The sequence below is a fragment of the Ornithorhynchus anatinus genome, chromosome X5 (genome assembly GCF_004115215.2).
Source record: "Ornithorhynchus anatinus isolate Pmale09 chromosome X5, mOrnAna1.pri.v4, whole genome shotgun sequence".
NCBI classification, from domain to species: Eukaryota; Metazoa; Chordata; class Mammalia; order Monotremata; family Ornithorhynchidae; genus Ornithorhynchus; species Ornithorhynchus anatinus.
This window is the reverse complement of record NC_041753.1, coordinates 22,679,413-22,746,478: the sequence shown is the minus strand read 5'-3', so window position 1 is coordinate 22,746,478 and position 67,066 is coordinate 22,679,413. Positions and strand designations below refer to the sequence as shown.

Here is a 67,066-nt window from a genome sequence, read left to right as displayed (position 1 = left end):
AGTAGGTTAGGATGATGCAGATCCTTTATTGCTCCTTTAATATGGGAGCCTAGGTCAGTGACTTATGTCCTACTTTATTCAGGCTTTAAAGAGCCATACATAAACAGATGCATTCGTGCCATAAGCACAAAATAAAACTAGGAGCTGGCCTATCCAGGGACTAGCTTGAAAGGGAGTGCAAGGAAGGAGTTGGGAAAGAGGGTTGTCTGGAAATCATTGCGCCTTCTTCAATCACTTGTTAGTAAACCATATCAGGTACCTTTTCCATCAGCTATAGCTCTGTTTTTGTGGTGGGGGTGCTGTAGCACGTGTTTTAAAAGATTTCCAGGCTGCTGCTTGGCTCTTAGTTTATAAGGTTTTTGAACTCAAAGTTGGACCTAGGAATGTACTCTCCTCCCTCTTCCTGCCTAAAAGACACCCCTCTCAGGCATTTTGCACTAATAATTTTTCCTCTGGCCATACAGTGCCCTTATACTGAACACTCAGCAAGAGGAAGGGACTGAAGAGGTTTTAGGGAGAATTCTCTAGTGCAATTACTTGCTTCTGGTCCCTGGTGCTACTTCGGTGCTTACTCTGGGCCAAGCGCTATGCTGAATGCTAAGATAGAGTAACCAGGCCAGACAGTCCCTGTCCTATGTGGGGCTCACGGGTTAAAGGGGAAGGGAGAAGATGTGTTGAATCCCCAGTCGAGAGGTGAGAAGGAGGCACAGAGGAAGTTGTGACTTGCCCAAGATCACAGTGACAGACTCAGCTCCTCTGACTCCCAGGCCTATGTTCCTTCCACTAGGCTATGCTGCCCCTTTTTCCAGTGGGCATGCTTGGGTGTAGATGCAGATCCTAGACCAACTCTGGGCTGGGAGGTGATTGCTGTACCCCATCCAGTGTTTGGGCCAGAGGAGCTCATATTGTTACATTGTACTCTCTCTGCCGCCCTCCTCCTCACCGTCCCTCGGTCTCGCCTGTCCCGCCGTTGACCCCTGGGCCATGTCCTCCCGCGGTCCTGGAACGCCCTCCCTCCTCACCTCCGCCAAACTGATTCTCTTCCCCTCTTCAAAACCCTACTTAAAACTCGCCTCTTCCAAGAGGCCTTCCCAGACAGAGCTCCCCTTCTCCCTCTACTCCCTCTACCACCCCCCTTTTACCTCTCTGCAGCTTAAACCTCTTTTCCCCCCATTTCCCTCTGCTCCTCCCCCTCTCCCTTGCCATCCCCTCAGCACTGTACTCGTCTGCTCAACTATATATATTTTCATTACCCTATTTATTTTGTTAATTTTGTTAATGAAATGTACATCGCCTCGATTCTATTTAATTGCCATTGTTTTTACGAGATATTCTTCCCCTTGACTCTATTTATTGCCATTGTTCTTGTCTGTCCATCTCCCCCGATTAGACTGTAAGCCCGTCAAATGGCAGGGACTGTCTATCTGTTGCCGACTTGTTCATTCCAAGTGCTTAGTACAGTGCTCTGCACATAGTAAGCGCTCAAATACTATTGAATGAATAGTACAGCGCTGTGCAGACGGTAGCCACTCAAATTCCATTGACTGACTGACTTGGTGTCCCGCTATGCTATCCGACAGCCAGAACACCATGCCGAGGTTTGAAAAAACAAACCAGCCTGCAAACCAGTTCCACCTACCCGTGCCACGTTGATGGTGCCCTAGACTGAACTTGTGGGCAGAGAATCTGTCTACCAACTCTTAGGTTGTTCTCTCCCAAATGTTCAGTACAGCGCACACGGTAAGCACTCAATCAACACCACTGATTGAAATCTGGTAAATATGAAGCCGGTAGAAAAACCCTATGGTTTATGTGAAATTTATACAGTACAGGGCACAGACTACATGTAGACTTCATCATGGATGATATCATCAGGGAAGTGGCCCCAGTACTTTAGGAGAGTGCTGGAGGTAAAAAGCATTGCTGTCCTTTGTGGGCCCAGGGAGAAGTTAGCTCCATTTTGTTTCTCTTTTTTTCTTTCCTTCCTTTCTCCCTTCTTCTCTCCACCCCCGCCCCCCAAACCTCTCAAGCTTTCTTAATCTCCCCATGGCTTCACATCAGTTTAAAGGCCAAATAATGATGGGGAGTGATTGTCCCAAGGTAGCAGTGGGGCCTCCAATGTTGAACAAGTTGCATATCCACTTTAGTGTTTTAACCTGTGACAAAATCCAGACCTAGACCCTCTAATTCTCAACATGAAGTAAAAAGACAGTGTACTAGTGTGTTTACTAATTAATTGGGCCTTACTGAGAGTAATGAGATTTTCTGTGATTTAATAATACTCCTATTTTCCAACTTTTCATCATTGATGGAAAGGATATGTTAACTCGATCTGCTCAGTGAGATTTTTTGCTCACACTTTCTGTTCTGTCTTCAGTCTACACTGGAGCCAATAATCCTCACTTCTGGTTTCCTTTTTTTTTTTTTGAAGAATGAGTCATCTATGCAGTCTTCTGATTTTTTAGTCATATTTGCCAGAACTGCTCTGTAACTAAATAGAGAAAAGTGATTTGCCTATTATAGAGCAGAGAAGTATTTTTTTATGGTGTGTGTTAAGCACTTGATGTGTGCTGGGCACTGTACTAGAGAGCTAGAGAGAAGATTATCAAGTTGTCCCTGTCCCACATAATTCTCAGTCTTAGTCACCATTATATACATGAGGTAACAGGCACAGAAACGTTAAGCCACTTCCCCAGGGTCACACAGCCAAGGGGCAGAGCTGACATTAGAACCCAGATCCTGTGACTCGCAGGCCCATGCACTAGACCAGGTCTCCGGTGACCCCGATCCGGCCATTTTCAAAACACAGGGCTTGAGTACCATTGCCCACGTGTGTCTCCCCTACCCTGTTTCCACTTTCATGATTGTGATGGGGAGGGAGAAGCCTTAAAAATCTGTGTGGTTCTGCTGTTGATATAGAGTCCCTGGGGCTATAGCAAGATCATCTATTCCTTCTGCCCTTCAGGACGAATCATGGCTCACATCATTCTAGGGCAGTCAAATGGTTCCTATTTTTAAGGATCGCTAGGGATAGAGATCCTGGAAACTCAGGATCTTGGGCAGTGCTCATTTTAAGAGGTTCCTCCCAATGTTTAAACGCAATCCCTCTTGTTGGAATTGAAGCCCTTTGTTCTCACCTAGTTCAGGAGATAGGTGGAAAACCATTCATAGTCTTGGAGACCATTGTTGATTCACCATCAGCTCTCAGTGAAAAGAGCACAGGCTTAGGAGTCAGAGGTCATGGGTTCTAATCACGGGCTCCGCCACTTGTCAGCTGTGTGACTTCAGGCAAGTCACTTAACTTCTCGGTGCCTCAGTTACCTCATCTGTAAAATGGGGATTAAGTCTGTGAGCCTCACGTGGGACAACCTAATTACCTTCTATCTACCCCAGCGCTTAGAACGGTGCTCGGCACATAGTAAGCGCTTAACAGATACGCTTAACAGATACCAACATTATCTTCTGATTAAGTAAGCAGTTAACCTCTTCCAAGCTTTTACTTGGTTTTTGTGGCCCCCCTCCTGAACTTTCTCCAAGTCCTTCACTTCTCTCTTCAAATGTGGCGCCTCGAACTAGACACGGTGTTTCAGGGATTCTGGTACTATTAGCCTGTGTAGCTTGGTGCCTCCATGTTGTCAGAGGTGCCATGCTTAGAGGGGAGATGAGGTAAAGGGCCTTCCTTGCCCTGGCTCCACCCCCGTCACTCTGAGCAATCAATCAATGGTATCATCTGAGCGCTTACCATGTGCAGAGCACTAATGAGAGCTTGGGAGACTATAATACAGCAGAGCCGGTAGATATGTTCCCTGCCCGCAACGAACTTATGGTCTAGAGGGCAAAATTAGGACTTCTGGGGCTAATGCCGGTCATTTTTTAAAGAGTGGCACAGATGACCAGAGTATGTGAATGTCTCACTGAGTGTGGGACTCCTGATCATTTTATCCTGCTTTTCCCAGTTCTGTCTTCTGGGGGAACTGGAAATCATCAGTGAGCCAATGAGCCAAAAGGGAGCCAGCGAGAAGGAGGAGGAGAAGTGTGGGGGGGGAGCAGGAACAAAAGGCAAACCGTACATGAAATTCCCGACAGTCACCAGTGTATTTCCACTTGACTCACAATTGGTCCACTTTTGGAAATTAGACCGACATGATGGCTTAGACCAGCTGGCTGTCATGGAACCTCTACTTGATCTCCCCTGGATAATTGAACTGACTGAATAATGAATTGAGGGAGTCAGGCTCTTGAAATTTGCTGAGAGCTAATTTTGCCCACAGTAAATTCAATAGCAAACAAATCTGTCTGAAGGTGAACCGGCTCATTTCCGTCCATTTCAAAATTACGAAAAACGAGTATTGCATTAGATTAAAAACCCCAAATGCTAAATCCTCCCAGGACAGTCTCCTGAGTTCCTTCCTCGAGGACCCAGCCCATTTGTGAAGTGTCCCGGTTAGAAAGAGAAGCAGCGTGGCTTAGTGGATAGAGCACGGACCTGGAAGTCAGAAGGACCTGGGTTCTAATCCCGGCTCTGTCACTTGTCTGTTGTATGACTGTAGGCAAGTCACTTAACTTCTCTGGGCATCAGTTACCTCATCTGTAAAATGGGGATTAAAACCGTGAGCCCTATGTGGGGCAGGGATTGTGTCCACCGGATTAGCTTGCATTGTTTCTATCCCAGCGCTTAATATAGTGCCTGGCACATAGTAAGTGCTTAACGAATGCCCTAAAAAAAAAATACCATTTTTTAAAAAAATGTAGTATGCCCTTCCAAGGTCACTTTCAGAAATTGAGGATAGTTCTCTACAGCAGTTTCCTTCTCTCTTCCCCTGGCCAAAGGTATAATCCTGAAGTATGAGAAGGCTTAAAGGCAATTTGACACAAAGTGGTTGTTTTAAATTAACTGAGCTTACACAGAACAAAAGAAAAAAAAGCCTCACCTAAAAACCCTCTTCAATTTTTACCACATGAAGCATTTTATGAACAAGTGCTGGATGTTCAAAGACCGTCGCCACTTAATCTCTCCAATGAGAATTTTTCACTTTCTCCCCGGTCTTCTGCATTTTCTTGATTGGGGTTGATTTGAAAATATTATTACAAATAGTGAGCGCTCAAAATGTGGGATGCATTAAGTGCTGGAATAATTATGCAAGAGATCAAATTCAGGCACAGTCCCTGTCTCACAACCCACGTCGGGATGAACAGACATTTCTCACAATAAGAAGAGAATCCAAACCACAATGAAAACAAGTTCGAATGAAACAATGAAGAGAATCAACAGTAAAACAGACAATGAAGCTGGGCCTAGAACAAGAAGCTCATTAGTATTCAGCATGCAAAGTCAACTCTTGAAAACTGCAGTGTGTCAAAGGGAAAGACTTGAATAGGCAGCCATGCACATTTATGCCAGCAGTGTTATATCTATTGCCTAAGGGATCCTAGAAAGAAATGGCTAGCCCCAAAGTCTCAATAAATATGACCGACTGACTGTTCGATTGATTGACTCCAGTTCTGGAGAGAATTTAAGTACCTGACTCAAGCACCTTGTCCGAATTCTTATTTCCCCGGCACTAGAACACTACGGTCTAAGCTTTTTTTTCTAAAAATACACAGAGTTTGCGGCTGGTCATTTATATTTCAGCTCCTGCAGGTGAGGCAAACGTAAGAGTTTTCCACTGCGGGAGCAAATGAACAGATCTCCTTGCCAAATTATCCGCCTCTATACTCTCTGAGATTCTGGCTCAATGGATTAATTCCTGTATGCGCTGCCCACACATGGCTTATTTCAGGGGGGAAAAAAAAAACCTGAATCACCATAATAGATATTTCTTTCAACGGAATAGTTGAAGTCTGACCTTCACGGTTGCTCCTCTGGTGTAAAAAGAAAATTCAAATTTGGCTCTGCTTAATGCTCCGGAAAACACGTTGACGGCAAAATAACCGAAAGGCCTTGAGCTTATTTTAAAGGAAAAAGAGAAGAACTCTTTTCACATGATGTCCCAGAGCCTCACGACTGGGAACGATTCCAGTCCCCTCTGGAGGAGGCATTCTGAGGCCTCCGACGAGAGGTTCCCCCCACCCGAAACCCCGTCCCGCTGCCAAATTCAACCAGAACTGCCAGGGAACTGCAGCCAATTTGCAAAGGCTTTTCAGAGTTGAACTGCAGTGTGGGAGGAGAACATGAGCCATTTTATCTAAGTCACAGTTAAGCCTAGGGGGAGAAAAACCCGAGGACAGTGAGTCCAGGGGTCTAATAGTAAAACCAAAGCTGTCACATTCAGTTCTGTGGGGTTGCATTCCGTACTAGGCACTTCCCTTTTACACGAGGTCTGTTTCCCTGCCCGGTCTCTCCGCACTCATCAACCAAGGTTCCGTGGGGTCCTGATGGATATCTGGTTTAGCTTAAGAGGGCCAAGCAGCACTGAAATGGAGAGGAGGGAAGCAGTGTGCCCTAGTGGATAGAGCCGGGGCCTGGGAGTCTGAGAACCTGGGTTCTAATCGCGACCACCTCTCGTCTGCTGTGTGATCTTGGGCAAGTCATCTAACTTCCCTGGGCCTCAGCTTCCTCAATTGGAAAATGAGGATGAAAAACATGTTCTCCCTCCTTTTCAGACTGTGAGCCCCACGTGGGACAGGGACTATGTCCGTCCTGGTTAACTTGGATCTACCCCGGTGCCTGAGTAAGCGCTTCAAAAGTACCATAAAACCAAAAGGAGAAATGCAAGCCCAACTATACCCTTTTTGTGATCTTTTCCATCTTTCACGATCACCCGATGAAATCCCAGCAGGCTAGGCAGTTATTTGGATTTTCACAGGTCTCCCCCTGCTGAACTTTACGCTACCTTTGGGACAAAGCCAGAAGAGAGAGAAGACCAATGAATTCCCAAACCCCCAGGATTTTCTTGTTTTCATTTAACCATCTTGTGCAGGGGTGGGTGGTTGGTGGAGGCGGAGGAACAGTATTTTAGGTTGGTTACACAAATCCTCAAGTTAAGAAATGAACTCTGAGGCATTTGGGGGAGGAAAGTGGAAGAGACTGTCGGAGCCAGAACAGGACCGATGTTAGCATCAACCGCCGCCCCAGTAATAAATCCCAGTTTGGGTATAAACCCTTTCCTCCTTCTTCGTATTTGGAAGCATCAGATCAAGCGACAGAGCACCGTACTGTACTGCACTGTACTCAGCAAGCAAGCTGCAGTCAGGACTGCTAATCTATCGGATGGGAGTTGTTTTCACCCTGCCAATTTTACCGGCTCCTCTAGGATGGTTCAGGACTTGGACTCTAGCAACCAAGCCAAGCAGATAACTTCAACGGTAGGTCCTCCCCACTGCTTGACTGCTGACCTAGTAGTAATAATAATTATAATAATCATAATTGGGATATTTGTTAAGCACTCACTATGTGTGTATAGCACTCGCTGTTCTAAGCACTGGGGAAAACAAGATAATCAGGTCAGATACTGTGCCTGTCCCACACAGACCTGACAATTTAAGTAGGAGAGAGAACAGGTACTGAATCCCCACTTTACAGCTGAGGGGTCTGAGGCACAGAGCAGTTCAGTGCCTTCAGTTCGTAGTATTTATTGAGTACCTACTGAGCACTGTACTAACCACTTGGGAGAGTCCAATATAACAGACTTGGCAGGCACGTTCCCTGCCCAGCAGGCACGAAGCAGAGCTGGGATTAGAACCCAGGTCTGCTGACTCCCAGCCAAGCTGCTCCACTAGGCCAAGCTGACCTCCTCTCCTGCTCCCATCTCCTTTTAAAGCAGCATGGCCTAGTGGAAAGAGCAGGGACCTGGGGCTCGGAGGACCGGGGTTCTAATCCCGGTTCCGCCACTTACCCGCTGGGTGACCTTGGCCAAATCACTTCACTTCTCTGGACCTCCGTTTCCTCAGCTCTAAAGTGGGAATGGAATACCTGTTCTCTCTCCCCCTTAGCCCTCGAGCCCCACGGCAACCAGAGACTCTGTCAGGTCTCAATGCCTCGTACAGTGTTTGGCTCATAGCAAGCGCTTAACACGTGCCATTATTATCATTCTGCCTTTTATTTCTCGGGCCCTAAAATCTGGTCCTGAATGTTCTCTCCAGAAGAGGCTGTTCTCTATCCCTTGTCACCTGCCTCTCCCCCGAGGTTCCCACTCCCATCCATCCTCTGAAAGGGAGGGGAGGACAGCCTTAGTATTCCAAGAAGGAATCAAGTCAATAAGTTGTTATTTAACTATGTTCGGATGACAAAATGAACGGGTTAGTGCCGGAGAGAAAGATAAAATTTGAACAAGCGTGCGCTTAGTTATCCATACCACTGGAGCAGTGCCTTAGTGAGCCTAATGAAATTCCACCATGTTCCGGCTCCTGAGCCATCTCCCCTGCTCACCAAGCTTCTTCTTGGTTCAGCTGGGTTTCCTCCCCTGCTTATCATCCTCCCCAGAAGCAGAAGGGAGCCCGGTGCCTCGTGGGGAGAAACAACAGATTAAGCTCAGATTGGCCATAATCTGTAATGGACCTCCAAACCCTGTCCTCCCTTCAATTTGCCCATTACTGTAGACAGCACCACCATCCTTCCTGTCTCACAAGCCCGTAAACTTTGGTGTTATCCTCAACTCATCGCTCTCATTCAACCCACATATTCAATCTGTCACTGAATCCTGTCAATTCACCTCCTTTCCTCTTCGCCCACTCCCTTCTGCCTCACCCTGACTTGTTCCCTTTGTTCATCCCCCCTCCAGGCCCCACAGCACTTATGTACGTAGCTGTCATTTATTTACTTTACATAAATGTCAGTCTCCCCGCCTCTAGACTCTAAGCTTGTTGTGGGCAGGGAACGGGTCTTGTTCATTGTACTGTACTCTTCCCAGCGCTTGGTACAATGCTCTGCATGCAGTAAGCTCTCAAGTACGACTGAATGAATGAACCTGCACAACTTTGCTAAAATCCACCCTTTCCTCTCCTTCCAAACTGCTATGACGTTAATCCAAGCATTTATCCTATCCCTGCTTACTACTTCAGCCTCCTTGCTGACCTCCTAGCCTCCCCTCTCTCCCCACTTCACTCCAAACTTCACTCTGCTGCCCAAATCATTTTGTTCTACAAAAACCGTTCAGTCCGTGTTTCCCCACTCTTCAAGAACCTCCAGTGGTTGTCCATCCACCTCCGCATCACATAGGAACTCCTCATCGCCGGCTTTAAAGCACTCAATCACCTTGCCCCCTACCTCACCTCACTGACTTCCTACAACCCAGCCCGCACACTGAGCTCCTCTATCACCACGGTACCTTGATCTCATCCATCTCCCAGCCGACCCCTCGCCGACGTCCTGCCTCTGGCCAGGAACGCCCTCCCTCTTCATACGACAATTACTCTCCCTACCTTCAAAGTCTTGTTGAAGGCACATCACCTGAGGATTAGAACCCAGGTCCTTTGGCTCCCAGGCCCGGGCTCTTTACACTAGGTCAAGCTGCTTCCCTTATTGGTTAGATTCCCCCTCCGGCCACTTAAAGCTCACCTCCTCCAAGAGGTCTTCCCAGACTGAGCTCCCCCTTTTCCCTCTGCTCCCTCTACCCCCCCACCTTCACCTCTCTTCTCCCCCCTTTCCCTCTCCTCCTCCCCCTTTCCCATCCCACCCCCTCAGCACTGTACTCGTCCGCTCAACTGTATATATCTTCATCACCCTATTTATTTTATTTTGTTTAATGAGATGTACATTACCCTGATTCTATTTATTTGCCATTGTTTTTATGAGATGTTCTTCCCCTTGACTCTATTTATTGCCATTGTTCTTGTCTGCCTGTCTCCCCCAATTAGACTGTAAGCCCGTCAAAGGGCAGGGACTGTGTCTCTATCTGTTGCCAACTTGTACATTCCAAGTGCTTAGTACAGTGCTCGGCACATAGTAAGTGCTCAATAAATACTATTGAATAAATGAACTTCTTGCTTCTGTAGTTATCTGGAATGAAGCAAAACCACTTTGAGCCTTGATCGACTGCATCCCGTAACAGCTTTTTGAAAGCTCGGGCTGATCTGGAGAGTGAAGGCTGTAAGCTGTTCACTTTGAATTGAGAGCCTAAAGACACCTCCTTCAACTCCAAGTGCCCAGAAGAGTGCTATGCACTATGGGGATGGTTAATGGTAACACCTGGCTGATTCCCCATGACCTTGGCCCTCAGCAGAATTTCAAAAGAGGACTGAATTGCAATTAGGCAGGTCAATCAACACGGAGAGAGGCTCGAGGCACAGGACTGGCTATTAGAATGCTCCGTTTCCATTCCACTGCCTCCCTCTCCCTTTCCATTCCTTCCTTCTGCCCAGTTTCCCTCTGAAAAGTGGAGTCAGCTGGATGAGCCAGGCTGTCGATGATGAACAGGATCTGCTATTTGAGAAATACATTAAGTAAATGGACAGTGTTCTTTTTAGGCATTTTGAATTTGAGTTTTCCTTTCACTAGAACATCACTGCGAGAATGTGTCTACTTATTGCTATATTGTACTCTCCCAAGCACTTAGTACAGTGTTCTGCATACAGTAAGCGCTCAATAAACCGGCTGAAATGAATGCAAGGACAACGGTGCATTTTCTTCCCTCTATTTATACGAGCACAGATATGAGGGACAGTCTATTCCTCCAACTGGCATTTGTTGAACAATTCCCGTGTGCACCACGTAAGCGTTTGGGAGAGTACGATAGAGTTAGGATACAGATTCCCAGTCCTCACAGATCTGATGATCTAGCGGGGTAAACACTAAAACGAATTACACACGGGAGGAAAAATAGAGTGCAGGCATATCCCAGCTTAATGATAATTGTGGTATTTCTTAAGCGCTTACTATGTGCCAGGCATTGTACTAACCACCGGGGTAGACACAAGCTATCAGGTTGGATACAGTCCCTGTCCCACATGGGGCTCACAATCTCAATCCCCATTTGACAGATGAGGTAGCTGAAGCACAGAGAAGTGAAGTGACTTGCCCAAGGCCACACAGCAGACAAGTGGCAGAGCCAGGATTAGAACCCAGGTTCTTCTGACTCCCAGGCCCCTGCTCTGGGAATGCAGCTATTATTATTTGACACCTCTACCACGCAAGAGGCCAAAAGAAATTACGGTTTCCATCACCAACTAAGATTTTGGGATTAAGAATGCTTGCTTCACTTTTAAAGAAAGCAGATGACTTAAAAAAATGATTGCAGAAGACCGGATGGAGTTCAATCAATTAATGGCAGTTACTCAACACTTACTTTGTGCAAAGCACTGTACTAACTGCTTTCAAATCCTCCAGGTCCTTACAGGGATGTCATTACATTCGGCAAGTCATTGATGACCTCAGAGTGAGTGGTCTCGGTGTAATGGAAACAGGATTGTGGAAGAGGGTCAAGAAGAGAGGGAAGGAAGCGGAAACAGAGTGAGGAGTTTGGACAGGAATTGGAGGAGGGAGATGGGCAGTCACTAGATGGTGCAGTAGGGCTCCAAAAGAGACTTTTTTTGGGATGGGGAGACATGGGGTGTGTTTGAAGTTAGAGGAAAAGGAGCCAGCAGGAAGCGGGCAGTTGAAAATAGCTGTCAAGGAGGAATGATGACGGGGTCAGAGGCACAGGTAGAGAGGGTGGATTTCCAAAGCAGGTGGGAGATTATCTGAGATGGCCACGAAGGACAACAGGATGGGAGAGAGAGCTGGGGAGTTGAGGGGGAGATTAAGGACTGGTTATGCTTGATGGTTTCAATTTTGTAGCTGGCAAGGTCATCGTGGGTGAGGAGGGGAAGGGAAGGTGGAGGCCACTGAGGATTTTAGGGGAGATTTATTAGTAGGTGAGGGTGCTAGGCATAGGCGTCGATAGGGGAGAAGAAGTGATGCCGAGCTGAAGAGAGGGCAGTTAGAGAAAGTTAGAATGAATTTAGCCCAGTGCCTGGATTTCTGCCAATAACTCATGAGTACAGGAAGTGATCCAGGGCTGTGATTGGTGGTGAGAGATTGATGCAAGGCCCATTCCAGGTTTTTTCCCCCCACTCCAACCCCACCTCCATCCACACTGCAAAGGCACCTTCACTCCAGTCGCTTCTTTTCCAGCTTGCTTTTTGTAACCACCTGGCTCCAGTCGCTCTACCCGTAAAGATCCATATGTCCCCGCATTTGCTCTGGTATTTTCGGAGGGAAAAGTACAGAAGAATTACACGAGTGGGATGGGCAAGGGAGAACGAAAGAGCCTATACTGCATTGGGTAGCCATGAGATTTATCATCTCCTTTGTGGTTTGTGACAGGATTTATCCACACAAGTAATGATGCCATTTGATCCCGGGGGACAGGAGGGGGAGGAAAAGCAATAACTAGGGAAGCGAACAGCAAGACAGCTCAAATTAAAACAGCCTCCAAATCAGTATACGTTTTATTCCACTAACAGCATATCCAAGAAAATAAAGACATGGAAAATGGACCGAGAAATCAGAAATTCCTCCTTATTTACTTATCTCTAAGCAGCCACTGTAAATAGCAACGCCTCTTTAATAGCTTTTCCTTCTCCAGGTACTATACGGAAGACATACGACCAACAGATATGTTTAGTTGCGGACCAATTCAAGTTTTTGTTTTTAAAAAAGCTATAAAAAAAGGGCAATTTCTGAATATGATGCATTGGACAAAAATATCCATAATAAGCCAACTAGATTTTGGGAAGGAAACCAGTACTTTAAAAAAAAAAAAATCTCTAAAAAGCACAATCACATAAAAGTCATTTCAGTGGCAAGTTCTAAAGCTAGTTTAAAAAAAAAAACAAAAACAAAACACAAAACCAAAAGTGAAATCATGGTTTCCAGAGTTTCAAGAGACCATCTTCACTGTAGGTAGCGATCAAGTTCTGATGTGGATGATGCGCGATACCAATTACATCCTTTTCGTGAACCTAGAGCAAATAACACAGGCACAAAACATTAAGGTACAGAAGTCTCCACAAGACAAGAAATCCTTATGTTTATCTAATCTCCTTTTCCAAAGAAGGACTAAGTGCTTTTCAGTGATTTTCCTCACAGCATCTCCCCGACCCCCACAAACCAGAGTGCATAATCACAGCCCTGTTTTACAGGTGAAGAAAACAGAGCCACAAAGTGAACTGCTGATAGTCCTATGTGAGCTGATGGCAGAGCCAGAAAATACTCTCTGGGATCTAACCATGCTGTGATTTTCTTTAAGCATAATCACAGCCCTGTTTTACAGGTGAAGAAAACAGAGCCACAAAGTGAACTGCTGATAGTCCTATGTGAGCTGATGGCAGAGCCAGAAAATACTCTCTGGGATCTAACCATGCTGTGATTTTCTTTAAGCCAAAGAACCATTTGCAGATTAAAATAGTACTATTCATTCTGAAAATGTGCATAAATGAACTGAACGGTAAGCCATTACCTCATGCATCACATCGGGACACTCCTTAGAAAAGCACACAGGCTGACCTTTATAACTCCATTAAATGGTAATGGAAACCATATGACTAAACCCTGTTCACTGTACCAAAAGAGAGGATTTGCTTTTCCAAGGATGTGCGCGCTCTCCTTAAGCTTCAGTTTTTTTAGGACTGATACTGCACCAATTCCCAAATTTACCAGAGGGACACGAGTGAATTCTATTGGTAGAACACTGATATTCAGGGGCTAGGAAAGATCTGACCTGTGAGGGGCACTTTAACGGTCAAAAAACAAGTTACTGTGAGGTCCAGCCCTCCCCTTGTATCATCTCTTCCGTGACACGTCGCCCACACTGAAACCGTTCAAACGGACAATAATTTGAACTAGTGGCTCTTGAGCTCTCCCCCGGCAACCCTGTGATGTGCAGGTCACTTGCTGAGAGGAGACTTGCTGGATCTAATGCCGGAGTCCCAGTGAACGCAGCTGTTCACGCACGGGGCTGAGATACACTCAGGGCTTCCAACTAGGGCGCCCCAGTAATGCCCCTGGGAGACTGCTGCCCCACCACCGGTCTGGGTTCTAATCCCGGTTCTGCCTCTTGCCTGCCGTGTGATCCTGGGCAAGTCATTTCACTTCTCCGGGACTCAGTTCCCTCATCTGGTAGATGGGGATTTAAGACTGTGAGCCCCGTGTGGGACGGGGACCGTGTCCAACCTAATTAGCTTGTATCTACCCCGGCGCTTAGTACAGCGCCTGGCACAGAGTAAGTCCTTAACCAACACCCTAAACAACAATAAAAACAATCCTGGCCTGTTTAACTCCCTTGAAAGGCATGGGGTTCCTTTGGTGGGGGTAGAGCCGGCCAGTCCGGCACCCTACAGCTCGGCGGCTGAGAGCGGGAGGGCACGCCTTAATGCCCGGCTTCCTCCCTCAAGAACGGGGGCTCTTCGAGCTAGGTTTGTTCGTGACCCAAGAGAGGCCCCGAGCAGTCAGGGTCATGAACCATTAACCAAGATTGACCTGGTCGAGGTTTCCACGGCAACAGTAATTATGTAATGGGACCTTTAACCAGATCAGGGAATAAACATTCGATACCTGGTCTTGCAATTATTCTTTACGAAGCCCCAGCATTCTCAACCCCATCAAAAGACAGCTGCACACTTCCCACAGGAGATGGCCTGAGGTCACACCGTCCCCACTCCTTAACAGCTCACCTCAAGGAACACCGCGATCTCCCTTCTGGGAGTCGAAGAGGACCTGCTCCTTCCTCCCAAGTCCGAAGCCTTTTGATCACTTTTTTCCTAGCTCCCATCTTGCCTCTTTGCCCAATGTCACCCCTGATATCGGTTCTTGATTCCAGCTGGGGTCAAGTGAATGCTTGACATGCTACCTAAAAATAGCTCTCCTCTAGGGAAGAGTACTGAGAAGCAGGCAGTTTGCCAGCTCTAGAGGGTTCTGGAAACTTTTTTTGTTTTTAAGGTATTCGTTAAACGAGCATGTGAACGTTGGGAGGACAGAAAGAGCTGCAGGATTCCTGCCTCCCATTCCTTCCTTGAGCCTCCTCAAAGAAGCAAGTTCCAGTCAGCGATTCCAACAACTCTTCCCTAGCCTACAGGTGTTCTCTGAACCAAATTCAGGAGCTTACTTGGAAAACCTCTTGTCTGAGGTGTGATCTGAGGTGCAAGTCACTTCACTTCTCTGGGCCTCAGTTCCCTCATCTGTAAAATGGGGATTAAGACTGGGAGCCCTATTTGGGACGGGGACTGTGCCCGACGTGATTAGCTTGTATCTACCCCAGTGCTTAGAACGGTGCTTGACACATAGTAAGCGCTGAACAAATGCCATCATTACTATTATTAGTAGAAGAGGTCTAACGCATTCTAGGACAGTGGTCTCCAAACTTTTCAGTTCAAAGGCTCTTGGGCGGGACAGAAAATTTTGTGGATCAACTCCAGGGAGAGAAGGACAGGAGAGAGGGAAGGGGAAGGGGGAAAAGAGGAAGAAATTGCACTCATCGGCTCCCCGTTGCTACTCTCAAGCACACCGGTTTTAAAATGAGAGGGTGCAGCATACTAAAAATAGCATTGGAAATGCCCCGTAAGGGTAGAGACCAAAAGTGAAAGAAAACGCCTCTTTTCAGAGGTCAGTGCAGCATATGTTCGACCACGCTGGGAAAACCCGGAATTCTTTTGATTTTCTTTCAAAACCACACTGGGGCCAGCCAGCCACGTGGTTCCGTACAGACAGCCCTCTGACTAATCGGCTCCCCTGCTCATAATGAAAGACGAGCAATCTGCCTTCAAAAAGGCACAGATGGACAAGAGCGTCGGTGACACTTTTTGGGGTTACTCGAACCGAACTCGGTTACTTACTGTCAAAGTTCTTTCCAGCTTGCCGGTCACTGTGCTGAAACAGTAGAGCACAAAATCTTCACCGACGCAGTAGATCCATTCGCCTCGTGGAGACAGTGCGCAGCAGACAAAGTCACCGCCTTCTCTTTTACCAGAGCTGAAGCTCCTGACGATCTGGATTAATAAAAGCAGAGATGCTAACTCAACACGGGAAACCAAGACAAGTCTGTACTTGGTCGGGGAGGGTTGAGGAGAAGGGGGAAGGGGGGGGTCAGTTTTGGGCAACAAACGAAGATGGGTCTTCAAGAGGATGAAGTGAAGCCTGGTGCCGGTGACTCGGATTCCAATGCTCAGAGAATGAGTCGCAACCCCGGAACCGTAGTAGCAAGAAGCTTTCCTCTTTTCTTTGGCACTAGGCTCCCAGAGCTACTAGCAACTTTGGAGAAGAGGGGAGAAAAGTTGGATGGAGTGGGTTAACTTTGAGGTTTCTCATGGCCCTGTGTGCACAGCACTCTACTAAGCGCCTGGGAAAGTACAGTACAACAATAAAGAGCGACAGGCAGGTTGCACGAACAAGTACTAGCGGAAAGAGCTCAGGCCTGGGAGTCAGGGGACCTGCGTTCTCATCCTGGCTCTGCCACTTGCCTGCTGGGGGACCTTGGCCAAGTCACTTCACTACACTGGGCCTCAGTGTCCTCGTCTGTTAAATGGGGATTAAATACAGGTAATCTCCCACCCCTCCTTAGACTGTAAGCTCCTTGTGGGACAGGGACTACGTCGGATCTGCATGTCCTGTATGTACCAACGCTTAGTCCAGTGCGGAGCACACAGTTAAGCTCTTAACAAAAAACTCAATTATTAATATTACTGAGGCTTGGTTTCCATTCTTCTTCTTCTTCTTCAACTGCTTTTGACAATTCCACTTTCCAGACGATGATCTGGTTAGAGTGTTTCTAATAAATACAATCAGATGCGACACAGTCCCTGTCAGGGTGGGGGTGTGTGTGATGCTAATCAGAATGACTTTGGGACAGAGCAGGCTTAGAATTTATAGCTCCCAAATTACTAATCTCATTAATCTAGTTTATTACTTTTTGATATTATCAAAATTAAAGTGAATACAATAATCACCCACTGAAATCAAGCTCAATTTTAGTAAAGGAACAGTTCTTTTTATTTTAGAGAGCAGAACCTTGAGTTGCAACAGAATGGTGGCCACAGTCTTGTTGGGTTGATTTATTTCAGGCTGAAGACTGCATTGGGGGGATATGCCTCTGCACAATATTACAGACTGTGTGTTATCAAAGCAAAATAATATTAATATTTGTTAACCGCTTATCATGTGTCAACCACAGTTCTAGGTGCTTGGGTAGATACAGGGTAATCAGGTTGGACACAGTCCCTGTCCCACATGGGGCTCAATTCTTAGTCCCCATTTTACAGATGAGGTAGTCGAGGCAGAGAGTAGTGAAGTGACTTGTCCAAGGTCACACAGCACAGAAGTGGAAGAGCCAGGATTAGAATCCAGGTCCTGCTCTATCCACTTGGCCATGCTGCTTCCCTAATGTCCCTAAAGCTTCATAATGTCATTAAACTTCAGGTGAACAGGCACAATAAAGGCCCATCAATACACCAGAGCCACATGGTGGACAACTTTCCTCTTATAAAGTCAGAGTCAGCCAAGTTGATGCTGCTTAGGGAGCACCCCAGTTCCAATATCGGGATGACAAGTAATTTCACTGGCTGTGGAGACCTGCTAGACTCAGGGAATGCAATCCAATGTTTTCAGCGTACTTTCCCAGGCACTTGGTATCGTGCTCTCTACACAATAAGCGCTCACTACAACTCATTGATTCTCTCTAATCATCTTCATCCGTTTATTAGCAACCCTAGGTAATGATAACATTGGTGATATCTGTTAAGCACTTACTATGAGCCAAGTCCTGGGGTAGATACAAGATAATCAGATTGGACAGTCCCCATCCCACCCAGGGCTCACAGTCTAAGGAAAAGAACAGGTAGTGAATCCCCATTTTACTGATGAGGAAACTGCGGCACCGAGAAGTTAAGTGACTTGCCCAAGCTCGCTCGGCAGGAGCTCCTTCCCTTTCTCCAACCCCGGGCATATTACACTGTGAATGCTCTGTCATTGATGAGCTTGAGAATTCAAGGGAGAAAAACAGGCCAGGCCCTAGGGTACCTAACAAGAAGAGAATGTCATGACCTGGCAGAGGAACACTCTTGTTAAGAGCACGGCAACCGGAACGAACCGCTCCTTATATCAAGGGGAAATGCAAGTTTTTTTCCCCTAACAATACAGACCAAACAGAGCTGAAAACAGGATTTTTAAAATTTCTTTAGGGCAAGGAAGGGCTCATAGATTATTTTTCAGCGCATAGGTCAGCCTTTGGTGAAATTGTACCATCATCTGTCCGCTCTAGATATTCTTTAGGCCGGAGGCTCTCAAACCACTGGCTGTGGGAAACGGGAGGACCGTTTCCTCCTTCCGAGTGGACCAGCCTGCCTGTGAGGCAGAGTAACTACAGGGGGTTCAGAGGTCGGCCCTTCCCTCCTACTTCCTCAATGGCAACCACAGGGTGCCACGAGCAGCCGGTTAAAAAAATACTCAGAGCTGGGGACACCCCCAGTTTGGAGCCTGCCGCAAAGAGGCTTCTGGTCGCTCACCTGTCCTTGCATGTTCATGATGACCACGGTATTGGATCTGTTACACACAACAAAATGCTCGGGATTTTTAGGGAGCAGGACCACACTGTTGACGGTGATGTCTGTCCCTGCTGTGCTGCCAAGAGATTTGAAGGTATTTGAACATTCGGTAGTCTTCATATTCCAGACCTACAGAACAAGAGGAGGGCAGAAAAATATTGAACCCACACATATATACGTTTCCCGGACTGTAAACTCGTTGTGGGCAGGGAGCATTGCCTACGAACTCTTATAGTGGACCCTCCCAAGTGCTTAGTACAGGGCTCTGCACACAGTAAGCGCTCACTAAATACGATGGATGACTTCCAGTGGACAATAACGCAATATTAGAAAGGTAATGATCAAAGTACCATTCATCAGGAAAGAAAAGATTTATCATTTAGTTTTAGACTACAGGAAAGCAAAAAAAGATATTAATTTGGTGATAAAAGCACCCTGCAGAATCACCTTAACGTTAAAAAAATTTTTAAAGACAGCCCTCTTTCAGTGCTCGGCTGCTGTGATAAATAGGGCGATTTTCTTTTCACATGCCCACTTGCTAGAATTAGGAATGATCGCTTTAAGGGCTCATGGGCTCTGTAGCTTCCACACCGGTATTACTTTCTCAGCCATTCTTAAGCCACTCTTGCTTCTCCCCCTCTGTTCTGACCGTTGAACTTGGGGACGAGGAGCAGCTGAGAAAATCGTTTCTGCCCTCTACTTCTTGACTCACAGGCTGAAACGCAATCGGAGTTGTGACATTCCCAAACTGGCCACATCATCAACAGCAACTGGATGGAGACGCCCTGACTGCCTGGGGCACAGCGTGCCTTTTGTCTCACTGCTAAAGCCCCAAAGCATGACGGTGATGACGATCGGTCCAAGGTGAAACTAGGCCAAATGTATGTTTTACCTTCACAGTGCCATCAGAGGATGCACTGATTATGTAATGCCCGTCCTGGGTAAACGTGGCTTCGTTAACAAAGGAGGAGTGGCCACGAAATTCCTTTAGGGTTTTTCCAGATTTTAAACCATGAATCCTACCAGATTAAAAGAACATGTCATCAACAATGGTATTTTTTAAGTGACTGTTTTATACAAAGTGCTATGGGGAAATGAGAGGACAAAACCTTAAGACATGGAACCTGCCCGAAACATGATCGGTTAGGTGAAAAAGTACAGCATAAAGAGCAAATAGATACATACTTTATAAAGTTATAAACTACCTCAGGCCCTAACCCACATAGCCCCGTTTCTCAGGATACCCCCGTTTCTCAGGACAGCAAAAAACTTAGAAACAAGACAAATGGGGGAAAATAAAATCAAATAAAAATTAGAAAATACCAGAGGGTTTCAAAATTAGGAGACTAGATGGTCTGGTGCCATTACATTCAGCTGACTTCACTCAGAATTTAGAAAAAAGGCGAGGTTAGCCTTTGGAAATTTTTGTTTGCAACATACTTAGAAATCGCCAATTAAAACAGGATTAGTTTATGTCCATGTAGGCAACCAAAACACTTTCCAGAGCACTGTGGAAACTGTTTGCATTTAATACCCCAATTTGGTAAAGAACAACTCAGAAGTCTGGAAGTGAAGACACCCGAGCCTGCCTATTCTTGTTAAACCCAAACTCCACACTTTCTTGATCCTTATAGAGAACCGGCAAGTTTCTGTCATCTCAATCGTTGCCTATTCAGCAACACATTAATTGCCTTTTCTGAGCTTACCTGATTGTCTGGTCAAAAGAAGCACTGAGGATCTGACTGCTGTCCTTGGAGAAGCTTAGACAGGTCACACCTTTACTGTGTGCCCTTTCAAACCTTCGCAGACATTGTCCGCTCTGAATCTTCCAGACCTGGATCAGGTGAAAAATGGCAAAAAAAAAAAATTAAAAAAAATCCATTCAACAAAGAAGCTAACCTCTATACAGTCAAAGATACCCACCCATTTATTGCCAGCAACTATGCCCGGTTTAATTCAAAATTGGAGCAATTTTCTTCTTCAAATTAGAATAAAATTTTTTTTAAAAAAAATAATGTAACCAGAAACAAAAGTGCTTTGGCAATATTTAAAGTAGCAGAAATAGCTATTAAGACATGCACAAGCAATTGGCTAAGATCACATTTTTCAATACTACAAATGAAAGCAGCCTTGTTTTCACTACAATGAAAGAGGAATTTATTCTTTCTTCTTTGAATCAACTAAAAGGTGAACCCGTGTAGACATGGATTTTGTGCCTGCTTAATTGTGCCTCTTTATTGACAGTTACTGTCCAGGAGTCCTGGGGCGTTTATATCCTGTTCCCCTCCCTCACTCCCAGCTCTCCTGGATTCTGGGTACAGGCATACCTCACCTTACAGCCACCTCACGATACAAAAAAAAACCTGGGGATACTATCAAGCAATTAATGGTATTTATTGAGCACTTACTGTGTGCATAGCACCGTATTAACTGCTTGGGAAGAGTACAATACGACAGAGTTGGAAGACAAGATTCCTAATCAGAGTCAACAGCGGGAGAGATATTAAAATAAATTACAGAGCGGGGAAATGAGAGTATAGGGATATGTACAAACAGTTGATATTATTTGCTACCATAGCCCCGGCTACAACCACCCCATGTTTTTGAGTGCTTACTGAGTGATAAGTACTGTACTTGACACTTGGGAGAATAGAGAAGATACATGCTTCCTGCTCTTAAGGGGTTGAAAAACCTAATGATGGTATATATTACACCACCTTAGTTTTTTGGAGAGTGCTTTCACGTTAGTTATCTTGTATTTTCCTCATAACACGACTGTGAGGTCAATCAGTGGTATTTATTGAGTGATTACTGTGCGCAAAGCACTTTAAGAAGTGCTTGGGAGAGTACAATGCAATAGAGTTGGAAGAAACGATCCCTGCCCACAAGAAGTTCACAGTCTACAGGGGGAGGAGGACATTAGATAGGGAAGATGGGAGAGTTCAGGGATATGTACGTAAAGCACTATGGGGAAAATATCAAATGTTTAAGGGGTACAGATCCAAGTGCAGAGGTGACACAAAAGGGAGAGTGAACAGGAGGAAGGAGGCTTTAGGGAAGGCCTCTTGGAGGAGGAGATGTGATTATAGGAGGGTTCCGAAACTGCGGAGAACTGTCGAAGAGGGAGGGGGTGTGACAGATGACGGCGACGAGTAATTGGAGTGGATGGTAGAGGTGGATGACATGGGCTTTGAAACAGAGGGATGGGGTGGAGGGAAGGTGTGAAAACAGTACTGGGGGACAAAAAGGAAGCTGACTCCGATTCCTCCCGAGTCTTGGGGAGTGGGGGGAGACGAGGCCTCACAAGAGATAGCAGGGAGTGCATATATAAATAAAACCAGACCGGGGATACACCCTATATCGTTTGATGCCTTACCCCACGCAAAAGCCCAACTACTACAGCTAAGTCCCTCCCTGCCTCCTTCCAAATGGGGCTGAGATCAAACAAGCCACAATGAATGGATCTTGGAAAAAGCTCTCCCAGTTTGTGTCAGATTTTCAAGGTGTACAAGAGACCCTCTGAGGGAAAATTGTTGAACTGGGGAAGCAAGTGAACTTAGAAGTGGATGAAGCAGATGCTGATGTGTCAATTGCCTCTAATTCAGAGAAATCATCGTCCAAAGAGGACCTCATCGTAATTCAACAATCCAATGTATTATGGCAAGATCCTCCAACTGACGAGGAAGTAGTTGTGATCCCTCCTTCAGCAACTAAAATTTGGGTATTAAGAAGTCTTGCATCTATTTTCAAGACAGGGGATGAATTCAGAGATGTGATTCAAGACGATCCTGATGGAGAAAAGAGTTCTAAGGGGTGCACAGCTGTTCAGGAGTTAGCCTGCTCTAGAGGTACTTTATGAAGAAAAGGAGATGACTGTTCTTCGATCTAAGTTGGACAACTTCTTCACGAAAAACCACTTCTATGGCTGTCTGCTCTATCCTCCTGCAAAGGACGGTCAGTCCCCCGCTGGGCTGTTACGTCTCTTGTTTGCAGCCTCTGGCGCAAATCTCGCTTTCACCCCTTCGTCTCGTGATCCTACAGACCTTCTAATCGAAAAGGGCCGTTCTTTTCCCGATGTCAACGCGCCACACCGGCCTGTCTGCAGCAAAGGGCTCCTGTTTTCAGCTGAGGCACGGCACTGTGTGAGGCTACTTTTCCTGCGCTTTTAAAATGCCTCCTCTGACCTCCTTGCTTTCGGTTTCCCAATTTCAGCCTACCACAGAGCAACTGTTTGGGCATCCTACTGTTTCCCATCTTCTGTATTTATCCCTCCACACTGCTGGACTGAGGTGAGCCTAACTGCAATGCTAGGAGACTTTTCGTTCCAGGACTTCATCGTCCGTGATCCCGTCTCGCCGCTCGATATTTAGTATGGTCCGTAACTTATGCCGACGGGGCCGGTCGAGGAGCCGGACGTGGTGCCTGTGTGTTGGTGTACAGCTGGAGAGAAGGTTGGATGACATCAGAGACCTGAAGTCCTTTAATTTAGGCTGGAGCCTGTGATATCACGCTGCCTGATGGTCTCGTACAGTATGTGCTACTGGCCTTCTTGATTTGATTTTCTATTTCCTTGTCCATTTCTGCATCACTGGTCAGTGCGTTGCCTAGGCAACAAGTATTCTGTGAAAGTGGAGCCCTGCGCTGCCAAAGTAGATTTTGGATTTCGTGCTTGGCTTCCCTAGGGCGGACTGAAATACATTACCTCGGTTTTCTCTTATATTTATCGTCAGTCGGACACGCCTGGCTGATTTGGCGGCGTGGTTAACGATCATTTGCAGATCTTAACCGTGTTACAATTCCTTCTTTAGTCAATGTTGTGATGTTGTGCATTGACTTACTGTATCAAAGGTAAGAATTTAGTGATGTTTGACATTACTGTACACAGCATGTAGGGGAAATCTCACATTTCTCCAGAGGTTTGGGTACACCAGGGAAATCGATGGGAAAACATACCCCATGATTGAAGGACTCCCCGACCAGCGGTGATCCCCAACACTTCAATTCATCAGGCAGTTGTCCCAGATGGGGTTCAGTAAGGCTTATTTGCCACCTAGTTGGCCTCGTGCTTTAGGAAGATGCAGGCTTCACGGACAGAGTGACCCCCTCGAACAGACAGCCCTGGAGAAAGAGAGACTAGGCACACACAAACTCCCCCATTTATATCCAGTTGGCCCTCTGTCGTACAGACAACTGGAATTTCCACCTGGTTATCTTCACTGGATCGGGCCTGGGTTCTGATGAACGCCCTGTTCTCTCCCCGTAGTCCTTAAGTGAGACAGCCCTCAGGCCTTTTCCAGGGGGGCAGGACTCCTCGGGGAGGGGCTCTCAGCCTCTTCACAGCATCTTTCAGAAATGATCGAGTCATCGGGAAGCTCCCCGATGATCCTCAGCTCTTTCTAGATTACTGCTCTTTGTGACTGCCGAGGCCCCTCCCCTGGATGCCAAGATGGTCTCTAGAGGGCTTTCACAGGTTAACCCCTCCTATTTAGACCGTGAGCCAACCTGATTAGCTTGTATCTACTCCAGCGTTTAGAACAGCGTCTGGCACACAGCAAGCACTTAACAAGTACCATTAAAAAGCAAACACAAAACGGGCCTTTCTGGGTGTCTAGCTTTGGGGTGACTTGACTGGGCAGGGGATCATAACTCATCAAAAGTTCAATTTCTCCTCAGACAAAAAGGCAAACTGTTTCCTCCAGACACACAAACACACACCCATACACATATACACACCCAGCCTTCATCAGGGCAACCCACACCTCCCCCACTGTACAAGATTATGCCTTGAAAGCAACCATCTTTGCGCGGGCCAAACCACCCAGCACCTATCACAGGGGATGGTGCTTCAGGTGGTTGTGGTCCACGGCTAGGAACTGGTTCTAAGGGCCACCAGGCTGACAGCAAGTCTGTTCCCCCCAAGAACGGGTACTTGGCATCCATCATTACTGTGAGTTCGCAACCCTCAGGCTCCTTGAGGATGATGACCAGGGCAGCCAATTCTGCACATCGGGCTGCCTGTCTCTCCAAGTACCAAAAGAACTTCAACCCGGCTTAGTTTCCTCTTCTTCCTTCACTAGCTAGCTCAAACTCCACAGAAAAACACCTTCAGATGTCCAAATTGTGTTTTTTCCTCATTGATCCTGAAGCTGGCCCTGCAGAGGCATGACGGTGTCTTAGCACAACCGCATAGCCTCCTCCTGATTCTGAAAGGAGCAGGATGTCATCTACCTTTTGGACAAAGCAGACCTGGGGAAGGGTTTATAGCACCCACCGCTAGCCCTGCAGGAGAAAAGTTCAGGCTTACTGTACCCCAGGTGAAAGCTCTCCCCACCTTCAAAGCCCTCCTAAAAATCACATCTCCTCCAGGAGGCCTTCCCTGACTAAGTCTTCATTTCCCCTCCATGGTCATGGGTTCTAATCCTGGCTCTGCCACTTGTCTGCTGTGTGACCTTGGGCAAGTCACTTTACCCCTCTGGGCCTCAGTTACTTCATCTGTAAAATGGGGATTGAGACTGTGAACCCCACGTGGGACAGGGACTGTGTCCAACCCGATTTGCCCGTATTCACCCCAGCACTTAGTATAGTACTCGGCACATAGTAAGCACTTAAATGCCATAATTATTATTATTACTGCTTCAGGGGTTGACAAACAATTGTCGGCCTCCAGGTCCCTCTGACCAAACACAGCTTTAGGGTGTCTCATTCACCACCCCCGTAAGGTGGTTATGATCTCTGCAGGGAGAGAAAGGAGCCTCTATCTGCATTGCTTGTGGGAGGACAGGGTGTCTGCCCATAGTCTAAATTATTCCTAATCCACACTCCTGCTCATGGGTCAAGTGGTTGAGGATCGCCAGTGCTCAAACAGGGGGATGGGGCTGTCAAATTAACATCGGTTTCTCCCAGACACACCCAAATTTCACCTGGTTTGGGGTGCCCAGCAACTTTAGGGTGAGTGTCCTGCAGCTCAGAGCAATCCAAATCAGAGAGCCATGTGGAGAAGGAGAATCTGCTGGACTTCAGTTGCTCTGGCAATTAGAATGAGGATTTTCGTAGGGGCTAGCAATCACCCTAACCACCCTGGTGCTCTGTGCTCTCTCTCTCTCAACCATCATTGGGCAGAGTTCTGTGAACGAGGGGCTGGGATGGCGGGGGGGAGGGCAGGGAAAGCAGGGGAGCTGCGTGGTCCCCTATAGCTGAGCCTCAAACTCAGTCTCCCAATCTATCAGCTCATAACGCTCTCCCTGTGGGACAACCAGTATGCCTCCTTAGTGGCTGTGGACTTGCTTGTTGGCCCTCTTCACAAATCTCTCACAGAGGCTGCCCCGTTTTCCTTCTGCTTTGCCCCTCCTGCTGCCTGGGCAATACACAACGCCTCCACCTCCTTCAGTTGGGAATGCAGATGGGTCACTCGGTCCCAAGGAGCTCCCAGGCACAGCCTACAGAGGATGCAAGCTTCCATCTTTCCTCTTTTGCCTTGCTGTCCGGGTGCTCGCCAAGCTCTCCCGCCACCTCAGCCCACAGAGAGCTCTGCAGACGACTGAAACCCTCATTATACGTTAGCCACTCGGAAAGGAAAAAGAGAGCAGGTCTGGTCTGAGAGAACCAAACCACACTTAATCTCTCAGAACCTAGTGATACTTACCTATCCCAGGCCCGGAAACGGAGACCTCCCGGACCGGTGGTGATTATCCAACTCTATTTGGCAGGTGGCCCCACAGATAGGGTTCTGTAAGGTTTGTCAAGTAGTAGGCCCTGGTTTTAGGAAGATACAGGCTTCACCGATAAAGTCACCCCTCAAACAGATGACTTTTGTGTAAGAGACCCCAAGGAGCTTCAGCCAGAGGGTTACTCTCTCCAGATGGCAGCCAGCTTCAGAAAGGGACCAACCACTCCATTCTGGCGGTCCCAAGAAAAAGACCAAGCACACCCAATCTCCCCCCTTTATATACAGTTTGCCCTTTGTCCTACAAGCATCTTTTATCATCCCCCACTGCAAATGATCTTGGCCCTTTCTCCTGCATGCTGGGTCCTGAGGAGCCTCTTGGCATTTGCGGGCAGTTTGGGACCTTTCTCCAGGGGCAGGAGTTCAGAGGGGAAGGGCCCTTAGCCTTTTCACAGTACGCTTCAGAGATGACAGTCAGCTTCCTGGCGGTTTCCAGCTCTTCTGCCATGTTGCTCTTCCGGGCTCGCTTGGGCCCCTCTCCCAGGCTCTGGTGGGCCTGTAGAGGGCTTCCCCGGATGGTAACACAAGCTTTTCTGGGTGTGTGTGTGTCCAGACTGGGGGGGGGGGGTGTCTTAACTGGCCCCAACAGTCTCTCGCCTCACACTGTTACACAAAGGGCAAACTATTGTCTCCAAACTACACCGTTCTCCTCCCCACCTGCCCCCCTACACACACACACACACACACAAATTCTCCATCAGGACAGCCCACAAGGAAAGTCACATTTTCAAGGAACAGAACTCTGTTGTATCGTGAGGTATGCCTGTACCGCCATGATTCTCCCTGGGGGAGAGAGCTGGAATGGATAAAGCCCAAAATGCTACCTGTCAGCAAGCAGACAGGCTTATATCATGGCTCCCCAAGGGGACTCAAGAGGACAAGTAATGGTTTGTGACTGCATAATCATTACCTCTGTGTGCACAGTAGGCCCTAGGCAAATCCTGGTTTAGCACCCAGGGTTAGATTCGGCCCATAGAGATTCGGGTCATAAACACATTTCAAAAACATCATCTCCAAGAACACCCTGGCTCAAAGCAGCTGTGGTCACTGTGCAATGGTGGCTTATTCCTTTATAATTGCAAAATATTAAGACATCAACATAATTCAGATTGGACCAACCCCAATATGTGGAGTTGGCAACAATCAACTCCTCTCTGTGTTCAGTACAGCACCTCATATGCTAGGGGACAATTAGTCAGAACATCAATTCAAAAGAGGAGTACCTCCCCAACCCCTGCTTACGGATCAGTATGGTACCTAATATTCTATTTGTGGTCAATAAGCCAGAATGTTATAATGGACCGGGATCTGTCTTACAAAGGGTGTTCAATAAATAATTGCTGACCACTCATTTCATGGATTGTTTTTAAAGGAGTCCCTTAAAACAAGCCTTTCAACGCAGCAACAATACCCTCATTCCACAGGAACACGGCCAGTTTCTTCAAGAGCTCACATGACTATTTTGTACCTTAATCTTTCCATCTTGGGCTCCAGTTGCTAGCATTTCAGTATCTCTGCTGAAGCACATGCACAGCACAGCATCATCCATCATCATAAAATTATCTTGTGCCTGATACTTCAGATCCTAAAACCGAGCAACAATTATCGATAGCTAGTGAAACAACAAAACGAAGACAACACCACCTATTTGACTCCACAGCACGCAATTCTTTAATTTTGACTTTACTTTGGGAGGGTAGGAATCACAATTTCCGCTTCATTTTATCAAGTGCCATAATGAGCAATATGTGCAGCAGCCTTGGGAGTCAGAGGACCTGTGTTCTAGTCCTGGCTCTACCACCAGTTGGCTGTGTGACTTTGGGCAAGTCACTTCACTGTGCCTCAGTCTCTTAATCTGTAAAATGGGGACACCTGGCTGTCCCTTCCCCTTAGGCTGTGAGGCCCATGTGGACAGGGACTGTGTCCAACCTAATTGTCTTGTATCTACCCTAGCTCTTTGTACAGTGCTTGACACATAGTGAGAGCTTAACAAGTATAATAATAGTGATACTTCATTTTGCTGCCCGATTCATTTTTCTACAAAAACATTCGGGCCATGTTTCCCCCCTCCTCAAGAACCTCCGGTGGTTGCCCATCCACCTCTACTTCAAACAAAAGCTCCTCACCATTGGCTTCATAACCCTCAATCACTTTGACCCCTCCTACCTCACCTCCCTCCTCTCCATCTACAACCCAGCCCTTACACTTCGCTTCTCTAGAGCTAACCTTCTCACTGTACCTCCATCTCGTCTATCTCGCCACCGACCTCTCGCCCACATCCTGCCTCTGGCCTGGAACGCCCTCCCTCCTCAAATCCGACGGACAATGACTCTCCCCCGCTTTGAAGTCTTAATGAAGGCACATCTCCTCCAAGAGGCCTTCCCTAACTAAACCCTCCTTTCTCTTCTCCCTCTCCCCTCTGTGTCGCCCTGACTTGCTCCCTTTATTCATCCCCCCTCCCAGCCCCACAGCACTGATGTACATATCTGTCATTTATATTAACGCCTGTCTCCCCTTCTAGACTGTAAGCTCACTGAGGGCAGGGAATGTGTCTGTTATTCTGTATTCTCCCAAGCGCTTAGTACGGTGCTCTTCACACACTATGTGCTCAATAAATATGATTGAATGACATAGAACTATGCACCCGGAGTGCTTACTAATATTTCTTGAAGACAAGGAAATCCAGGAAGAAGTGATTTATGCTTAAAGACAATACGCTCAACATCAAAACTGATTGGTGACACATCCGAGCTTAGGAACAGGACCATATCGCTAACACCCCAAATTTAGCCTGCAGTCAGGTAGCCTACTCCCCCACCAGCTCAGTCCCAATTTAGAGGTCAAGCTGGTCATGATCCATACTTTGGAGTGAGAAATGAGTCTATTTACGGGGCCATTCTTCCCCCTCCCCGGAAAAAAAAAAAAAGACATTACCTTCCTGATTTTTCCAGTTGTAAAATTCCACACTTCAATGAACCCATCCACAGAGCCAGTGACCAGATACTGACCGTCTGGAGAGAACCGAGCACATTCCACGTGCGACTTTTGTCCAAACTGTTTTGAACCAAGGCAATGACGACAGAGGAGATGTTATTTACTCCTGAGCCAGATAGGTACATAGAGGAAACTGGGATGCTTTTCAGCTGGACCCACCCTCGGAGTACCGTCCTCTGAGTCACCGAACGCGCCAGTGGAGGAGATGCATCGGTGAGGCCCCTTCCCTCTCTCTTCCCCCCACCAGCCCCCTTCCCGCTCCGCCCTCCCATTTTTTGATTCTCAAAAATCCAAAGCCAGTGTCCCTGGGGTAGAAGCATATTTGAAAATAAATGCAACTCTAAACCGGCATTTAAAGATGAAGTGAGGTAGCCAACTGACTAAATGGGGAAAGAAAAAAAGCATGAGGCGCCTACCTTAATGTGCCTGCTTAACTGGGTAGGGAATTTTTCTTCTTCCACATCTTTCACAGCCGCTTTCCCTCGGAACAAATCAATTGTCATACCCGGAGGAAGCAGTCCCTGGTGCTGCTGCCACTTCAAAGCCTAAAATGAAATTTAAAGTATTCCATATTAGAAACGTACAAAAATGTAAATAGCTCCACTGCTCAGGACTAGTGAAATAAAGTTTTATAGGTAATTCTGGGGCTCCAGCCACTGTAACAAAAACCATCTCTCGCTCTTTTTAATATAACCCGTGCTCTCAGAAATCAATGACACTTAAGCACCCAAGTGTGAGGCGGTGAACTGCTTGGGAGAGTACAACAATCAACCGATAGTATTTATTGAGCACTTACTGTGTGCAAAGCACTGTACTAAGCACTTGGGAGAGTACACTCCAACAGGGTTGATAGATTCATTCCCTGTTCACACCGAGCTTACAGTCTAGAAAGAATAACAGTAAAAAGACACAGGTTCTATGTCCCCAAGGAGCTCCCAACTTAGTGAGGGAGTCAGACAAAAAGCAATGGACAGGAAAAGCAAGAGGCAGAAACCAGGATAAAGCAGCAGGAGGCTGTACAAGCATATCACAATGAAACAACCAAATAACTGACTATACAGGTAAATTTGCGAATAAAAGTATATATATGCACATAAGTACTGAAGAAGGGACTAAAAGGCACAAGTGCTAAGTGAGGGTGTGCATTAATAATAATAATAATAATAATGATGGTATTTGTTAAACGCTTTCTATGTGCCAAGCACTAAACACTGGGATAGTTATAAGGTAATCGGCTTGTCCCACGTGGGGCTCACAGTCTTAACCCCCATTTTACAGATGAGGTAACTGAGGCACAGAGAATTAAGTGACCTCCCCAAAGTCACACAGCTGATAAGTGGCACAGTCAGATTAGAAACCATGGCCCCTGACTCCCAAGCCCATGCTCTTTCCACTAAGCCACGCTGCTAATAGAAGACAGGGTTTTAGAAGGGTTTTCAAAGTACAGCTAGAACGGTGCCTGGCTCATAGTAAGCGCTTAACAAATGCCATTATTATTATTATTATTAGAGCTGCAGTCTGCCACAGTGGGGGTGGGGGACGGGAAGCAGCAGAGCTCCAGGTCGCAAACAACAAAACAAGAGCAAGGGGTCACAAGGCAAGGTAATCAAGAACGAGACACATTTCAAGGAGTGAGAGCGTGAGTTGAGGAGTAGCAGGTTAAGAGAAGCAGTGAAGATAATAATAATAATTACGGTATTTGTTAAGCGCTTACTATGTGCCAAGCACTGTTCTAAGCGCTAGGGTAGATTCAAGGTAATCAGGTTGTCCCTCGTGGGGCTCACACGTTTAATCCACGTTTTGCAAGTGAGGTAACTGAGGCACAGAGAAGTTAAGCGACTTGCCCAAGGTCACACAGCAGACAAGTGGCGGAGCCGAGATTAGAACCCATGTCCTCTGACTCCCAAAGCTGGGCTCTTTCCACTAAGCCACACTGCTTCCAGAGCCTAGAGTTTAGAAGAACAGTACCTAGCATACAGTTAGCGCTTAACAAATACCATATTTTTTTTTCTGCTTAACACAGATGAAGATAAGTAGATATTTAAGCTTCTGAGGGCTGGCAAAATATTGCTGAGTGATTCTGCAAGATGATCCATGCGGCCTCGTGGAGCAATGGCACGAGGCAGGGAGACCAGTGAGGAGAGGTCAAACAGCTGGGGAGCCAGGAGGTCAAAGAACAAGGAGGGAGGCAGAAACGTGGAAGACCAGAAAATGACTCAAAAGAGTACGAGAAGACCAAGGAGGAAAAGGAAAAGCTTTAAGTGACTGGAGAAAACAGAAATGCCTCAGCATTTCACTAGTAACTTGTACACTTACTATTTGAGAAAGCAGAATTCGCCCCTTAAAATTAACAACACATAGCGTATTTTCAAACTGAAGAAAAGCTAGCTTAATTTCAGTCCTAAACTGCAATTACCTGGCCCAACAATGCCATAAGACGAGACGGAGGCACCACGCTGACTTCTCCGGCTAACGCCTGTGCAATCGCTGCTCTTCGTTTCTCTTTGCTGCTTCCATCTGGATATGCCTGGTATAGGGTTAAAGGTGCAGATCATTTCGTGGAAGTGAAAGACATTGGCATGATTACTGGACATATCTATCTGAAGTAGACTAGGTAGACAAGAGCCAGCCCCCACAACCCCCCGGGGAAAAAAAAGGCCAGGATTAGATACCCCTTAGGGCAGGAATGTATAGTGTGCCGTCACCCCCTCTATAAATGAGCTCAGGCCACAGGCCAGCACTGGAGTCAGGCTGGATTAGGCAGGTTAAAGATGTTTGGTCCCTACAGGGCATGCCTGGGGATTAGAATCTCTCATGCAGTGGGTAGGAAATGAAAGATTCCCACTGAAAACGATAGGGGTCTACACTCAGTTCCTAATTTCAAAATAGACGCTCCATTTCTGTGCTTGCTTTTCGTAAATATGCGGACAGGAAGCCGAGAGCCCTTCCCACTGCTTCCAAGCAGAACCCCGCCTGACTCGCTCAAAAAAAGATGATTCCCTCTTGAGAAGGAGTGTCTATAATCTTCCCTGTTAACATATTCTGGAGTCACAATTTCAAGTGCTTTATCCTGCAACTTAACCTTCTTTCCTAGTCTCAGCTTTGATTTCTACCATCTTCTGAGGGGTTCAAAGAAGAGCCAACTCTCCACCATTCAGGGGCCGAGTATCCCAAGCCCTCTGTTTCTCAGTCTCATTACCAACTACTCACTTGTTCTGGTTAGCACCTCAACAGATAGAGGCAGAGATTAAAATCAAAAGCGGTTAATTTTGCACTTTCTTAGCAGTTCTAATGAGGGAAGAGGTTGAAATTATTAGCTAAATTTGAGATTTTTGGATTTCAAACACCTATGTCCTTCACTCTTTTGCATTAATTAAGATTTAGCATGCTAATACAGAGATTGCAGAGAAAACCAGGTTTAAGAGAGAGTTCTATCCTCTAGCAGCCAAGTTTTACTCTGCCTAATACTTCATTCAATCGTATTTACTGAGGCTATACTAAGTACTGTACTAATAATAGTAACAATAATAATGGAATGTGTTTAGCATTATGTGCCGAGGGCTGCACTAAATGCTGTGCTAAATGAGATTGAATCAGACATAGCCGCCCATCCCATCTGGGGCTCACCATGTAAGGGTGAGGGAGCAGGTATTTAATCCCTATTATATACAAGAGGAAACTGAGGCACAGAGCAGTTAAATGACTTGGCCAAGATCACAGAGCAGGCGAATGGTGGACTCAGAATTAGAACCCAGTTTCCCCAGGCCTGTGCTCTTTCCACTAAGCCATGCAGCTTCTCCTTCTCCAAGTCCACAAGTAGAAACTTGAGTGCAAAAAAGTAGCCAAGGATATGTTTCCCCGCTAATAATTATGAATGAAAAGGTGCGATTGACCTTTTTTTTTTTTTTTACCAGAAATCTCCTAGTGGGACAAAGAAAATCACCAGCTAGATCACTTAAAACTGTGCTAGTTTTTGTCAAATTGGGAAAGTCTGCAACAGAAGCAGTCAGAGGGAGATGAGGTCTAATCCTGGCTCTGCCACTTGTCTGCTTTGGACAAGTCACTTCACTTCTCTGTGCCTCAGTTACCCTCATCTGTAAATTGAGGATTAAGACTGTGAGCCCCATGCGGTGTAGGGACCGTGTCCAACCTGATTAGCTTGTATCTACCCCAGCGCTCAGTATAGTGCCTGGCACACAGTAAGTGCTTCACAAACACCATTAAAAACCACAACCACCACAAAAATCAGATTCCAAATGCAATTGTCAAAACTAAAATAAAACGAAGGTTAGCCCCCCCCAAATCTCGCAACCGAAAATATCACGGTAGGCCCTAGGGATTGTCACTCCTGCAAATAATACCTCTCGTGGATCAAAGTAGGATCGGGCCAAGAGGTTCTCTAGGTGAATGTATCTCTCCGGCTGGGTTTGTTTCAACATGATCATTGGGTCAGTCTGTCTCAGGAGGGATCTAGCAGCACCCAACTCTCGGAGTTCTATCAACTCCAGAACGACCTATTATGCAAGCAAAAGAAAAAGTTAGCTTTAAAAGGAACATCTAATTAAAAAAAAATTACATTTCTGGTCACGATTTTTTTTCCAAAGAGCTCTATGTATATATACACCGTAAAAGATGTCTATTAGGAAGTTAAATCTTTCTTCTACATGGAGAAAGCCCTCAGACATAGTTTTGAATTCTGTTTAAGACTCCAGAGCAGTTTTAAGAGAATTCCAAGCAACAGGTCATTAGTAATTCTGCATTTCCACTCTGTTGGTAAACTAGTTCCCTTCCCTTTCACATCCCATTCAGTGCAACCATAATGCAAATTGTTCTTGACACAAGAAGAGTGGAGATTTTCACTGAAGATTTGGTCACATGATGGTGATAACTGCCCGTTCCCCCATTTCAATAGTAAACTGCAAGTCGGAGAGGTGAAACGGTCCAACTGGTCACACCAGGGAAAACAAGAGTGAATGGAGAGATGCAGAGATGAAGGAAGCTCAGCATTCTGGCAGAAGTTCTGAGGTTACAGTTTCCAAACTTGGTTACGACTGGGATTAGAACTGAATGGTGAATGGAAAGCTTTGGCGGGGGAAGAGATGTGGCCAAACAAGGAGCCAAGGATGCTAAAGGATTGGGGGGCAGGGGGAATGGGCTGGAGAACTCATTGCCTTTCTCCCAGAATTACAAGGCCAAAAGTTGGAAAAACATTCTTCTAGCTGTATGGGAACCCCTGGATTATGTATTTTGAAGCAAGCCTCTCTAAATTTCATCTTTCTCTACAAAGGGGAAAAATAAATTCCATTCTCTCTGCTGGAAGCCGACTCAGGCATACTTCCAGCAGATTAACTCTCCTGCTCAGCTCTTCCCCTTGGAATGCTGACAGGCTGATGGCAATCGGAAGGTGTGTGTGTGTGGGGAGGAGATGTGACCTGAAACAGTGGGAGTCCTCGTCTGTCACCTTGCCCTCAAATGGCATTATGTGCAACTTCTAGTTCACTTACAGCCTGCCTCTCATTTGACTATAGGCAGCCCTTCGTGGATTTAAGATCACTTGTTTACTTCCTTTTGCAGGGAGGGAGTCATTGAATTCAACAATCCCACCTCAAGTGACCAAAGAACTCATAAAGTAGAGAACCTAGAGATGCATCCCCCCGACACACTGTGAGGCAATTCAGCCCTTCCAGAAGGAAGAGAGCAACGTTCGAAGCGTAGTTTATCATTTTCACCTGTTCATAGAGGTCAATGAGTGTTTTGTCCGGTAGTTTCAGCGACTGAATAGCTTGGAGGACCGTATCCCAGTGTCCGCTGTTAATATCTGCCACAAAACTCTCTATGCTGTCCACGGTATTCAACGATACCGTAGTCTCCTCCTGCAACGTGGCTAAGGCCCGATGCAAACTGTTTTCCTTTAAGTACTGCATGATGAGACGTATAACGCTAAAAGTCGGAATGAAATGGGGTTAATCTCGATGAGATCCGTCGGACTACACAAACCACGGTTCATTTTTACCATTTTCATTTGATCCCGTTAAGACATCGGGGATTCCGGCTTCTGGAGCACAGGTAATCTGCCCGTGGGGGGAGGAAAAAATCAGTATTCCCGCAAATCAATCAATCGTATTTATTGAGTGCTCGCTGTGTCCGAAGCACTGTCCTAGGCGCTTGGGAAGAGCACGATGTGACGGGCTACTTAGAAGAGCCCAAATGGGTTCCTACTCCTCCACATCAATGATATTTAGAAGCGTGGCTCAGTGGCAAGAGCACGGATTTAGGAGCCAGAGGTCGTGGGTTCTAATCCCGGCTCCGCCACCTGTCAGCTGTGTGACTTTGGGCAACTCACTTAACTTCTCGGTGCCTCAGTTACCTCATCTGTAAAATGGGGATTAAGACTGTGTCTCACGTGGGACAACCTCATAAACCTGTATCTACCCCAGTGCTTAGAACAGTGCTTGGCACATAGTAAGCGCTTAACAAATACCGACATCATTATTATTATTGCCAGCTGTGTGACTGTGGGCAAGTCACTTCACTTCTCTGGGCCTCAGTTACCTCATCTGTAAAATGGGGATGAAGACTGGGAGCCTCACGTGGGACCTGTATGCCCCCCGGCGCTTAGAACAGTGCTCTGCTCATAGTAAGCGCTTAAATACCAACATTATTATTATTATTTATCGGGGGCTCACTGGGGGCAGAGCAGCGTACTGAACGGTGGGGAGAGAACAATACAACAGAGTCTCCCGCCCGCAGGGAGTCTGCAGTCTTCTGAGCAGTGAGTGGGAGGCACGTTCCGCCCCGACGAGTTTAGAGGACAAGGCAACCGAGTTGGCAGGCGCAACGGCGACCCCCCGACGAGCTCCCCGTCCTCGGCGCGGGGAACGGGAGAGGTGGATCGGGGAGGTGAGGGTCGACGACCGCCCCGCCCCGCGCGGCCGAAAAGGAGGCCTGGCCCAGGCCGCACGTTCGGAGCCTGTTCCGTCCGGGACCCTGGGCGCCTTCCCGCTCCCGCATCCAGCCCCCGCCCGGGCCCGCCGTCCCTCTGGATCACTCACTCTGACGACTCGATTTCGATGGACATGACGGCGATTCCTTCAAAAAAGCGCTAAGCGAGGACGCGGGCCGCGTTATAACGAGCGGCGCCAGCGAGTCTCCCCTCCCCCACACCGCCCGTGGCGTCACTTCCGCTGGGCACGTGACCGCGGTAAGGCTGGGGTGGGGAGGGACGGTTCCGGGGCCTGAGGGGAGGGGGGCGGAAAATGGAGTTGGGGCTAACGGGGGCTGGGCTCACCGCGACCCCGTGACCAATCCCTTATTAAAATCGGTTTGGACACAGTCCCTGTCCCACGTGGGGCCTCCCAGTCTCAATCCCCAGAAGCAGCGTGGCTCAGTGGGAAGAGCTCGGGCTTTGGAGTCAGTGGTCATGGGTTCGAATTCCGGCTCCGCCACTTGTCAGCTGTGTGACTGTGGGCAAGTCACTTCACTTCTCTGGGCCTCAGTTGCCTCATCTGGAAAATGGGGATTAACTGTGAGCCTCACGTGGGACAACCTCCCTACTCTCTACTCCCTTCCTTTCTCCCTACTACCCTTCCTTTCCAAAATCCTAGAATGAGTCGTCTACAATCGATGCTTAGAATTTCTTAACTCCCATTCTCTACTAGACCCCCTCCAATCTGGCTTCCGTCCCCTCCACTCTACCGAGACTGCTCTCTCTAAGGTCACCTGTGACCTCCTTCTTGCCAAATCCAATGGCTCCTACTCCATTCTGATCCTCCTTGACCTCTCTGCTGCCTTTGACACTGTCGACCATCCCCTCCTCCTCCATACCTTATCTCACCTTGGCTTCACGGACTCTGTCCTCTCCTGGTTCTCCTCTTACCTCTCTGGCCGATCATTCTCAGTCTCCTTCTCTGGAGCCTCCTCCCCCTCCCATCCTTTAACTGTTGGAGTTCCTCAAGGGTCAGTTCTTGGCCCTCTTCTGTTCTCCATTTACACTCACTCCCTCGGTGAACTCATCCGCTCTCACGGCTTTGACTACCATCTCTACGCAGATGACACGCAGATCTACATCTCCGCCCCTGTCCTCTCCCCCTCCCTTCAGGCTCGCATCTCCTCCTGCCTCCAGGACGTCTCCACCTGGATGTCGGCCCGCCACCTAAAACTCGACATGAGCAAGACTGAGCTCCTCATCTTCCCTCCCAAACCCGGTCCTCTCCCAGACTTCTCTATCACCGTTGATGGCACGACCATCCTTCCCGTCTCTCGGGCCCGCGATCTCGGTGTCATCCTTGACTCGTCTCTCTCGTTCACCCCACACATCCTATCCGTTACCGAGACCTGCCAGTTTCACCTCTACAATATCGCCAAGATCCGCCCTTTCCTCTCCACCCAGACGGCTACCTTACTGTTACGGGCTCTCGTTATATCCCGGCTAGACTACTGTGTCAGCCTTCTCTCTGACCTCCCTTCCTCCTCTCTCGCCCCGCTCCAGTCTATTCTTCACTCCGCTGCCCGGCTCATCTTCCTGCAGAAATGATCTGGGCATGTCACTCCCCTTCTTAAACAACTCCAGTGGTTGCCTATCGACCTCCGCTCCAAACAAAAACTCCTAGGGCTTCAAGGCTCTCCATCACCTTGCCCCTTCCTACCTCTCCTCCCTTCTCTCTTTCTACCGCCCACCCCGCACGCTCCGCTCCTCTGCCGCCCACCTCCTCACCGTCCCTCGGTCTCGCCTATCCCGCCGTCGACCCCTGGGTCACGTCCTCCCGCGGTCCTGGAACGCCCTCCCTCCTCACCTCCGCCAAACTGATTCTCTTTCCCTCTTCAAAACCTTACTTAAAAATCACCTCCTCCAAGAGGCCTTCCCAGACTGAGCTCCTCTTCCCCCTCTACTCCCTCTGCCATCCCCCCTTTACCTCTCCGCAGCTAAAGCCTCATTTTCCCCTTTTCCCTCTGCTCCTCCACCTCTCCCTTCCCATCCCCACAGCACTGTACTCGTCCGCTCGACTGTATATATTTTCGTTACCCTATTTATTTTGTTAATGAATTGTACATCGCCTCGATTCTATTTAGTTGCCATTGTTTTTACGAGATGTTCTTCCCCTTGACGCTGTTTAGTGCCATTGTTCTTGTCTGTCCGTCTCCCCCGATTAGACTGTAAGCCTGTCAAACGGCAGGGACTGTCTCTATCTGTTGCCGACTTGTTCATCCCAAGCGCTTAATACAGTGCTCTGCACATAGTAAGCGCTCAATAAATACTATTGAATGAATGAATGAATGAACAACCTGATTACCCTGTATCTACCCCAGCACTTAAAACAGTGCTCTTGCACATAGTAAGCGCTTAACAAATACCAACAATATTTATTATTTCATCTGCATTTTCCAGATGAGGTAACTGAGGCACTGAGAAGTTAAGTGACTTGCCCAAAGTCGCACAGCTGGTGAGTGACAGAGCCGGGATTAGAACCCACGACCTCTGACTCCCAAGCCCGGGCTCTTTCCACTGAGCCACACTGCTTCTCTAGGTGCGGGGCACTGTACTAAGCGATTGGGAGAGTGCAATGCAACAGAATTAGCAGGCACGTTCCCTTCCCTTAACTAGCTAAGCAGTATGGCATAGTGGATTGAGCATGGGCCTGGAAGCCAGAAGGACTTGGGTTCCAATCCTCACTCCGCCATGTGTCTGCTGTGTGACCTCGGGCAAGTCACTTCGCTTGTCTGGGCCTCAGCTACCTCATTTGTAAAATGGGGATTAGGACTGTGAGCCCCATGAGGGACAGGGACTACGTCCAACCTGCTTAGCTTGGATCTAGCCCAGCGCTTAGAGCGGTGTTTGACACGTAGTGAACGCTTAACAATAAATACGATTGAATGAATGAACAACTGCCATCACTCATTCATGAGAAAAGCACGCTCAGTTCCTGCCACACGAGATGAGATGTGCCGTCTCATTCCGAAGAAAGAAAGCATAGTGAATGAGCATTAGAGAAGCAGCGTGGCTCAGTGGAAAGAGCACGGGCTTGGGAGTCAGAGGTCATGGGTTCGAATCCCAGCTCTGCCACTTAGCTGTGTAACTGTGGGCAAGTCACTTAACTTCTCTGGGCCTCAGTTACCTCATCTGGAAAATGGGGGTTAAGACTGTGAGCCTCACGTGGGACAACCTGATTACCCTCCATCTACCCCAGCGCTTAGAACAGTGGTCTGCACATAGTAAGTGCTTAACAAATACCAACATTATTATTATTCTCTGGGCCTCGGTTGCCTCATCTGAAAAAACAGGGTTTGAGACGGTGAACCCCACGTGGGACAGGGACCGCATCCAACCCTATTTGCTTGTATCCACCCCAGTGCCTAGTACAGTGCCCAGCACACGGTAAGCGCTTAACAAATACCACAACCCTTATCGTATTGGTTGAGTGTGTACCGTGTGCGGAGCACTGTGCTAAGTGCTTGGGAGATGATAATATAACTAATGTAGCAGTTGGTGGATGTGTTTCCTGCCCACAAAGGAGGAGCAATGTGAAAAACAGCATGGCCTAGTTGATAAACACAGGCCTGGGAGTCAGGAGGGGCCTGCGTCCTAATGCCGGCTCTGCTACTCGTCTGCAAGGTGACCTTGGGCAAGTCGCTTCACTTCTCTGGGCCTCAGTTATCTCACCTGGAAATTGGGGATTAAGTCTGTGGGATGTGGATTGTGTCCAATCTGACTATTTTGCACCTACCCCAGCGCTTAGTTCGATGCCCGGCATATAGTAAATGCTTAACAAATACCATTAAAAAACTCTTTGGTACATTAGGCTGCTAGAAACATTATTGGGATCTTGCAGAAAAGAGACCACACGACTCCTACCTTACATAATTTTACAATGCCTTATGAGAATCAACATAAAATCAACATAAAATACATCCTTTGGAGTTCACGGGCTGAATAGTCCGAGTCCAGCCGAAACAACTGTGAACGTCCTTGGTCCAAGTCCACTCAACTTTACATTTGGGGAGTATGGCTGGCTCAAGACCTGATTTTTTAAAAAAAAGTTTGTGCGAATAAAGCACTGTCACATAAAAGGGGACTTCTCGACTCTGGAAGAGGTAGGCAGCATTTAATCCCAGCTCCAGTAGCAGCAGTGCCAGCAGAAGCACTCAATCAGTAGTGTCTAAGCAACTACAAAAGAGATAGTAGATCCCTGCCCTCGAAAAGCTTACCATCTAGCAGGGGAGTGCTAGACCGACCGACCGGCAGCCAGGCCTATGGAGCAGAACTGAGAGGACAAGAGTCCAATTTAGCGATTCCAGGACTTCCTTCCATTTTATGATTCCCCTCCAGTTTGTTTTATGATCCCCTCCAGTTTGTGAAATTGTTGACCCCCAGACAAGAAAGATAACCACAACATTCTTTTGACTCCCATGTGAAGAATCCATGATCACTTCACGTTGTTATCCCCTGATTGCAGATGCTAATTATCGACTGCACACCTGATTATCTCCGGAAAATAGGAACTCAACCCAGGAACTGATGGCGAACTCCCCCATTCCTCCCTTCCTCATGCTTCAATAGAGGCAATGTTCTGAGGGAGGCTTGGGGCTACAGGCCACTTGTATCCCACTGGGATGAATGGATGTGTAGCCACTTTCCTCCTTTCTGTACTATCCCCACTCCCGTCTCCGAGTCTTTCTATCTATATCACCACCTGGGGTAATCGAACCCTATGATGGGAATTGCCGATCTTCACTCTGACACTTAGAGGTTATTTTTCAAGGACAGGGAGGCAAACACTAAATTGAATTACAGATAGAAGAAAGTAATAGAGTATAAAGATATAAACATAATGATTAAAGAAGTGGGAGGGGTGAGTACCCAAGTGCTTAGGAGGCATAGAAGTGCTGAAGTGGCAGGGGAATAGAGGGTGGCAAGGTAAGAGATTAATCTGGGAAGACCTGCTGGAGTAGGTGTGATTTCAGAAGGACTTTGAAGATTGGGAGAGCAGTGGTCTGCCACATGTGAAGAGGGAGGTTGTGAGCAAGAGATGGGAGTCAGGAGAGATGAGAACAAGACGTGTGTGGGGGGGGGGTAGGGTGGCTTGAGGGGATCTCAGCTTATGAGTCAGGGTAGTGGAAAATGCTAGATAAGTAGGGGAGAAAGAACTGAATATCTTAAAAGCAGGGGTTTCTGCTTTCTGCAGAGAGGAATAGGCAACCACTGGGTGCTTCTGAAGAGTAAAGGGATGTGCACAGAATTCCATGACAGAAAAATGATCCAGGCCAGTGAGGAGGCTGTTGTAATAGTTACCAGGAAGTACAGACTTAAGTGGTCTTCCTTTGTTTCAACATTATCTTCCTCCTTTCCACAAGCCATAGATGATAAAAGAAGGCAGGGATGAGCCCAAGCCACCATTCAGATCCAACTGAGGTTGATATTGTACTAGCCCCACCTGGTACCACACTAAAGCTCCCAGAAAACTTGAACCTGTAAACCAAATTTGCCTAAAACCAAATCTTTATTATTGTCCTTTGGTGGGGAATAGTGGGTGTGGAAAATACAAAGCGATATTAAATACATTGGTAGGGGGAAAGTGAGCTGGCAGAAGTCCACCTTATATCCTGGGTGGGACACAGTATTAGGGAAGATTAGAGAAAAATGGCAAGTTCACAGCTGGGGAGAGTTTGAAAATCTGTCTGGGAAAATCCACAGCTTCCAACTCTGAGGCAGGCCAGTGGCAAAGTGGGTCAGGTGATGACCTGTTTCTCTCTATACTATCCTCTCTCCAGGACCTAACTCCTTTCACTGACACAGCTGTAAGTCTTCCTTCCTAAAGAGGGTGCCTAAGAGGGCTTCTCTCCACCTCCACACTGTTAGCTCTTGTAGCAGTAACTTAAAACCAGCTTCTTCCTGAGGTCTGTTGACCAAGGCCGTGGCTCCTTTTCACCTTGTCTATCTGGTGAGTGTTTGTGTATATATATATATGACTAAATGGAAGTAGATGTGTGGCTCGAGTGTATAGATGGAGCTGCTCTTTTCCCTGTCTCTTTATCTCTTGGTATTCCTGCTGGTAGGTCTATAAAACTGGGTTTTCTTGGATGAACTGTCAGCCACTTGTACTGAGTGCGTATTGTGTGCAGAGTACTGTACTGAGTCCTCGGGAGAGGATAGCACAACAATAAAGGGACAATGAGTGGTGGCAAGAGAATGCTGCAGTGATGAAGATAGAGGAGAAAATGGGATATGTTCTTATATGGTTCTTGGAATATTAGCCAAGAAAGCTAAAGAGTATCTTCTTTCCAGGGTATGGCACGCTGTTTCTGTTCAGAAACTTTGCCCTGTCCCTTAGACATTGGTCTGCTCACTTATTTTGGTGATTCACTATCATCATCTAGTGGCCAATGAGTAGACTGAGTTATTGCTTCCCATCGTGTGGTTTCATGATCCCCGCCTCTTCAAACGTAGACTTTCTATCCCTAGAGTTGAAGTTTAGTAGTGTGAGTTGGTTATGGTACTTACTAAGTGCCTTCTATGTACCAAACAGTGAACTAAGGGGTAGGGTGCATATAAGATTATTGCAGACACAGCTAATGTTCTATGTGGGGCATCTGGGAGATTGTAAGCTCTAATGCAGGGAACTTGTCTCACAGCTGTTGTACTCTCCTGGGTTTTAATTCCACCTCTGTCACTTGCCTGCTGTGTGATGTTGGGCAAGTCACACAATTTCTCTATGCCTCAATTTCCTCATCTGTGAAATGAGGCTTGAATAGCTGTTTGCCCCACCACTTAAACTGCAAGCCCCAGGTGGGACAGAGACTGTGTCCAACCTGAGTATCTCATATCTACCCTAGCACTTATTGCAGTGTCTGGCTCATAGTAAGTGCTTAACAAATACCATTAAATACCATTAATACCAGCGTGGCTCAGTGGAAAGAGCCTGGGCTTCAGAGTCAGAGGTTATGGGTTCGACTCCCGGCTCTGCCACTTGTCAGTTGTGTGACTGTGGGCAAGTCACTTAACTTCTCTGTGTCTCAGTTACCTCATCTGTAAAATGGGGATTAACTGTGAGCCTCACGTGGGACATCCTGATTACCCTGTATCTACCCCAGCGCTTAGAACAGTGCTCTGCACATAGTAAGCACTTAACAAATACCAACATTATTATTATTATATGCCCACAAATGGACAAATACAAGCATTAATCTTTCCCACGAGGTAAATATACATTGGTGGGTTTTTTTATGGTCATTTAAATTAAAAATGTGTACGGAGTAGCAAGAGAGTGTTTGGAATTTTTTAGTGCCATCCGTTGACCCCCTACTGCCAGATCTGACTGCCATCTTCAACTGTTTACTCTCTAAAGACTTCTTCCCCAATGCTTTCAAACATACTCATGTCTCCTCTATCCTAAAAATCCCCCTCTTGCTTCCATAGCTCCTCCTTGAGTGAGTTGTCTAGACCTACTGTTTCCACTTCCTCTCCTCCAATTCTCTCCTTGACCTCCTCCAATCTGGCCTCTGCTTCCTTTGTTCCACAGCAACTACCCTCTCAAAGGTCACCAATGACTTCTTTCCAAATCCTCCTCAACCCCCTCACCTGCCTTTGACCCTCTTGATCACCCCCTTCTCCTGGAAACATTATCCAACCTTGGCTTCACTCACTCTGCCCTCTCCTAGTTCTCCTCTTATTTCTCTGGCTGTTCATTCTCAATCTGTTTTGCAGGCTTCTCCTCCTCCCCCTCCCTCCTCTCCCTTCCTCCTACTCCTCTCCCTCCCCCTAACTGTGAGGGGTCCCTCAAGGCTCAGCTTTGGGTCCCCGCCCATTCTCCAGCTACACCCACTTCTTTGAACAACTCGTTTGCTCCCATGGCTTCATTTACCGTGTGGGTGATTCCCAAGTCTACATCTTTATTCTTGATTTATCTCCTTCTCTGCAGTTGTGCATTTTCTCCTGCCTTCAGGACAGCTTTACTTGGATGTCCTGCAGACACCTTAAACTTAACATGTCTAAAACAGTACTCCTTATCTTTCTACCTATACCCTGCCCTTCCCCTGACTTTTTCCATAACTGTAGACAGCACCGCTACCCTTCCTGTCTCACAAGCCCTTAACCTCAGTATGATCCTCTTATTCAACAAAAACATTCAATCTGTCACCAAATCCTGTCAGTTCAGCCTTCACAACATTGCTAAAATCTGCCCTTTCGTTTCCATCCAAACCATTACGGCATTTATCCTATCCTGCCTTGTCTACTGCCTCAGGCTCCTTGATGCTCTCCCTGCCACCTATCTTTCCCCCTCTAATCCGTACTTCATTCTGTTGCCGGCATTGTTTTTTCTTAAAAAAAGTTTAGTCCATGTTTTTCCCCACTCCTCAGGAACCTCCAGTGGTTGCCCATCCACTTGCGCATCAGACAAACTCCTTCCCACTGGCCTTAAAGCAATCAATCTCCTTGCCCCCTCCTATGTCACCTTGCTACCAGCCAGCACACTTCACTCCTCTAACGTCAGTCTACTCACTGTACCTCAGTTTCATCTATTTCACTGCTGACCTCTCACCCACATCCTTCCCCTGGCCTGGAATGCCCTCCTTCTTCATATCTGACAGACGATCGCTCTCCTCACATTCAAAACCTTATTAAAAACACATCTCCACCATGCCTTTCCTAAGCCCTCATTTCCCGCTTTCTCACTCCCTTCTCTGTTGCACTTGGATCTGCACCCTTTATTCACCCCTTCCTTAGCCTCTCAGCAAGTGCTGTACTTAACCATATTTCTGTGCCTATCCATAACTTATATTTAAGGTCTCTCTCCCCTAGAGATTGTAAGCTCATTGTGAGCAGGAACGTGTCTACCGACTCTGTTATTGTATGGTCCCCTGCGCGTAATAAGCACTCAGTACATTCAATTGATTGGAGTAATCAACTCGCTTAACTTCTCTGTGCCTGTTACCTCATTTGTAAAATGGGAATTAAGACTGTGAGCCCCACGTGGGACGACCTGATTACCTTGTATCTACCCCAGAGCATAGAACAGTGCTTGGCACATAGTAAGCTCCTAACAAATACCATCATTATTATTATTTATTATTAGAGGAATGAAGCGTGAGGGCTGGGTTGTGGTCGGAGAGTAGCCAGGTGAGATAGGAGGGAGAAAGCTGAGTGCTTTAAAAAGAATGGTATGGAGTTTCTGTTGATGTGGAGGTGGATGGGCAACCACTGGAGGTTCTTGAGGAGTGGGGAAACACGGACTGGATGTTTTTGTAGAAAAATGACCTGGGCAGCAAAGTGAAGTATGGACTGGAGTGGGGAGAGACGGGAGGCAGGGAGAGCAGGGAGGAGTCCGATGCAGCGGTGGAGGTTGAGTATAAGTGCTTGGATCAGCAGGGTAGCAGTGTGGATGGCGACGAAAGGATGGGTTTTAGAGATGGGAAGGTAGAACCGGCAGGATCATTACAGACTGAACGTGAGGGTCGGTGAGGGAGATGAGTGAGGATAAGGTCAAAATAACAGGCTTCCCCTTCTGACCAGATCAAGTTCCTTGGGTTTTCTTTCCCTAGTTTGGAGTTGCACCTATTGGTGGAACACTGCAGTTCCAAAATCAACCTGGACACTGAAGGTGTGGCTCAGTGGACAGAATGGTGGTGTGCTTAAGAGAGCAGGGGGAAAATATAGATAATCCAACTGGGCACAGTTCCCTGGCCCCAACAGGGCTCACAATCTGAGGCATGTCAAAAAGCCCACCGGTTTTCATGCTGACATTTTTCCAGGATGAAAATCTCAGCATGGTTTGGGCCTCCCCTTTTATCCAAATTATTCATTTACTTTCCTTCCATCAAAATCTAAGAGCCTTTCCCCTCTTGATCTCAGTTGATTAACTTCACCCTCCACCCCCTTTCTGAAAAAGAGCCAAGGAAATCCAAAGATCAAAACTTGGACTTGTTTTGGAAACATGTGAGCACGTTATCAGATGGGGTTGCAGTGTTAGGCAAGAAAATGGCTAACCAGAGATCAAGTAAGATGCATCCAGTAGAAGCAAGAATGACCTTTACCTCTGTAGGCTACAGTTTGATGATTTACAGTAGGTTCACTGTGGGCAGGGAGTATGTCCATTAAATTGTATTCTCCCAAATGCTTAGTACAGTGCTCTGCATGCAGTAAGTGCTCCTTAAATATGACCGGCTAGCTGGGAAATCAGTGAGAAGCAACTTGAGTTTGCCCTAAACCCAATTTTTCAGGTCCAGTGATCTAGGGAAGCAGAGTGGCCTAGTGGACAAGAGCCCAGACCTGGTTTCTAATCCCGACGTTGCCACTTGTCTGCTGTGTGACCATGGGCAAGTCACTTAACTTCTCTGTGCCTCAGCTACCTCATCTGTAAAATGGGGATTAAGACTGTGAATCCCATGCAGCCCTGGACTGTGTCCATCCTGATTTAACTAGTACCTATCCCGCATTTAGTACTGTGCCTGGCACCTAATAAGCTCTTAAATATCTACAAAAAAAAAGATCAAAACAGCCTGGGTTTAATAGGGGAATTATGCACCAAAAGTGCAACCCGAAGACAGTCAATGATATTTGAGTGCTTAGTGTGTGCAGAGTTGGTAGACATGTTCAGTGTTTACAATCTAGTAAATCTACTTCCCCATAAAATAACACAGAAACCCAGGCGAGGAGAAGAGACTGTAGGTTCTCTCGAGACATTTGTCAAACTGTGTAGCATGATTGACCATCTTCAAAAATTTTAGGCAAAAAGGAGCTATTGAAATCCCAAGGCTTTGTCAGAGGGCACAGTTACGGAGGGATGGATTTTGTCATTTCCTCTAAAAATCGAAAACAAGCACAAAATCAATGAGGGCAATGGTCAGTTTGAAAGAGCGAAGAGTAGGAGTTGGGCTGGGAGTGGGGGGGGCACAAGGGGGATGGCCTGAATGTTGCAATGAGGATCCTGTAACCTACTATAAATCAGCTTTATCAGCTGGGTGGGTCCAGCTAGGACAGTCAATTCCTGGTGGGCCAATACTTTACAGGGGCTAAAGAAGGAAGGAAAGAGGGAGGCTGGATGGGAAGCTCAACATATGAGTTGAATGTGCAGAGTTAGGACAATGCAGGACAGAGAAGCAAGGAGGAAGTTAAGGGATACTGGAGAAAGTATTCCCTCCTACCTGGAACCCTCAGTTTCTTTTTTCTTTTTTGACTGTGGCTGGGTCATCCTTGTGATATCTCTTGTACCCTCCCAAGTGTTTAGTATAGCACTTTGCACACAGTAAGCGCTCAATAAATATGACTGAATGAATGTTTCTGCCCACTGGGGAAAACCCCTGTGAGCTGGCCTGAGTTATGACACTCTCTCCCTCTTACCTAGGTACACTTTTCTCTCCTAGGTTTTGAGCCTCATTCTGAACTGGATTCTTGTCATCTTCCCACCTCCCCTCTCCCCCCATTCTTCTCTCTTTCTCTAGAACTGTCTTTCTGTTTGACAGTTCAGGGTTTTAAAATAGCTGACCTACAGTTTTGCCTGAGCATTCCTGCTTACTGACTAGTATATGCCTACACAAGTAAAGAGTTTTCCAAGCATCTTTTAGTCCCACCTATTTTTTTTTCCCTCTATTTCTAATGGCTTATCTCCACAATAGGGAAGAAAATGGAGGAAATATTTGGGGCTCAATACTGTGATCTTTCTTTTCTTTCCCTTTTTTTTATTTGGACATGTTAAGCATCTGCTTTGTGTCAAGCACTATACTAACTGCTGGGGAAGATACAAGCTAACCAGGTTGGACACAGTCCCTGTCCCACATGAGGCCCATTTTCCAGATGAGGAACTGAGGTCCAAAGAAGTGAAGTGACTTGTCCAAGATCACACAGCAGATCAGTGATGGAGCTGGGGTTAGAACCCAGGATCTCTGACTCAGACCATGCTGCTTTTCTGTTACTTCTAGTTTGCACTCCTCCCTCCTAACTGTACCTCACTCTTCTTTCTCCTGTTTCTTACCCTTTGGTCATGCTTTTTCCACTGCATGGAACTGCTCCTTTCCTGAAATCTGCCAAAAACACATTGCTGTCCCCCTCTTGCTGACCACCTTCAAAAGCCCTCCTGAAGAGCCACCTGCTTCCTCTAGGAATTATTTTCTGATCAATTTGGAGAATAATTCCCAGAGCAAGAAAGTGGATTTTCTTTTCATCCCATAAGTCACCCTTAACACTTATGTGAAGTCAGTTTTTATTCTATTGTTACTAGTTGCATTTATAATTTTATTTTTATTCCCATTGTATGTATTGAGAAGCAGTAGGAAAAGAGCACAAGATTAGCAGTCAGATGACTGTGATTCTAATCCCAGCTCTACCACTTGCCTGTTGTATGACCTTGGGCAAGTCACCTGACTTCTCTGTCCTTTCGTTATGTCATCTGCAAAATGGAGATTCCATGCCTGTTCTCCCTCCCTCTGTGAGCTCCATTTGGTACAGATACTATGTCTTGTCTGATTGTATGGGAAGTGGCAGGGCCTAGTGGAAAAGACATGGGTCTGGGAATCAGATGACCTGGGTTTTAATCCCAGCTCCTCCACTTGTCTGCTGTGTGACTTTGGGCAAGTCACTTAACTTCTTTGTGCCTGTTACCTCATCTATAAAATGGGGGTTAATACCGAGCCCCATGTGAGATGTGGACCGCATCCATCCTGACTACCTTGTGTCTACCCCAGTGCTTTGTGGCTGGCACATGGTAAGCACTTAACAAACACCAAAAAAAAATCTTCCCCAGTGCCTGACACATTACATGTGTTTAACAAAGAACACCAACATTATTATCACATCTGTGTCTGCTTGTCTTTCCTATTAAATTTTAAGTTTAGGTCAGGGACTGAGCCATGTACTCTTATACTGACTGCTCCCAAACACTTAGAATAGTGTTCTGCACCCAATGAAAAGTAATGTGAGCCCGTTATTGGGTAGGGATTGTCTCTATCTGTTGCCAAATTGTACATTCCAACTGCTTAGTACAGTGCGCTGCACAAAGTAAGCACTCAAATACTATTGAAATATTATTGAATGAATGATGATGAAGATCCACCCAGTCAGCTAGTGAACGATTATTTATTAAATGCCTATTGTTTCCAGGGCAGTATATCAGATCATAGCAACCTTTGAGAACTCACTCCCAAGGACACCCTAGCATGAGGTTTGAAGACATCTCTGGGGTGTGAGGGGCGAAGGAGGAGAGAGGACAACCCCAGAATTTGGCAGTGACCAGGTGTTCCTGGGATAAGGGTCACACCTGGAGTTTGAGGTGTGGATCCTTATCCTCTTCCAACTTGGACTGATGGTGCATCCTGGTGTTAATAACTGTGGTATTTGTAAAGCACTTACTATGTGCCAGGCACTGTACGAAGAGCTGAGGTGGATACAAGCAAATCAGGTTGGACACAGTCCCTGTCCCCCATGGGGTTCACAATCTTAATCGCCATTTGTGGCCTAGTGGATAGAGCACGACCCTTGGAGTCAGAAGGACCTGGGTTCTAATCCGGCTTTGCCACTTGTCTGCTTTGTGGCCTTGGACAAGTCACTTCACTTCTCTGGGCCTCAGTTCCTTCATCTGTAAAATAGGGGTTTTACAGATTGTGAGCCTCCTGGGGGACATGGACTGTATCCAACCTGATTTGCATGTATCTACCCCAGAGCTTAGTACAGTGCCTGGAACATAGTAAATGGTTAACGTACCATTAAAAAAAATCTCGGGCACAGAAGTTTAAAAGATGGTAGGGTGAGTGGGGATGGGAGGTGGAATGGAAGGGGAAGAGAAGGGGTAGAATAAATTGGTCAATGGGTGGCAGGCAGCATCAAGGCAGATTTAAACTGTTCTTGCCAGTGACAGGAATAAAGGACATTTCTCTGTCACTCGGCCCTGAAGAGATTGCTTCACCCCTGGGGAGTATCTTAAGGTCATGTAATGTTTAGTTAAGAATTGGAAGAATGTGACTAATTATTTCCAAAAAGTCTTTAGGGCTTCCTCCTACTTTCCAAGAAAGACTGAAAGGAGAAGATAATTTACCAACGACTTTAGCTCCACAGCGTCGCTGACCTGCAATAATTTAATCTTGGTACTAAGGTTGAGTGTGGCTAGAATTTGGATGGGAGATCACTAGGGAATCATTAAGATTTTCATCCTGCCTGAGAGTTCTACGTGGAGGGTGGGAAGCAGCATGGCCTAGTGGATAGAGCTCAGGCCTGGGAGTCAAGTACCTGGGTTCTGATCCCGGTTCTGCCACTTGTCTGCTGTGTGACCTTGAGAAAGTCACTTCACTGTGCCTCTTTCCTCATCTGGAAAATGGTGATAAAGACTATGAGCCCTGTGTGGGACAGGTACTGTGTCCAACCTGACTAGCTTGTATCTACCCTGTGCTTAGTTCACCGCCGGGCACATAGTAAGCGTTTAACAAATATCATTTTAAAAAAAAAAGTAGGGAGCTGGACTAGGTGATCACTTGAGGTCTTTCCAGCTCTGTGATTACTCTGGCTGGGACATCCTGAGAAGCAGCGTAGCTCAGTGGAAAGAGCCCGGGCTTGGGAGTCAGAGGTCAAGGGTTTGAATTCTGGTTCTGCCACTTGGCAGCTCTGTGACTGTGGGCAAGTCACTTAACTTCTCTGGGCCTCAGTTACCTCATCTGTAAAATGGGGATGAAGACTGTGCACCCCACGTGGGACAACCTCATTACCCTGAATCTACCCCAGCGCTTAGAACAGTGCTCTGCACATAGTAAGCGCTTAATACCAACATTATTACATTATTATTATGTTTCTTCTTGTACTCTCCCAAACATTTAATACAGCGCTTTGCACACAGTAAGTGCTCAATAAATATGACTGAATGAATGGTTCTGCCCACTGGGGGAAACCCCTGTGGGCTGGCCTGAGTCATGACACTCCATCAGCTCTCTCCCTCTTACCTAGCCACACTTTTCTCCTACTACACACCGCCTCACCAAGCTCTCCTTCTCACTGTGCCTCTGACACTGTGGGCAGGGAATGTGTCTACCAACTCTAGACTGGACTCTTCCAAACTCTAATACAGTGCTGTGCACATAGCAAGCGTTCAGTATATACCACTGATTCTAGACTCTCTCCCAACTCCAACGCCTGGGCTCCAGCCTGGGTTTCCCTCTTCCTTCTAACAGTTTTCCCCCTCCTTTTTTCAAAGCCCTTCTGAAATCCCACCTCCTCATTTTGAGCAATCCCCTTCCAACTATCATAACGCTCTCTCACGACCTCAGCATTTTGGCACTTACAATCGGAACCCCTTGTTGCACTATAGTACCTATTGATTTGTATATGCTACTGTTCCAGCCCTTCTTCCCACAATTTGTAAATTATTTTATGTCTTTTGCCTCTGTTAGAGTGTAAAACTCCTTGTGAGCGGTGATCATGTCTTCCATCTCTGTTGTGTTCTGCAATTGGTGGTATTTGAGTCCTTACGTTTTTTCAACTTAATGGCATTTGTTGAGCACTTACTAGGTGCCAGGCACTGTTCTAAAAGCTGGGGTAGATACAAAGTAATCAAATTGGACACAGTCCATGTCCCACGTGAGGTTCACAGTCTTAATCTCCATTTTACAGATGAGGTAAGTGAGGCACAGAGAAGTGAAGTGACTTAATGTTGGTATTTGTTAAGCGCTTACTATGTGCCGAGCACTGTTCTAAGCGCTAGGGTAGACACAGGGGAATCAGGATGTCCCACGTGGTGCTCACAGTCTTAATCCCCATTTTACAGATGAGGTAACTGAGGCACAGAGAAGTTAAGTGACTTGCCCACGGTCACACAGCTGACAAGTGGCAGAGCTGGGATTTGAACTCATGACCTCTGACTCCAAAGCCCGTGTTCTTTTCACTGAGCCACGCTGCTTCTCTACTAAGGTCACACAGCAGACAAGTGGTCTGGATTAGAATCCAGGTCCTTTTGACTCCCAGGCCCATGCTCTCTCCGCTAGGCCATGCTACAGCACTGAACTGGAGAAAGGACAATACAGTAGAGTTGGTAGACACGATCCTGAGAAGGAGCTTACAGTCTACAGGGGAAGACAGACATTAAAATAAATTACAGATAGGGGAACTAGACTATAAAGATATGGAGATAAGTTCTGTGGGGCTGGAGTGAGAATCAAAATACATAAGGGATATACAGTCCATAGGCAACCCAGGCAGGAGGGTGGGCAGGGGAAATGAGGACTGCCTGAAGTAAGCATTCAAATAGGATTGCTTGACATCTCCCTATGGAGCTGCTTGGAGCCGGTGAAAGTGGTGGATGTAACTTTTTTTTAAAAAATATTTATGTGCTTACTCTGTGCCATGAACTTTATTATGCACTCTAGACTGTAAGCTTGTGGTGGGCAGGGAATGTATCTGTTTACTGTTAGACTGTACTCTCCCAAGCATTTAATACAGTGCTTTGCACACAGAAAGAGCTCAATAAATACAATTGAAAGAATGAAAAGCACTGGGATAGATACAAGATCATCAGGTCTGACGCAGTCCCTGTTCCTCATGGGGCTCATAGTCTAGGTAATAAGGATAACGGGTCTTGAACTCCCTTTTTTTTTATAGATGAGGAAACTGAGGCACCGAGAAGTGAAGTGACTTGCCCAAGGTGACACAACAGGAAAGCGGTGGAGCTGGCACTAGAACCCAGGCCCTCTAACTGCCAGGCCCGTGCTCGTTCCGCTAGACCATACTGCTTCCCAGAACTAAAAGAGCATCTGGAACTGACTTTAGAGCTAGTCTGCCCTGCCACTGACCTTCGGTGGTGTTCTAAAACCTGTCTGATGACTTTGACTTTTAAGTTCATAAATGATTTCCAGCAAGGAATTTTCCAGCCATGTGGAACTCCTGCTGAGAGGGTGACATATGCAAGGCCACAAAAGCAACGGGATTCTTCCCACAGCACTCAGTCCAAGCTGGAACATGAGCACAACAAGGAAAGGCTGGAACAGGAGGAGGGTTTTGCAAGCAGCATGGCGTATCTCCCGATTTCCAAGTAGACAATGTGAGCTCCCTTGATAGCATTCCTGGAAATGGCAGTTGGGAAGGTCATACATATTGGCTTTTACATATGAGAGTTTAAGGGCAAAGAGTGGAATACTTATTTCTCTCTCTTTTTTTTTTTAATCAGTATTTCTCAGTGTGGTTCAAAGATTACTAGGTACTTTCAGACTCACTTTGCTCTGAGACTCTAACTTCCTATGTGTGTGTGCGGTGGGAAGGGGGAGTGTTTCCCTTCTTCAAGCGTGTGTCCCTTTATAGGGTGCTTATGGGCTACTTGGCTTCTGTCCAAAAAACATAGGGGAAGAACTGAAAACTCGTGGCATCCATCCTTCCCCCTGACGCAAAATGGTTCTCTCCCTCCTCGGAGACCTCTGATCTCCAGACGCCCTCCATTTATCCCGGGCTATTATGCACCACTTGTGCATCAAGAGATAGGATGCTAAGTTGGGAGTCCAACTCAACCCTCTTGTCCCCATCCCACTATCATCCCACACCTCCAACCTTGGATCACTTCAACTCCTGCACTCATGCCACGGAATGCTGTTGGAGGAAATCAAGGGATCCGATTGACTTTTGGCAACTTCAAACTCATCCTTGCTTGCTGTAACTCTGCCCTTTTCTGTGGTAAGCGACATGAATTCTCCTTCCTCATTGACTCGCCCATTGCTCTCACCAACTGTTCCAAACCTTTAGCAACTTCCTGAAACTCCTATTACCCTCACCTCCCCTTCTTGCCCCTGAAGGTCTTGCCAACTACTCTGTTGACAAAATCTAAGCTCTCAATTGTCAGCCCCTTTCCATCCTCACATCCGAAGTTTTAGCTTTTTTTTTCCCCATCTCAATAGCTCTCCCAGCTGTCTCTAACCTCATCTCACCTTCTAAAAACATCTGTACCCACTCTTCTTCCTACTCTGACCATCTTCAACTGCTTCAACAACTCTCTGTTGGCTCCTTCCCCTCTGCCTTCAAACATTCCCACATCTCCCCTATCCTAAAATAACTTTCTGTGGTTCTCACTACCTCATCTGGCTACTGGCCTATTTCTTTCCCCACTCCTTGAACAATCTGGTTTCCTCCCTTTTCACTCCCCCGAGACTCCTCTCTCTGAGGTCCCTGATGACCTCCTGTTTGCCATATCCACCGCACTCTACTCTGTCCTAATCCCCCTCAACCTCTTGAATGCTGTAACCACTGTGGACCACTCCCTTCTACTAGAAACACTTCCTAATATTAGTTTTTTCAGCAAATTTCCTTCTACTTCTTTCACCCCCCCCCCAATTACAGGTGTACCTCAAGGCTCTGTTCTGGAACCTCTTCTCGGTTTCCATTCTCGCAGAATTCATCCACTTCCACACCTCTCTGTGGAAGATTCCCAAATTTACCTCTCGCCTCTGCAATCTTGCATTCTTTTTTTTTTTCCCTGCCTCCAGGATATCTCTATGTGGATGCCCCACTGCACCTCAAGCTTCTACTTCCTCATTATAGTAAGCAATGCCCCCATCTCAGAAGCCCACCACCTTGGCATTATCCTTGACTTCTCCCTCTCTTCTGACTCCCATATTCAGTTGGTTGCCACATCCTGTCAGTTTTTCCTCCCATAACATGTCCAGGATCTGTTCTTTCCTCTTTCTACTCAAAGGATCACTACAGCAGTTCAGGCCTTCTTCATATTCCTCTGTGACTACTGTCAGTCATTGCCCAACCACCTCTGCATCAAACAGAAACTCCCTACCTCATCAGCTTTGACACTCAATCATCTCTGCCTCACCTAGGCACTTGGCTGTGTACCCCTTAAACACTTCAGTGTTCACCCCAGCCCCATGACACTTATGTGCGTATCCTTATACTCTCCTATTTCCCCTACCTGTAATTTTAATGTCTCTCTCCCAGCCCCCAGCTAGACTGTAAGCTCTTTATGGGCAGGGAGCATGTCTACCACCTGGGTTGTATTGTACCCTCCCAAGCTCTGCACACAGTAAGCACTTAAATAACTGTGCTGGTGAATCGTGTCTACCAACTCTCTTGTATCCACACAAGGGATTAGTACAGTGCTCCACACACAGTAAGCACTCCGGTACCTTGATTAATCAGCCCCTCGTTGGTCTCCAGACTATCCCTTGGCTTTGCTGCCTCGATTACTTTTCTAAAACTGTCCTGCATACATCTCCCCACTCCTTTTTAAGCACCTCAGTGTTTTCCATTCCTCTCTGCATCAAGCAGAAACTCCTCTTCGTTGGCTTTAAAGTACTCATTTCCCCGCCTCGCCCCCCAACTCTGTTCTCCCATCACACCCCAGTTTGCACTCTTCATTTCTCTCAAGTTACTTTCTCACTGTACCCTCAAACCCATCCTCCTACCTGGAGTTTTTCCCCACATCTGCCACTTCAATACTCTGCTCCATCTAAGGATGTAAATACAACATGCTTCAACATTTAGTAGCTTAGAACAGTGCATGGCACATAGTAAGCGCTTAACAAGTAGCATAATTATTATTATTTAGTATACCCTATTAAGCATCAACTCCTGTACACACATTCTTTTTCCATCTTTTAATTATTCTTCCTAGCAAAGTGTCAAACTCCTTGAGGGCAAGGATCAAGTCTACTAATTCTATTGCACTAACTTAAGCTCTTTGCTCAACAGAAAGCACTTAGTTAAATACTATTGGTTGCTTAATTGGCAAAAGTCCTAGGAACCACCTAGGTCTAGCGGTTACAGTAGGAGCTTGGGAGTCAGAAGGACCTAGGTTCTAATCCTGGCGCATCACTTGTCTGCTGTGTGACCGTGGGGAAGTCACTTCACTTCTCTGGGCCTCAGTTCCCTTATCTGTAAAATGGGGACTAAGACTTCGAGCTGTCCCGTGAGGGACATGGATTGTGTGCCAACCTGATTAACTTGTATCTACCCCAGGGTTTAGTAGAGTGCCTGGCACATAGTAACCACTTAACAAATACCATAAAAAAATCGGTTTGGGTAGTCTCGTTTTAAAGCACTGCAAGATAATCATTACCACAATCGTCAAGTTGATTTCTATCCTGTGAGCTTGGGAGGGTAATACCTCTTTTTAAAAATTTTTCATTTTTACCTAGGCTAAAAGGGAGTCTCCCTGTAACTTGTAATCCCATTAAATCACTTTTATTTCTCAGGATGCATTTCCCGATCCCAGCAGAGGGCAGGACAGGCTCACAGAAGACTCGAAAATGGTCCTCACTGCTTTTCAGCATGACCGAGGTAAGAGTTCAACGGAACGACTCTAGGGAGGGGCTTTTGCTTGGTGGAAATGGAAAGAAGACGTACCTGTGGGCTTGATGGTTTTCCTTTCTTTCTTTCTTAGTTTAATTTGAATGCTGTTTCATACAATCTGAGAGAAACAGATTTAAGGAGAATTTATATTTCTTCACACCTGCCATAAAGATGGGGCACAGTCTCTCACTGTCTACTTTGGAGAGAGGAGCAGAGTATTAGAAATCTGTACATTGGCAGTGTAGTGAGGGTTGTGGTCTTATAGTGTTTTGGTACATCTTTTCCCCACTTTATTCTCAGCATTCAGCTCTGTCGTGCTGATAGGGTCGTGGGTGTGCGTGTTTACGTACATATTGGTGCCTAACCTTGGTTTTAAGGCTAATTGTTAATCCATAATTCTTGGATTATGAGAAGTGGTTTATATTCCTCTTCATGTTTTCTTTTATGTAGGTATTTCCAGTGCATTTAGAAGCCTCTGGAGGAGATATTCTAGGACTTTTGATGATGATCTATGCCTGTTGAGTTAAAAGAGCGTCTCCAAGGGTTGGAATCATCATATTTTGATACTAGATTGCTGCTTGTGTGGTTGTGTAGAATAGGTGGACATAGTACAGTGCTTGACACATGGTAAGCACTTAAATACTATTATTATTATTACCCAGCCCTGCTTCACTCTGCAGACAGGAACAAGTTCTGGCAAGGCCCTTTGAACTCTGATGCTGCCAGCCAGATCAGTGTTGAGTAATCTGGAACCTGATAAATGTTTTGCCCGCCCTGAGAAGTTTATTATTTAGCATTCATCATCTATTCAACTCCTACAATGAAGTCAACCGTCAAATCCTAGAGAATGATGTAGTCCCTGTCCAGTATCCTTATTTTGTAAACAAGAGAAGGTAGACTCATCTCTTTTGAATATTAGATTTCAATTTCATTTGGCTAACTTCTTTGCTGTGGATTCTTTCTTTCAACTTCTTTATATTTGAAGATGAACATGCCTGATCATCATCGAAAGACCTCTGATGGACAATTTGGTTTTGAGAAGGGAGCAATGATAGTTGAAAAATAATGATGTTAAGCAGTAATCAATCAATGGTATCTATTGAGCACTTACTGTGTGCAAAGCACTGTACTAAGCACTTGGCAGAGTACAATATAACAGAGCTGCTAAGCAGAAATGTTCCCTGCCCACATCAAGCTCAGAACTTGATCAATGAGCAGCAACGTGGCTTAGTGGGTAGAGCAGGGGCCTGGGAGTCAGAAGGACCTGGGTTCTAATACTGACTCTGCCAAGCATCTGCTCTGTGACCTTGGGCAAGTCACTTCACTTCTCTGTGCCTGTTACTTCATCTGTAAAATGACTAAGACTGTGAGCCCCATGTGGGACGTGAACTGTGTCCAACTTGATTAGCTTGTGTGTACCGCAGTGCTTAGTACAGTGCTTGACACAGGGTTTTTACCTATTTACATTGAAAAAGAAAACAAAAAAACACGAGATTTGGTCACTCCTGGCACAACCCCATGAGGCAGAATTAGACCTCAGATCTCCTGATTCCCAGAGCAGTGGTCTTTCCACTTGACCAACAGCAGACTGTTCTGTGTATATACTATGCAGCAGTGCGCTAAATAATCTAGTGGTCTGAGAGTTAATACTTTTCCCAAAATGTCCAACTCATCAGGTAGTAAACCAAAGCACTACTCTCCAGCAACCCAATTTTTCCGTGGCTTAGTGGATAGAGCACAGGCTCGGGAGTGAGGACCTGGGTTCTCATCCCGGCTCCACTGCATGTCTGCTGTGTGACCATGGGCAAGTTCTTCTCTGGGCCTGTTACCTCATTTGTAAAATGGGGAGTAAGGCTGTGCGCCCCACTTGGGACAGGGTCCAGGTCCAACCTGATTAACCTGTATCTATCCCAGCGCTTAGAACAGTGCTTGGCACCTAGTAAGCGCTTAACGAGTACCGAGATTATTATTATACATCCTCAGGGACTGTGCAGAGGATCTTAGAGCAGTCTGCCTTCCCCTTTTACCGGACACTTGACTGTAAGCTTGTTGTGGGCAGGGAATGTGTCTACCAACTCTGTTATATTGTACTCTCCCAAGCACGTGGTACAGTGCTCTGCATATATTAAGCACTCAAATACCACTGATTGAAGTATATTTGGGCTCAGAAATAGCAAGAATAATCGCTCTGATTTTATTTTATTTTTTAAGTCTCCCAAAAAAGCTCTTGAGTAGATGGCGTGGTTGGAAAGGCTCTCTAGACCACTGTTTTTCTGAGACCCTAAAGAGGAGAGGGCAGTCCACAGACAGAATTGCCAAGATCATACCTGGGAGTCACTAGAGCTCTTCTGCTTTATGATTTCAAAGGAAGGCAAAATTAAATGTGAAATGATGACTCACTCCCTAAATCATGTAAATCCACCCAAATTCACTTACTACAGGGTAAGTATCTCATTATCCCTTATCTGTGATTGGTAAGTGGATTTGTTTCAAGGATAGGCTCAGTGGCTGGCTTAAGTCTCATCAGATGGGAAACATGGAGGAGTTTTTTCTTTGCTGCTACAAAGCAGGGGCCAAGCAACAGTGACTTGTTGTAGAAAGGCTACCTAAGCTCCGCTCCCACACTAGGGTTTCTGAATAGGAAATTGGGCAACTTGAGCCCTTTGGTAAATCTTTGGCCACAGAGCGTGGCTCCCATAGAGGGACATTAGAAAACCAGTCTCTGCAGCTGGGGAAGAAAGATCATCTCACATGTAAGAAGGGCCCATCTGAAATAGCTGAAGTGAGTACAGGATTCATTCATTCATTTAATTGTATATATTGAGCGCTTACTGCATGCAAAGCACTGTGCTGAGCACTTGGGAGAGAGTACAGTATAACAAACAGACACAGTCCCTGCCCACAACGAGCTTCCAGTCTAGAAGGGGAGACAGACATTGATATAAAATAGTGGCTCCCAATAAATCACTAGTCTTCATAGAGCACCTACTTTGGACAGAGCACTGCCCAAAGGGTGTGGGAGAGGCCAATAGAGGTAGAAGATGTGATCCTTACTCACGAGGAGCTTCCAATCTAATGAGGGATAGAGGCATAAAATAACTTACCAATACAAAGTGGTTAGAGAATGGGAATTCTGTAGAAAAGTTCAGTGAGAGGTCCGAGCTCAAAAAGTGCTGAGAAGATAGGATGTGAATGGGGGAGACAAAGTAATTATGGTGGGGGAGGAGTGGCAGGGAAGGCCTCTGGGAAGAGGTGGAATTTCCCCAATGCTCTGAAGATGGGGAGAACTAGTAGACTTGAAGGGGGAGGGAATTCTCAGCAGGAGAGGGGGAACCTGAGCAAGAAGTTGGTGGGAGAGATGATAATGAGGTGCAGTGAACGGGTTGGCTTGGGAGGGGCAGTGAGTACAAGTGGCATGAATTAGGAGAGTGGCTAGGGAAGAGGGAGAGAGGCGAAGGGAGGTGGGCAGTGTGGAAAAACGTGCAGGATCTAGGAACCCAATGAACGTGAGTTTGAACAGAGTGAAGAATCGAGGAGACTGTAATGTTGCTAAACTGAATGATGATGATGATATTTGTTAAGCGCTTACTATGTGCCAAGCACTGTTCTAAGTGCTAGGGTAGATACAAGGTAATCAGGTTGTCCCATGTGGAGCTCACAGTCTTAATCCCCATTTTACAGATGAGGTAATTGAGGCACAGCAAAGTTAGAGTGACTTGCCCAAGGTCACACAGCAGGCAAGTGGCAGAGCCGGGATTAGAGCCCATGTCCTGACTCCCAAGCCCGTGCTCTTGCCATTGGGCCATGCTGCTTCTACTGAAAAAAGGGCAGAGGTGAATTTGAAGTGAAAGAAGTCTTGGCACCCTCTTAAACTATGACCTCCTCTCAATCAATCCATCAATAGTATTTACTGAGTACTTACTAGGTGCCGAGCACTGTACCGAGTGCTTGGGAGAGTCCAATACGATAGAATTAGCAGACGCGTTCCCTGCCCATGACGAGCTTATGTTCTAGAGGAGGAAGTTGGTAGCTGAGGGATGGGACTGTACCCACAAAGAGGCTATTGTTGGGCGGGGGGGGGGGTGGCCCTGGCTCCTGCCATGGAAAGGAAATTGTGGGTCTACAGTAATGCCACCTATAAGGAAAGTCTTGCCGCTGTAGCCCCCCAGTCAGCACTTGGTGTGGTCCCGAAGTTGTCCCTGTGGATGCAAGACCACCATTGTCTCTGCGGGAGCTGCTGCTCCCAAAATAAATGATAGTCGGTCTGTGAGACAGTGGCTCTGACTCCACATGTCAACAACAGGCTCTTCCAGAATCATCAGCAGTCGTAGACTGGTCCTTCTTTTTGGACGGAGTTTGCGGGTAGCAGTTGGGCCCAGGGGCCAGAGCCCGGGCCTGGGAGACGGGAGGACCCGGGTTCTAAACCTGGCTCTGGCACTTGTGTGACCTTGGGCAAGTCACTTCATTTCTCTTTGCCTCAGTTCCCTCATCTGGAAAATGGGGATGAAGACTATGAACCCCTTGTGGGACAGGGATCTGATTAGCTTGTACCTACCCTAGCACTTAGCACAGTGCATAGCACATAGTAAGTGCACAACAAATACCATTAAACAGCCCCCCCACTCCAAAACCCCCCCCCAAAAAAACCAGGAGAACAGAATATAACTTCTCCTCTGCTTGTGACAGGAGAGCTAGACTGTCCTGCAGTGTTCTCTGGAGGGCAGGAAATGTCTGTTACATTATTCATTCATTCAATCATATCTATTGAGCGCTTACTGTGTGCTGAGCACTGTACTAAGCGCTTGGAAAGTACAATTCAGCAATAGACAATCCCTGCCCACACCGGGCTTACAGTTTTGACTTGTTAATACTCTCCTAAGCACTTAATACAGTGCTCTGCACACAGTAAGCTCTCAATAAATACAGTCGATTGACTTCGATGTCCAGCCCGATGACCGCGTTAGCACATAATAAATTCCATGGCTCAGTCCTGTGAGTGGGCTCATCTATAGAAGATTGCCAGCATTAATCCCTGCGCCAAGTTTTGAAGTTCCCTTCATTGAGGAGCATCCCTAGGGTAAGGCTCTTCCAGAGAATGTGATGACAAAAGGGTTCCATATGTCTTAAGCTGTTGATTTGAGCCCAGGTTATATTTTTGCCCAGGCCCTTTTCCCCCTCCATCTTAAAACTGTTGGTTATTGTAAGGGAAAGTTGAGCCGTCTGTTTCTGACTCACACTCATTTCAGCAAAGCACTCTTTTGCAAGAGACTTTTCATGTCCAAACAGCTTCTAGAGTCTTGTTCTGGGGAGTAGGTGGTTGATATATGGGGTTTTTTGTTTTTTTGTTTTTTTTTTTTTTTGGTCTGTGTGTGCCCACTTTTTTTTTTTTTAATACTTGGCAAACTGCAAATTTGTTTCAGAACCCTGGAAGGGAGAGGGTGTCCTTGACCATGACACAAATAAACCAGTAAAATTTGAAATTGTCAAGTAGATAAAGACAAGAGGCTGTTTCTCAAGAAAGAGCTGGGCTGAGCCTCTAAATACTGATTAAAAAGGGCTGGCCATATCTAATAGGAAAATTTGCAGTTAAACAGCTAGACTCAGATGCATGGAGGAATGGAAAAACACGTCACCGACCCCAGACGGCGAACAGTAGAGTTATATAATACCCCTCTCAAGTGATTGCTGCAAACAAGCTGTCACAAGAAGAGACCCGGCCGAGCAGACTGGCGGCAACATGTTGAGTCCAGTTTTCCCCCATCCAACGGAAGTGGGGGTGGCTACAGCCTCCCCCTCTTGTTGTGCTGTTGAGAGGGTGAGGCTGCTGGGAGCCCAGAGGCAGTGGCCTAGGTGGCCCAGTATCTTTGAAAAGGATGAAAGATTCTGCCTCACTGAGGTGGCCACACAGTTTTCCCCCTCCCCCACCAGCTGTCTCACCAGGCTAGATAGCTTGCTGGCTTTTGGTAGCAATTCTCTCCTTCCTCTCTCCTGCCTGGAGATGAGAAGTGAAGAAATGGGGTACAGGAGGAGCCTGACATGGCCCAGATGGCCCTGAACCCCAAGGAGAGTGCATAGCTAGTGCTTTCCTATGCAAAGAAGGAGGAATTATTTTCTTTTAATAGTACTTACGCACTTACTATGTAGCAGGCACTGTACTAAGCACTGGCATAGATCCAAGGTAATTGGGTTGGACACAGTCCATGTCCCAGATGGGGTTCACAGTCTTAATCTCCATTTTACAGTTGAGGGAATTGACGTATGGAGAAGTGAGGTGACTTGCCAAAGGTCACACAGCAAACAAGTACCGGACCTGGGATTAGAATCCGGGTCCTTTGGACTCCCGGGCCCATGCTCTATCCGCTAAGCCAGACTGTTTTGTGCCACTTCTGTTCCTTCAGAGTGCTCTAGCCTGAGTTCAAGCATCAGCCCTTGCTAGATTGCAAGCTCCCTGTGGGCAGGGATTGCATCTACCAACTCTGTTGTACTTCCCCAAGTGCTTAGTACAGTGCTCTGCACACACAAAGTGCTCAGTAACCCATGGGTTGATTCCGTTGCTCCTGCCCACTTCCAAGAGCAGTGCCTTGAACTGGACTGAGCTGCCTTCGCGAGGAGGAGGTGGTGCGGAGCCAGAGGTGAATCCTTTCTGGAGTGCCCAAGACAACAGTTTTGACGTCCTGTGTTTGCCCCAGGCTCTACACCAGTGTTCAGCTGGTTCTGGGCAGAGGAAAGGTGGACCGAACAAAGATTTGAAAGTAAAGTTGTTTTTTTTTTTAAGGCACTGGAAGAGCTGCGAAGAAATTTAGGTTAAAAAAAAGTGAAGTTAGAACTGTGAAATGTAGTCTGCCAAGGAGAGTCCTTGAGGAAAGAAAGTCTGGGAACCAATAGTCTAATGTTGTTCAAACGGCAAAAATATGCTTATGCCAAAAGCAATTTCCAGCTCAAGATTTAAATCTAATAAAAAAGAAACAGCTGGAGGGTACATTTGAACTCCAGAAAAAAATCCAGATGAATCATCTCAATAGCCTATAATTTGCTTCTGACTCCCTGGCAAATGCACTTAAAACTAGTTTTATAAAGAGCCTCTAGCCTTTTAGTGTATACAGTTTTTTGCACCTGCAATTATGTTTGGCTATAATATTGTGCAAGAAAACAACGGGACCTAGAAGTTCTTAATTTAAGACCATGTGTGTCCCCTTTTGCCTTTCAAATGAAGGCCAGGGACACTGAAGAATATCCAGTGATATGATTTGAGTGGGAGTCTCTGCTCTAATGCTGGATCTTTATAGGAAAGAACAGAGATAGCATTGTGAGAGTGGAAAAACAGTTTCTGAAAACTCTAGATTTTGGCACTTGCCCTACTCTTCTAAATCCGTTGATGGGGAAAAATCGAAGAACATGGGACGAACAAGCCAAAAAGATCATAGGTTGCTTTATTTTCAGGTTCAGTCATAGGTTATTTTAACTGGAGAGGGGTAATCTTTGGAACTAGAGAAAAAGACCAAACTGGGTTTTCGCGGCAGCCTTATTTGCATTTATATTTTTAATCACTCGGAGCATAATTTCTTGAAGTAAGCTATTCAGCTGGCGCACAAGAACAATACTCCTCAAGATCCAGTTATATGCAGGCATTGCAGCCAGAATGCTATCTTGTAGAGGGTGATTTGGATAGAGTGCAACAAAAGATTAGGGGCCAGGAATTCTTTTTCAAACTTTGTTTCAATCCGAATCATGGGATCACCTAGCAAAACTGGATCAATAATTCATCACCATTATAAAGGGGACCAATTTACACTGGTTAAAATTTACTCCATTACTTACGGGAAACTGAACTTTAAGCATGGTGCTAGTGACCTCTGGATTAAAATATTGGAGAAGGTGTTCAACAGTGCAGAAACAAGCTCTTTTGTTTCCCGCAATCTTCTTGAATTTCTCCTGATGTGACAGAAGCAGTGTACTACTTTAAATCAATTATGGCATTTATTGAACACCTATTGTGTGCACAGCACTATCTCTTGAGAGAATACAATATCATTGGATTCCTGTTTCCTGCCCACAAGGAGCTTCCAGGCTAGAGAAAGAGACAGATATTAATTATGAATGTGTACCTATGTGCTGTGGGGTGAATATCAAGTGTTGGACCTGATTAATTTGTATCTGAACATATTGAATGCCTGTGCAAGACTTCCGTTTCTAAAACTCCTACCAGTAGACCTGCTAGGGTCTGTTGAATATGTATATTAGATGGCATTGTCTGACTTAAGTTGGACTCAACAGATTTGATCAGCATGTATTTACCATGTCCCTGAAGAGATGGCGTTCGGAATCACATGGACAACCTCCTCGGATGCCAGAGGCCGGGGTGGGGACAAGGGAAGAAAGAGTGAAAACAATTTACACAAACGTCTTTTTCTTTTTTTCCCCATGATATATTTAAGGGCTTACTATATGCCAGGTGCTATACTAAACACTAGAGTAGGTAGAAGCTAATCAGGTTGGACACAATCCCTGCCCCACATGGGGTTCACAGTCTTAATCCCCATTTTACAGATGCGGTAACTGAAGCACAGAGAAGTTATCCAAGGTCACACAGTAGGCAAGGGGAGGAGCCAAGATTAGAACCCAGGCCTCTGAACTCCGAGGCCTGTGCTTTTCCACTAAGCCGCGCTGCTTCAGGAATCGGGTTCAGGTCTCTCTGCACGATGCATCTCCTGATGTTGCCAGAGTGTGGGCCTCGTTTCCCTCCAATTACTTTGAGGGAAAAGGATGAGGCCTGTTTTTAAACTCTAGTACATAAGGTAAGGTGAGTCAAGGGAGGAAACCCGTGACCCTGAAGCAACAGTCTCTCTCCAGCTGAGTTCAGGGGATGCAGGAAGGACCTCCTTTCACTTCTGTTAGCGTCTGTCGTCACTCCCAGCCCCTACCCGACACTTGGTCTCCCTGTTAAAGTCGCTAAGCCCTCTGCTTTCCCAAGAGTGTCATCTGATGGAGCTGTGTCTCTAACTTGAGAGCACCTTTCTCTACCCTTCCTGATGCCTGTCTTGAGCTCCTCACGCATCAGGGGCTTGAGAGGTTCAGCATGTCGAGACTGGACCTGTCCTGATCGACCAATTGTATTTATTGAGTGCTCACCGTGTGCAGAACACTGTACTAAGCACTTGGGAGAGTACAGTTTAAAAGAGTTGGTAGATGTGTTCCCTGCCCAAAATGAGATTACAGTCTAAAGGGGGAGACAGACATTACTATAAGTAAAGAAATTATGGATATGGACCAAATCCTGATGGGAGCCAACCCTGTGTTGGGTTAAGGTGGGCAGTGCAGATTTTCCATCCTGACTTACTGATATTTTCAACTATTTATAGGTCAGCTTCTGCTCTAGAACTTCCTTGGCCTGCTGCTGAAACTTTCCTAAAGCACTTGACTTTCCCTGCACACTCAGACATGAGTCTTGACAGGATACCTACCATTTTATGCTCTGAAACAGGGAGCTGGACTCATGTAGAGAAGCAGCATGGCCCCGTGAAAAGAACAGAGCCCAGGGAGGCAGAGGACCTGGGTTCCAATCCTGGCTTGCCACTTATCTGCTGGGTGACCTTGGACAAGTCACTTAACTTTTCTGTGCCTCAGTTAAAAGACTGTGAGCCCTATGTGGGACAGGGACTGTGTCCAACCCGATTATCTGGTATCTACCCCAGCACTTAGTACACTGTCCGGCACATAGCAAACGCTTAACAAATAACGTTAAAATAGATATATTTTATCTATTCGCCGAGCACACAACTGAGCCACTGTAGTTTGTGTTCCAACTGATCCCCTTGGAAGGTGGTAAGTAAATTCTAATAAAATTCCATTTCCTGAGAGGAACTATGCTACTTCCCCCCCCCCCCCCCTTTCAGCTTCTCCTCTGGAGATCATTTGAAACAGGCTTGCTGCCCAGTGTCATACAGCCAAAGACCACATGCAAACCACAGATGAAGTTCCAGGCTCCACACACCAAGCTAAACAGTCTTTCCAGTTTCTTTCCTATCCCAAGCCCCACAAGACAAATGCATTAAATCCTTAAATCCATCTTTCTGTTGGCTTCAGCTTTGGTGCTTTTTGGATTTCAGAAGGGCAAGGGAAACTATCACTAGTCTCTCTCCCTTTTCTCCCAGGTAAATTGCTCCCGCTACAAGAGGCAGGGGATAATGAGAGACTCTTGTTCCTGCCTTGCAGCCGCCTTGATGTTGCAGAGATGATGTTTCATAGGAAATGAAAGCCCAGGCTTCCACCCTTTTAAATCACAACCAGACCTAAGTTTCTGGCCCATCCCTATGGCAATAGCTTGTCTGATACATCTGTAACCCGTTAGCGGAATATACCAGGGCAGGGTTTATTCATGATTAAAGAGCTGTTTGGAACCATTTTCATCAAAATGATCCTCTCACTTAAGACTTCATCATTCTTTTCTTGCTTTTACCAGTTGTTTCCCAAACATGACTCTATTATGATAACAACTTACTTTCCATGTAGGAAACCAAAAGGGAGGTGGGGGGAGGGGAAACCTCACACTTGCCACTTGGGAAAAAATGCAGACCAAATACACTTCATTAGAGCTCCACAACATCTATGGGGGGGATAAAGGAGCAATTATATGTTTGCTGGAAGAAGCGGAACAT

General features: G+C 46.5%; 1 protein-coding gene and 1 long non-coding RNA gene across 3 annotated transcripts; one reads left to right on the top strand and one right to left on the bottom strand.

Moving 5' to 3' along the window:
* Nucleotides 1-12,337: 12,337 nt before the first annotated feature.
* On the bottom strand, nt 12,338-36,348 carry SMU1 (SMU1 DNA replication regulator and spliceosomal factor). Of its 2 annotated transcripts, XM_001515361.6 has the most exons (12): nt 36,220-36,348; nt 34,897-35,107; nt 33,529-33,681; nt 31,584-31,694; nt 29,584-29,712; nt 29,108-29,227; nt 27,642-27,758; nt 20,157-20,284; nt 19,343-19,469; nt 18,412-18,579; nt 15,748-15,900; nt 12,338-12,879 (listed from the first exon to the last, which is right to left on the bottom strand). In XM_001515361.6, exons 1-12 carry the CDS (start codon nt 36,243-36,245, stop codon nt 12,781-12,783), a joined length of 1,542 nt encoding a protein of 513 aa, XP_001515411.1. In that variant the 5' UTR covers nt 36,246-36,348; the 3' UTR covers nt 12,338-12,780. The 2 variants fall into 2 exon arrangements, with proteins under 2 accessions (XP_001515411.1, XP_007668821.1); XM_007670631.3 differs by lacking the exon at nt 34,897-35,107 and having other exon boundaries at nt 36,220-36,330.
* A 5,635-nt stretch (nt 36,349-41,983) lies between these two features.
* LOC114808136 lies at nt 41,984-66,836 on the top strand. Its single transcript, XR_003756018.2, has 3 exons — nt 41,984-42,102; nt 56,315-56,399; nt 66,563-66,836. It is a non-coding gene; the product is annotated as an uncharacterized LOC114808136 (long non-coding RNA).
* Nucleotides 66,837-67,066: the final 230 nt, after the last annotated feature.

What these genes read in the sequence shown, in the direction of transcription:
- SMU1 (XM_001515361.6), bottom strand. Translation starts at nt 36,245, where the DNA reads ATGTCCATCGAAATCGAGTCGTCAGA. An exon ending in TCATTGACCTCTATGAACAG is followed by an intron (nt 33,682 to 34,896) that starts GTGAAAATGATA and finishes CTTGCATAATAG; the next exon opens with GTCGTTCTGGAGTTGATAGA. An exon ending in TTATGGCATTGTTGGGCCAG is followed by an intron (nt 29,713 to 31,583) that starts GTAATTGCAGTT and finishes ATTTCATTTTAG; the next exon opens with GCTTTGAAGTGGCAGCAGCA.